Genomic DNA, 62,542 nt, shown 5'->3' on the forward strand with positions numbered 1-62,542 from the left:
TTGTCTTTTCTGACTTTAAGTCTTTAATAAGACACTTTTTACAGTTCATAAGAAAAATTTAAAACGAAAAATATAAATTAGTGAAAATGCGTGTTAAACGCCCATTTTATTATAAAAAGCAAACATCGCACCTTAAGAAGTGAAAACAAAGATTAAGAAGTGATGCAAATTCAGTGCAATGTCTGTTGCCAATTTTGCATCACTTTCGGATCTAAAAAGAACTTTTTCACTACTTTCTTGGCGACACTTTTTTTGCTGGGTACTAATCCGATTATGCTACTGACACAATTGTACACCATTTCCCGATCCAATAAGAACATTTTCATTGCCTTTTTGGCTATGTTTTGTTGCTTGGTAGTTAATCTACGTCTATTAGTTTTTATTTAAATATATAAAAGTGACTAATAATAAATGTCATTAGACATAATTTTGTCTGTACAATAACTTTTAATCTATAAGACTGTTTGCCAAATTAATTGTTAATATCTAAATAACAAATTTTTGAATGTTTGATGGCTATATCAAATGGCAATTAAAATTATTTTCGGTCAATTGTTAACGATTATTTAACTTCTAGAATTGAGATATCAGATTCCCTCATAATTTTAGTTAAATATTACGGCAAGTGCGGTACGTGACGACCTTCAAATGAATGACAAAATATTTTCAAAGACGTTCTGCTGTGGTTAATAGACAATAGAATTCCCACAAGATGAGCTCGAAAATCCACAAAGAAATAGATTCTTTTAATTGTTTTTAACTATCATTACTAGATATAGTACCAATTAAAGAGATTTCTATCTAAATTACCTTAGAAAACAAGACAACCCTAAACATTTAAAATCACTTAGTTTTATTATTTTTTCTATTTTTTTCCATTTCAGTTGATGACGTTGATAATTGCGAAAAATATTTTGGTGAATGTTTACGTCAAGTTTTTAGCAATGTTATGCCTAAACTTAGAAATGATTCTCCAAATGGTATAGATCCCTTCTTCATAAATCGTACATCTTTCCTCTATAATGGAGGTCCTTTGAATGGTCGCATATCCGTGGGCTACACGAATGTTTATGGTCTTAGCTCTATGAAATTTCGCAAAGTAATTTTTAAACGTTTTTTGGGAAATAATTTCAAAATTCGACTTTCTACTATAATACCAAAAGTTTTGGCTAAAGGATCTTATAAAGCTGATTTGAAAGTGAATTCTGTTGTGGTTAGACCAAATGGTGAGATGAATATCACTTTATATGGCATGGCTGTGGAACAATTGGCCGATGGAGAGATTTACAGAGAGGATGAACATCAGTTTTTGAAATTGACTTCGATTAATGTAACGACAGCCTTAAGGGATGCGAAAATAAATGCTACAGGTTTAGTTGCCGATACAAGATTGAGTAAGTAAATTGTAAAGAATATGATTTCTAGAACTTTTTTTTTACCATCGAGTTATATAAAATGTAGGTTAGGTTAGGTTAGGTTATGTGGCAGCCCGATGTATCAGGCTCACTTAGACTATTCAGCCCATTGTGATACCACAGTGGTGAACTTCTCTCTTATCACTGAGTGCTGCCCGATTCCATGTTAAGCTCAATGACAAGGGACCTCCTTTTTATAGCCGAGTCCGAACGGCGTTCCACATTCCAGTGAAACCACTTAGAGAAGCTTTGAAACCCTCAGAAATGTCACCTGCATTACTGAGGTGGGATAATCCACCGCTGAAAAACTTTTTGGTGTTCGGTCGTAGCAGGAATCGAACCCACGACCTTGTGTATGCAAGGCGGGCATGCTAACCATTGCACCACGGTGGCTCCCGCGGTGTAAGTGACGGAGTTTGACGATTTTGAGTTTAATATATTATTTATATTTTATGTTAATTATTTACAAAAATATATTTATCCTTTAATGCCACAAATTAATTTTAAATTTTAATGCTTTACTTTCTTACAGATGATATCATCCTTAATGTGGCCAATAACTATTGGCGTGATATATACAATATAATTTTACCCGATACAAAGGACAATTGGTCTCCCATTATAATGAATGCTCTCAATAGGGTTTTGTCTATGGTACCATTGGATTTTTTAAAGTGATGGCCAACAACATTGGTTTTGAAAATATTTTCTCGATTGTAAATATGAGCGAACATACATAAAAACATATACACATGTTAAGCATATAATTTGTGTTCTTTTAATTCATTACTCACATTTTTGTAAATATAATTATCTCATTAATATTGTTAAAAAAAAAAAAACTTTGTATATAATTTTGACTTTTACGGATATCTATTAAAATAAACTAAATAAAAATAATGTCAATATAGTTTACATACCCTGTTTTTAATGGAGGAAGGAATAAAACAGGTCAGCGTTACCGTAGGGAATTTTCAAAAAGTGGCACAATTATTTCTTAAAAGTGGCACATTCTTTTTTTAACCTATACAAAAACAACTTAAAAACAAGTAAGTAAAGTCTAAAGTCGGGCGGGGCCGACTATATTATACCCTTCACCCCTATGCGGGGTGAAGGGTATAATACCATGATGGTAACATATGTTACCATCTCAACTACTTCACATTTGCTGGAAGCTATATAACACTAGCGTAACCCGGCCCGCTTCGCAGCGCCTTCCGAAGCGTATTTGGAGGAACATTTTGCATTAACTTAGTTAACTATATCCTTCGTGCTGAAAACAAATTCGAAAAGATTTCAATTCTTTTAAACAAATCGGACTTCTTGATTTTTCGTTTATAGGTACAAATACGGCGGGAGAGGGTGTACCCTTTCCTCCAAATTTTTTTAATAATGTTCTGTATTCAAGTAGTTGGACAATCTTCTATATTTCTTGTGAATTTTAAGTGGGGTTTGTCAAGGAAAGGTATCCTTCTCCTCAACATATCTGAAAATTAAGCACTATATTATAATAACATACAAAAAATTACTGTTTCCCATCCAATAAATCGGAAAAAGCAAAAGTAGTAAAAAATTTTACCACATTAACATTTGCTAAAATGTTGGAAAATGATGCACCCTCTACGTTGGCTGCCAATTTCATGTAAATTTAAGTTCTTTACTAAAAAGAAGTCTGGCAGAAGCCTGTACAAAAATCATAAAATTATGTACCGAGTTCCCATTTACGGACAACCCTCTACATTCAATTTAAGAAAAAAAAAAAGGACAAAAGGGAACCCTCTCCCCACCTTCGCTCCACTCCGACCTGATATCGGACTATCACGTACCCTATATTAATTTCGCAACTACTCAATGGTTCCTATAAATTCTATCGAAGTAAATCGATAAAGTTTATTTCAATTTTCCCCTTCCCCAACCAGATATCGAAAAATCATATAGTAATTTAAAAAATATGTATAAATTTAATCACCTCCTGCCACGTCCCTGTAAATTTCAAGTAGATCGGAGATGTTTAAATTTTGCTCTATTGTTTTAAAGGGACGTCACTTTCCCCGATACAGTATCGACACCCCTAACCTTCCCTGAAAATTCTTGAAACTTTCCTTCAAGTGTGGGGCAAGGAAGGTTGCCTCTTCGTTCATAACCTTCCCCCACTGCCTTTGTAAATTTCAAGAAAACTTAAATTTTTTTTTGTAGTTTTAGAGGAGGACCTCCTCCCCGACCAAATATCGAAAAGTGATTTAGCGTATCTTTTGTAAACGTCCCAGAAAATGTCAAGCAAATTATAAGCCTAAAGGGGCGGCCTCTCTTCCGTCCAAATATCACAAAATCAGGTATCAACTATTACGGTTGACGGAGGTTACGATCTCTCCCCAGTCCTCTGTACATTTCAAGTAACTCGGTAAAGTTTAATTGTTTCTCTGTATGTACTTAAGAGAAGCGGATGTCTCCCTATGTCCTTTTATTTTTATTAAAAAATCAGGAACCTGATATAAATTTCGTAACCCATTTTTTCTGTAAAATTTCAGTCGGCGGAGTTTAGTTTTGTTTGAACTTTCAAAAAAAAAAAAATTGGGCAAAGGGGTGGTCCCCCTCTCCGACCAAATATCGAAAAATAATGTAGCGGATTTTTGTCTACATGCCAACCCCAACATTCAATGAAAATTTCAAGCAAATCGCATAATTTTGTTCCAAGTTTCGAAAAGTAGGGCAAGAGGGAGGTCCCCCTCCCCATCCACATATGAAATCATCGGGTACCCCATATTAATTCCATAACCTCACCACATGTTCTCTGTAAATCTCAGATAATTTAGAGAATTTTAGTTTTTTCACTGTACTTTAAAAAAAGTCGAACAAAGGAGAGGCCCCCCTCCGCCAACAAATATCGAAATAAAAAGTAGCGGATCTTTGTCTAGATGCCAACCCCAATCTTCAATGAAAATTTCAACCAAATCGGTCAACTTTGGTCCAATTTTCAAAAAGTCCGACAAAGGGGAGGTCCCCCTCCGCGACCAGGTGTCAAAAAATGAGGTACCCTATTTTCACCACATGAACGCCCCCTACGATCTCTGAAAGTTTCAAGTAAATCGGTTCAGCCGTTTCGGAGCCAACTCGGTACATACAAACAAACAAACAAACAAACAAATAAACAAACATAGATTGAATTTTATATATATAGATAAAGGAGATAATTTTCTTACTTCTACAAAATCTCTAGAATTAAAATTTAAATTGGCTAACGCTATCCAGTTAATTGGAGGAAACTTCCATTGAAAATGGGTCTAAAATGTGTAACAGTCTACCATATTTCCCCAACTCTGGTGTACGTATATATGGGAGCTACATATAATCTGAACCGATTTTGACTAAATTTGACATGTATAGTTAGAATAATAATAAAAAAAAAATAAAGGATTTCCGACCAATCAGCTTATCCTCATTCCTACTTAAGACTCTGGAGAGGATGATAGATATTTATCTTAGAACTAGCATCGATTCAAGTTTGTTCTCGAAACGACAGCATGCATACTCGAAGGGCAGGTCTACTGAGACCGCACTACATGAACTAGTCAGCTTTATTGAAAGCTCACTATCTGTCAAAGAATACAACAATCGTGGCGTTTCTAGACATCGAAGGGGCGTTCAATAATGTCCATCCGAGCTCGATATTAAATGGACTGACAACTCTGAATGTTGATCCATGTATTCTCAGGCTGTTAGACGAACTGCTAATGAAGAGACGTATTTCAGCCACACTAGGACAAGCAAACATACAAAAGTATGTGAACAGAGGCACTCCCCAAGGAGGAGTTCTATCACCTCTTCTTTGGAATGTTGCTATAAATAGCCTTCTGGTTACTCTAGAAAAAGAAAGGATAAAAGTGGTGGCATACGCAGATGATGTAGCTCTGGCAGTCAGGGGAAAATTCCCATCCACAATCAGAGATATTATTCAGAGGGCCCTCCGGATGACTGAAAAATGGGCGAAAGACAATGGTCTTGGGGTAAATCCCGCAAAGACAGAATTAGTCATGTACTGCAAAGATCGCAAAACTCCCACGGTTAGGCCTATTTCCTTAGGGGGTATTGAAATTCCCTTTGGTGATTGTGCAAAATACCTTGGCGTTATTTTGGACAGGAAGCTGAACTTTAAGCTTAATATTGAAGAAAGGGCGAGGAAGGCAACTGTAGCTTTGTACTCGTGCAAAAAGGCAATAGGAAAAAAGTGGGGACTAAAACCAAAAATTGTGCATTGGCTATACACGGCAGTGGTTAGACCTATAATGCTATATGGTGTTGTAGTCTGGTGGCCGGCACTTCAGAAACCGACTGGTTTAGATAAAGTTCAGCGTATGGCGTGTTTGTGTATTTCAGGCGCATTCAGCAAGACAGGAACAAATTCCCTTAATGTCATGCTGCATCTATTGCCTTTAGACATTTTGGCCAAACAGTCAGCTGCAACAACGGCTGTGCGGTTGCGCGAACTATCGCTGTGGTCGGAAAAAGGTTACGGTCACAGTTCTGTCCTCAAAACAATGTCAGATGTGCCTAACGTAGTGGATTACACTTTGGCGAGTCCACTTTTCGACAAAAAGTTTGAGACTCTAATCCCCAACAGTGAGGCGTGGTGCACACAGACCCCGGGGAATAAAGAATATATAGATTTCTACACTGATGGCTCCAAATTGGATGGACAAGTGGGTTTCGGAGTATATTCTAATGATTTGGAACTTCGAATAGCGAAAAGATTACCTAATCACTGTAGTGTTTTTCAGGCTGAAATATTAGCAATAAGAGAGGTGGCGAATTGGCTGAGAAGTAATGTTCCAAAAAATGTGGGCATTAATATATACTCAGACAGTCAACCTGCAATAAAATCCTTGGACTCTGTGTTCCTCAACTCGAAAACGGCCATCGATTGCCGCATATCTCTCAATGAGATGGCTGAGCAGTACAATATTCACCTAATATGGGTGCCTGGCCATAGGAACATACCGGGGAACTGCGAAGCCGATGAGTTGGCAAGGCTAGGGACTACCTTACATATTCCAGGGGAACTAGAATTTGTTGGTATGCCCCTAGCTACCTGCAAGCTCATGCTGCGTGAGAAGGCTGTTATGATGGCAAATGTTCGATGGGAGAATTGCAAGGGTTGTAACGACACCAAGCAAATATGGCCCCATTTCAACTTAAACCGCACACTAGATATGCTAATGTTCTCGAGACGTCAGATATCACTCCTGATATCTGCTATAACGGGTCGCTGCCTGATAGGAGATTTTGCAAAAACTATTGGCGCGAAGTATAATGACTATTGTATGAGCTGTCATGATGCGGAGGAAAAAGAATCAATTAAACACCTCTTGTGTGAGTGTCCTGCATTTTGTGTAAAGCGCAAGCAACTTTTAGGAGCATATAGCTTCAGATTACTGGCGGATCTGGAAAACGTTAACTTAAGCAGTCTGCTAATGTTTTTGGAACAATCTGGTTGGTTCAACAAAGAAAAATAATCAAGAAGGTTCAGCGGTTAAAACTAGAAGTGCCCATATGTAATAGGTACTTTTAGTTAATGTGGTATCACAATGGACTGAATAGTCTAAGTGAGCCTGAATCTTAATCGGGCTGCCACTTTAACCTAACCTAACCTAACCTAGAATAATAATTCTGCAATCTCTGCAAAATTTCACGAAAATGGGAGTATATCTTTGGCCTCCGTGGTCATATTAGTGCAAATCGGACGGAAGATATATGGGGGAGCCATATCTAAATCTGAACCGATTTCAACCAAATTTGGCACAATTACCGATACTACTAAACGTACTCCTTGTGCAAAATTTGAAGCAAATCACGGCAAAACCCTGGATTTTGAGGCCATATAAGTTCAAATCGGACAAAAGATATATATGGGAGCTATATCTAAATCTGAATCGATGTTGACCATATTTGGCACATACAAAAGTACCGCTTGTGCAAAATTTGGAGTAAGTCAGGGCAAAACTCTGGCTTTTGAGACCATATAAGTCCAAATCGGGCGAAAGATATATATGTGAGCTATATCTAAATCTGAACCGATTTTAACAAAATTTGACACACTTAACGATACTATTAAACGTACCCCTTGTGCAAAATTTGAAGCAAATCATGGCAAAACTCTGGCTTTTGTGGCCATATAAGTTCAAATCGGACGAAAGATATATATGGGAGCTATATCTAAATTTGAACCGATTTCAATCAAATTTACCAAGCATTGGAAGAATGTCAATTTTACCCTCTGTGCAAAATTTCACGAAGATCGGTAGTAAACTTTGGCCTCTGTGGTCATATGAGTCTAAATCGGACGAAAGATATATATGGGAGCTATATCTAAATCTGAACCGATTTGGCTGATATTTTGCAAGATTTTCGAGATTCATAAAATATTTGGATGTACGGTATTTCAAGAAAATCGGTTGATAAACACTCTAACTATGACCAAATCGGGGATAAATATATATGGCAGCTATATCTAAAACTGAACCGATTTTTTCCAAAACCAACAGCGATAGTCTCTGTCCCAAGAAACGGCCCTATGCCAAATTTGAGGACGATCGGACTTAAATTGCGCGCTGCACTTTGTGCACAAAATTACATATACAGACAGACAGACGGACATCTCTAAATCGACTCAGAATTTAATTCTAAGCCGATCGGTATACTAAAAGATGGGACTATGGCCACTATTTCTTGGCGTCACATACAAATGCACAAACTTATTATACCCTGTACCACAGTAGTGGTGAATGGTATAATAAATACTGCTATGAGACAAGTTAAAATATATATTGCGAATTCATACAAACTGGAGAAAACCTATTTAAATTATTTTTAAGCGTTTATAAAATAATCAGCCCTTTTAATTATATCTTCAAATTTAGTGACGATATCAAAGCAATTTGTATCATCATTGGTTTTTAAGTAAAGCGGATCTAAGAATCATATTTTCTTCATTTGTTTGTCGTTTATGTCAATTCATGATAAAATTTGTCCACAATAAAACTTTTAGAATATTGGCTTAAACTGTAATAATAGCAGTTTCAGGGATGTTTTCTGAAATAATTTGTGATTTTGTTTTGTGACCTATCTATATTTTCTTAATTTTTTAACATAAAAAGAATTTTTATAGTCGATATCTGATAAATCACTTTTTTCCGAAATTTTTTACAAAATTTTGTACAACATTTTTTTACAAAATTTGTTACTTTTGATAATATTAACTAAATATTTAAGATAAATCTCGTTGGTATTTGAAAGTGCATTTTGGATCTTATACTTTCTCTAATTTCTTAGGACATTGTTCTTCCAACTTTTCTCTAATGAGGTAATTAAAGTATTACATATCTGCTAAAAAATGTCCACTGTTGTCGCAATACAAACCTTAAACATTTTCATATTTATCCTGATATTTAATGTCACAATAAATTTGGCATATAAAAATTATGGTTTACCAAATAAATTTAATCATAACTGTTCACGTAATAATAAGAATTAATGGACGAAAGCTGTTGGTGCACAATATTCAATTTTCTTAATATGGTGATAACTACCCGTAAAATTTAAACTTTTGAAAAAGTGGCACATATTTTTGGAAAAGTGGCACAACATCGTAAAAAGTATCACATTTATTTGCACAAAAAGAAAGTGGCACCGCCCAAAAAAATGGCACATTTGCCACTAAATTGGTGTAACGGTAACGCTGAAAAGGGTACACGAAAACTAATGATTTTGGTATTGATTCCGAGCTAAAGAAGCGGAGTTGGTAGAATTCTACCAAAACTGTAAGACTTATTATAATAACAAAATTTTCTATAATAAAAGATTAAGTTAGGTAGACAAAATTTTCTATAGAAATAAAATTTTTACAAAATTTTCTATAAAAATACAATTTTTACAAAATTTGCTGTAGAAATAAAATTTTGACAAAATTTTCTATAGAAATAAAATTTTGACAATACTTTCTATAGAAATAAAATTTTGACAACATTTCCTATTGAAATAAAATTTTGACAAAATTTCCTATTGAAATAAAATTTTGACAAAATTTGCTATAGAAATAAAATGTTATTTGCTATAGAAATAATATTTTGACAACATTTTCTCTAGAAATAAAATTTTGACAAAAGTTTTCTATAGAAATAACATTTTGACAAAATTTGCTATAGAAATAAAATTTTGATAAAATTTCCATAGAAAAAAATTGGCTAAATTTTCTATACAAATAAAGTTTTGATAAAATTTTTATAGAAATGAAATTGTGAAAAAATTTTCTATAGAAATAAAATGTTGAAAAAATTCTCTATAGAAATAAAATTTTGACAAAATTTTCTATAGAAATAAAATTTTGACAAAATTTTCTATAGAAGTAAAATTTTGACAAAATTTTCTTTAGAAATGAAATTTTGACAAAATTTTCTATCAAAATAAAATTTTGATAAAATTTTTATAGAAATGAAATTCTGACAAAGTTTTCTCTACAAATAAAATTTTTAATTTGTGAATAGAAATAAAATTTTGGCAAAATTTTTTATATTAATAAAATTTTGACAAAATTTTCTATAGAAATAAAATGTTGACAAAATTCTCTATAGAACTAAAATTTTGACAAAATTTTCTATAGAAATAAAATTTTGACAAAATTTTCTATAGAAATAAAATTTTGACAAAATTTTCTATAGAAATAAAATTTTGACAAAATTTTCTATAAAAATAAAATTTTGATAAAATTTTCTATAGAAATAAAAATTTGACAAAGTTTTCTCTACAAATAAAAATTTTAATTTCTGAATAGAAATAAAATTTTAGCAAAATTTCCTATAGAAATAAAATGTTGACAAAATTCTCTATAGAAATAAAATTTTGACAAAATTTTCTATAGAAATAAGATTTTGACAAAATTTTCTATAGAAATACAATTTTGACAAAATTTTGTATACAAATAAAATTTTGACAAAATTTTCTATAGAAGTAAAATTTTTGACAAAATTTTCTTTAGAAATGAAATTTTGACAAAATTTTCTATAAAAATAAAATTTTGATAAAACTCTCTATAGAAATAAAATTTTGACAAAAGTTTTCTATAGAAATAACATTTTGACAAAATTTGCTATAGAAATAAAATTTTGATAAAATTTCCATAGAAAAAAATTGACTAAATTTTCTATACAAATAAAGTTTTGATAAAATTTTTATAGAAATGAAATTGTGAAAAAATTTTCTATAGAAATAAAATGTTGAAAAAATTCTCTATAGAAATAAAATTTTGACAAAATTTTCTATAGAAATAAAATTTTGACAAAATTTTCTATAGAAATAAAATTTTGACAAAATTTTCTATAGAAGTAAAATTTTGACAAAATTTTCTTTAGAAATGAAATTTTGACAAAATTTTCTATCAAAATAAAATTTTGATAAAATTTTTATAGAAATGAAATTCTGACAAAGTTTTCTCTACAAATAAAATTTTTAATTTGTGAATAGAAATAAAATTTTGGCAAAATTTTTTATATTAATAAAATTTTGACAAAATTTTCTATAGAAATAAAATGTTGACAAAATTCTCTATAGAACTAAAATTTTGACAAAATTTTCTATAGAAATAAAATTTTGACAAAATTTTCTATAGAAGTAAAATTTTGACAAAATTTTCTTTAGAAATGAAATTTTGACAAAATTTTCTATCAAAATAAAATTTTGATAAAATTTTTATAGAAATGAAATTCTGACAAAGTTTTCTCTACAAATAAAATTTTTAATTTGTGAATAGAAATAAAATTTTGGCAAAATTTTTTATATTAATAAAATTTTGACAAAATTTTCTATAGAAGTAAAATTTTTGACAAAATTTTCTTTAGAAATGAAATTTTGACAAAATTTTCTATAAAAATAAAATTTTGATAAAACTCTCTATAGAAATAAAATTTTGACAAAAGTTTTCTATAGAAATAACATTTTGACAAAATTTGCTATAGAAATAAAATTTTGATAAAATTTCCATAGAAAAAAATTGACTAAATTTTCTATACAAATAAAGTTTTGATAAAATTTTTATAGAAATGAAATTGTGAAAAAATTTTCTATAGAAATAAAATGTTGAAAAAATTCTCTATAGAAATAAAATTTTGACAAAATTTTCTATAGAAATAAAATTTTGACAAAATTTTCTATAGAAGTAAAATTTTGACAAAATTTTCTTTAGAAATGAAATTTTGACAAAATTTTCTATCAAAATAAAATTTTGATAAAATTTTTATAGAAATGAAATTCTGACACAGTTTTCTCTACAAATAAAATTTTTAATTTGTGAATAGAAATAAAATTTTGGCAAAATTTTTTATAATAATAAAATTTTGACAAAATTTTCTATAGAAATAAAATGTTGACAAAATTCTCTATAGAACTAAAATTTTGACAAAATTTTCTATAGAAATAAAATTTTGACAAAATTTTCTATAGAAATAAAATTTTGACAAAATTTTCTATAAAAATAAAATTTTGATAAAATTTTCTATAGAAATAAAAATTTGTAGGATTGAAAGAACAATTTAAAATGGCTTTCTCTTTGTTTTATTTATTTACTAGCAGAACCACTGCTCTTGCTTCCAACCTCTGTCAGTTAACTCAAAAGACTGATCCCAAAATTATGTGTGCAATGCCAGAAGGGCAAAAATGACAAAATGCCAATTCACTCAAGAGCGGTAGTCCTGTTATGCTTATTGCTAAATACTAAATACACATATACACACAACGTTTTGTTTATAAATACACTTATGATCTAAAGTATGATTGCAATTAGTGTACATGCTATAATTCGGCCGTCCTGACATTTAGTATCTCCCGATACTTCTGTAATAACAATAATCTAGGTATACTCTACATTTCCTAAATCACAAGTCAGTATCTCATTATCAATATCATCTTCACATTCAGATTCAAAATTAAAATTATTATCGAGATCATAATCTTTTCCTAAACGGCCGACCTGACGCCATGGTTTCATATTCTGTATAGCCCAAATGCCTCTATATGGTATTCTGGTCCTTTGGAACCCTTCAACATCTTCTAACACATACCGATCATTCTCCAAAATTTCCTTCACTTCGTACGGGCCTTTATATTTTGGTATTAATTTCTTAGGTGCACCTACACTGCAATCAAAGTTTCGTACAAATACATAGTCTCCCTTTTGGTATACCGTTGGTTTCTTTCTCTTCGAATTCACATATTTTTCATTATATTTCTGAACTTTCCTTTCTTTAGATTGTGCGTTTTCTCTAACTTCAACTAACTCTTTTCTATTTTCATTCATAATATTTTCTCTAAGACAGTCTAAAATTTTTCCTTTTTGACTTATGCCAAACAGCATTACACTCGGGCATTCATCTATTGTTCTGTGCCTAGTATTATTTAGGGTAAACTCTACAGTCTCTATAACACTATCCCATCTAGAAACATTATCCGTCTCAAGTAGTTTTGCGATCATTGGGCCCAGGCTCCGATTCACTCGTTCAACTTGGCCGTTCGCTTGAGGCGAACCGGTAGCTATCTTAATGTGCTGAATATTACTGCTCTGGACGAAATTCTCAAAATCGTGCGACGTAAAACTTGAACCCCTGTCCGAAACAATATATTTCGGCCGACTGTAGTACCTGAAGTATTCCTGTAAATATTTCACCACCTCTTTAGTATTAGTTGTCTTGGTCGAATACAATTTAACAAATTTTGTACATGAATCTATCACAACAAGTAGATATTTCTTCGCAGTACTCTTGTCTATTGGACCATAGTGATCTATGTGTATCATTTCAAAAGGCTTATCAGACTTGGGAATACTGTGAAGGTATCCCTCAATCCTTCCATTTTTCGATGAGAAAGCTATGCATTGTAAACAATTTCTGACATGCTCTTCAACCTTAGTCCTTATATGTGGAAACCAGTAACTTCTACGAATCAACTCAACTACCTTGTTTATACCTACATGCCCCATTTCATCATGATATTTATAAAGTACATGCGCTTCCATTGAGTTCGGTACATAGAATAACGAGTTCTCACGATCTAATTTTTTATATACCACACCATCTCTCATCTCAAAATATTTATGCTCACCATTCTGTAATTTGTCCTTAATCTTTACTATATTGGCGTCTTTGTTCTGCGCTATCACTAAATTCTCCTCGAAAGTATTCGTGCCAACCAACATAATTTCCTGAGATCTGCTTAATGCATCAACATGTTGCATTCTTTTACCAGCACGATGTTCCACTATGTAGTCAAAATTTTGCATCTCCAAAGCCCATCTAGCGATTCTAGGATTCAACTCCTTTTTGTTTAAAGTTAGCATAAGAGAGTTGCAGTCTGTAACTATTTTAAATTTTTTCCCACACAAATAAACTCTAAATCTTCTAAGTGCATAAACTATGGCCAACGTTTCTAATTCATAACTGTGAAATTTTGACTCTGCTTCAGTGGACCGTTTCGAAAAATAAAACACGGGGTGCCATTTACCGTCCGTCTTTTTTTGCATCAAAATAGCACCAAAACCCAACGCACTTGCATCACAATGGAGTTCCGTTTCAGCCGTGGGGTCATATAAAGCTAACACTGGGGATTCTAGGAGCTTTTTCTTTAGTTTTTCAAACACTTCTAACTCTTGCAGTCCGAATGAAAATTTCTTGTCCTTTCTTGTCAAATCGTAGAGCGGTTTAGCTAAAATAGAAAAGTCTTTAATGAACCGTCGGAAATAAGAGCATAAGCCCAAAAAACTCTGAACTGACCGGACTTTCTCAGGTACAGGAAAATTTTCTATAGCTTCTAACCCTCTTTTGTCCGCACATATACCATTACCGCTTATAGTATAACCTAAATAACTTATTTTCTCCTGCAGGAACTCACATTTATCTAAACGTAGCTCTAACTTGTTGTCCGTAATTCGTTTGAAAACTTCCTCTAAAATTTCTAAATGATCTGTAATATTTTTAGTTGCCACCATAATATCATCCAAGTAAACTATAACCTTTTCCTGTCTAATCAAATCCGTAAAAACTTTGTTGATAAACATTTGAAAAACGGAGGGTGCATTTTTTAGCCCAAAAGGCATTCTCAAAAATTCGTATTGTCCTAAAGGCGTTATAAAAGAGGTGTATTTGACTGACTCGTCGTTCATAAAGACGTGGAAGAATCCATTCTTAAGGTCTAATTTTGAAAAAAATTTCTTGTTTCCCAACCTCTCTAACAGGTCGTCAATCAGAGGGATTGGATAATTATGTTTCACTGTCATTTTATTTAAATTTCGGAAGTCCACGCACATTCGTAAGTCGCCAGTTTTCTTCTTCACTAACACAATAGGGGAAGCATATTCTGACTCACTAGCTCTGATAATGCCCTTTTCCAAATAATCATCTAATATTTTCTGTAGCTCTTGTTTCTCAGTGTAGGACAACCTGCGAGGTGGACAGTTAAAAGGCTTAGGGTTTTCTAAAACAAGTTTCATTTCACTCCGTATTTTTGGTAAAATGGGACGTTCCCTTGCAACATAAGTTTTTCGAAAAATTTTTTCTAACACGCCTATATATTTGTTCGGTATTTTCTCACCAACTTTTAAGTCCAACTCGGTAAATTGTTGCGATAGATTTATGGCCATAATCTGATTTTGAAAATCTTCTAACGTTTCACTGTAGTTTGTGTAGTCACCAGCCAGCATAATACTTGTCTCATCAGGCTTAGAATTATCGCCCCTGTTCCCTACATCACCCCGTTCAACAGCACATTGTTTATAAATTGAACCTTCATCAAACAATAACACTTTACTATTAGTCTTTTCCAAAAAATCTCGGCCTAACAAAACAGAATATCCCATCGAGTTTATACCAACAACTATGAGTTCAAGTTCAAAAGATTTGTTTATTGTATTTAAGAAAGTGAGGCATTTTCCAAAAGAAATTAGTTGAGATTTGTTTAATCCAAAAAAACTTTGACCCTCTGAGTTGTGAATATGGGTTCCGAACGGTAAAACATCCTGTCTAATAAGGCTCACTGGGCTACCAGAATCTATTAGGCATTCTAAAGAAATCGGAATATTATTGCTACCATTAAAACTAAAATTAAAATACCTTACATAATTATTTTCTGCAGCAGTTTTCTTTTTGTTTTGACTACATTCGCTTACTGTGTGGCCACTCACACCACATGCATAGCACGTCCCAGGCGTACGTCTTGGTTTGCTACAATCTGCTGCATAATGCCCAACACTGTTACAATTGTAGCAACGAACATTCATTTTCGTTGACACATCTGTCTTAACATTTGTTACAGTTGTCTTTGGTGGTTGAAGTTTCACAAACGCCATCGACTTACACAAATCTGCGCAGCACCCATGTTGCTGCATCGTTGCCTGGCGGCGAATCTGTACATTAGGAATTCCGTCAATTACATATTCCATCAGCTCATCTTCTTCTAGCGAAAGTCTTTCGGCCAGCATAGACTTTTCGTTAAAATAATCCATAAAACTTTCATCAAACTTCCACAATCGACACTGGAATTTTTTGCGTAATTCCATTTTACTTTCGTTGGCACCGAACACAAGACAAAATTGTTCGAACAAATCGTCTATGTTTTCTGCTACCGACCATCGTCTGGAGTGCAACCAAGTTTGTGCTCGACCCGACAGTTTGGTTGCAAACAAAGCTCGAAGCATGTTGTCAGACAACTTGTATTGGTGCCGCAGGTCGCAAAGTTGTGATACCCAAAATCGGCCGTCGCTGCTTCCATCGTAGTCGGGCATAAAATTACAAACGAACTTAAGTGGAACAGTATCGTCTGCCATACTGCTGTATGAAGATGTTTTGAGAAGTTCGTTCTCTCTCTTTAATAATTCATTTTCTCTCTTTAACAATTCTATTTCCTTCAAATATAACTGAATATTATCTCTGCCGACATTGACGACTGCACCTTGGTGACGCTTACCAGCACTAATAGTTTGTTGTTGTCGATCACAATCTGGATATTTGTCTGCATGTTGTGTTTGTTGTTGCTGCACATCGAACTCAGAATGTTGTTGTTGAAAATCTCCATAAACTTTTTCGGCATTTTGTGTTACTTGAATTTCTGTTTCACCGCTAATAGCTTGTTGTTGTTGTTGTAAGAACTCGACTGTACCTTGTTTTTCTGTATTGTTTATTGGGGTTTCTCCTTCCAGTAACGGCATATCTTCACATTGTATTTCTTCAATAATTTTTTTTAGTTCATGTTGCGGCACATTTTGTAGCCGTGCTGCCATCATAGCCTTTGTACCAGTTGCCGGTAACTCAAAATGTGCGCAAACAGCCTTGAGCTCTTTTAATGAGAGCTCCGTCAAGTTTTGTACATCCTCCATTATTATTAAGAAATTTTATTATGTGTTTTTTAATGGCCCTTCGTGGGTAGAACCACTTCTGAGATTGTAGGATTGAAAGAACAATTTAAAATGGCTTTCTCTTTGTTTTATTTATTTACTAGCAGAACCACTGCTCTTGCTTCCAACCTCTGTCAGTTAACTCAAAAGACTGATCCCAAAATTATGTGTGCAATGCCAGAAGGGCAAAAATGACAAAATGCCAATTCACTCAAGAGCGGTAGTCCTGTTATGCTTATTGCTAAATACTAAATACACATATACACACAACGTTTTGTTTATAAATACACTTATGATCTAAAGTATGATTGCAATTAGTGTACATGCTATAAATTTGACAAAGTTTTCTCTACAAATAAAAATTTTAATTTCTGAATAGAAATAAAATTTTAGCAAAATTTCCTATAGAAATAAAATGTTGACAAAATTCTATATAGAAATAAAATTTTGACAAAATTTTCTATAGAAATAAGATTTTGACAAAATTTTCTATAGAAATACAATTTTGACAAAATTTTGTATACAAATAAAATTTTGACAAAATTTTCTATAGAAGTAAAATTTTTGACAAAATTTTCTTTAGAAATGAAATTTTGACAAAATTTTCTATAAAAATAAAATTTTGATAAAACTCTCTATAGAAATAAAATTTTGACAACATTTTCTATAGATATAAAATGTTGACAAAATTTTCTCTTGAAATGAAAATTTGACAAAATTTCCTATAGAAATAAAACGCACGAACCGATTTCCACGGTTTTGCATTCGATGGAAAGATCTCGGGTCTGTGAGGTTTAAAGTAAAGAAAATTCAAGAAACGTTTCAACGGAAAAGCGGGTATTACAAAAAATTTATCGCAGCTGCTTTTGTTATAAAATAATATCTGATTTTGTGATATTCAGAAGGGAATATTTAAAAATTGGGCTTGTAATTTGCTTGAGATTTTCTGGGACGTCTACACAATATACGCTATATGATTTTGCGATATTGGGACGGGGAGGGAGACCTCCTCTAACCCACGGTTTTGCATTCGTTGGAAAGATCTCGGGCTCTGTGAGGTTTATAGTAAAGAAAATTCAAGAAACGTTTCAACCGAAAAGCGGATATTACAAAAAATTTATCGCAGTTGGGTTTGTTATAAAATAATTTTATTTTTTTCACATGAAAAATATTCGGAGAACAATCATGTGGTGAAAATACGGTAACTCATTTTTGATATCTGGTGGGTGAGGTGGACGTCCCCCTTGCCCGACTTTTTCAAAATTGGGCCAAAGTTCTCCGAGGAAGGTGACATTTCCAAGGAAGGTTAGGGGTGATGTCTAGACAAAGACCCGCCACTTTATTTTTCGATATTTGGTCGCGGAGGTGGACCACCCTTTTTTTTATTTATTTATTTTTTTTTATTTTGTTTAAAGTACAGTAAAAAACAAAAATTCTCTGATTTACTGGAGGTTTTCAGAAACCAAGCCGTGATGTTATGAAGTTATTATGGGGTACCTGATATTTGAATATTTGGATGGAAAGGGGTTAACCCCCTTGCCCGACTTTTTAAAAATTGGAATAAAATTATCCGATTTGCTTGAAATTTTCAGAGAAGGTTGAAGGGGGCGTCTAGGCAAAGAACAGTTACTTTATTTATTGATATTTGGTCGGGGAGGGGGTCTCCCCTTTGTCCGACTTTTTTTTAAAGTATAGTGAAAAACTACAATTTGACGACTTGAAATTTATATGAGGTATATGATTTTTTAATATTTGGTCGGGGAAAAGTAAAAGGGTACAGGGAGACCTTCTTTCTCCTCAAGTACATAACGTGAAATAATTAAACTTTTACAATTTACTTCAAATTTACAGAGGATGTGGGGTAGGTTATATTATTATAATGGATATCTGATTTTGTGATATTCAGAAGGGAATATCAGAAGGGAATGTTTAAAAATTGGGCTTGTGATTTGCTTGAGATTTTCTGGGACGTCTACACAATATACGCTATATCATTTTGCGATATTGGGACGGGGAGAGAGACCTCCTCTAACCCCTGACTACTCTATAAAAGAGTTCAAATCATTTCGAATTTGTTTTCAGATCGATGGATATGGTTGACTAAGTTAACGAAAACATGCATCGGGAGGCGCAGCGAAGCGGGCCGGGTTACGCTAGTTTTCTATATAAATGAAATTTTGAAAAATTTTTCTTTAGAAATAAAATTTTGACAAAATTTTCTCCAGAAATAAAAATTTGACAAAATTTCCTATAGAAATAAAATTTTGACAAAATTTTCAATAGAAATAAAATTTTTACAAACTTTTCTATAGAAATACAATTTTGACAAAATTTTCTATAGAAATAAAATTTTGACAAAATAAGATTTTTTTGGTAAATTTTTCTCCAAATTCTTGTAGATTATATTTGACTTGAGCGGCAACCGTGGCTGAAAGACATGTTGTATTTTTCAACGCTTTTGTGCTTTGTAGTCAATATGCAAAAAGTCCACACATTTATAGACGATTTCATTAGGATACCCAACTTTATGTCGAATCACTTAACTATAAAGACAAAACGACTTCATTGAAAAGTTTGTCGAAGTTTGGTCAAGGAAAAAAACTTTATATCAGAGAAATACGTCTTCTATGAAAAGAAAAAATTAACATTTGTATTTTAAGGACATGAAATCTTTGGCCGTATATTTTTTCGGTGTACACATACACACACAGTTACCACAAAAATATCATGTTTACGTCATATCTACCGACTTTTCGACTTTCACGTTCAAATTTGATTTGAGTCGATTTTCAAAAATATCATATTTTAAGACTACAAAAACTCGATTTCGACTATTATTTTAAAAGTAAAAAGTCGATGAGTCTCTAACAATTAGTCCTCAGCATATTCTCAATGAAAAAATTCACTCATTCATTCAAAAGATTTTAATTCCTTGCCCTTTTTTTCAAAAATGTCATATTTTAAGACTACAAAACCTCGATTTCGACTAGTATTTTAAAAGTCACAAAGTCGATGAGTCTCTAACAATTAGTTCTCAGCATATTCTCAATGAAAAAAATCACTCATTCATTCAAAAGATTTTAATTCATTGCCCTATTGAAATTCACATTTTCCCCACTAATAACAATAGACAATAGTGTTGGTGACTCAACTTCAACACTGTTAAATTAAATGTAAAAATGTCGCCAACATAAATTAACGGTTAATGTTTGTAATCTAATTTAATAGACCAAAAACGCAAAATGAATTTGTAATTGAAAACTTACTAACATATAAACACTTAAACAGAGTAGATAGAGGAAGAGTTATTGTCTTCAAAATGTATCTATTATTTATTTTTTATAAATCTTATTTATTTTCTCTATATTTTTGTGACATCATGGGATCAAAAAATATATAGTTTGGACTATAAATGTGATATTATTACATATGCTAGCACATTATGAGATACATGTATGCTTGTTCGGACAAAATCACGCCTCGTTTGTTTATATATTCTATTAACATCTAGACAAAATGTCATACGCGTAATAAAATAAATAAATAAATATAGGGAAAATATATTTATTTCAAGGTTAAATGACGAATTGTAAGCAAATATGTATCTGTAAAAATGGGAATATACAAATCAATCTCAAGTAAGCCAAGTAACAAAAACAAAAGACTTAGCACACAAACTTGGTTTCATGTGCAAACATATTTTCATGCCAACTTTTTTTAAGACATAACAATATTTTTGTTGACTCTGAAACAACCCTTATTAAGCCAATTACTTCAATTGCATTTCTTAGTATAGCTAGATGCAAAATGAATAAGGTACCTGCAAGAGACACGAGACATGTAAAATGATATCATTTTAATATACAAAATATTAATGACGTTTCTCGATGTGAATACAGCAAGTAAGAGTTTTGGTAGTATGATAGAGTGTAGATGGCTTAAAAACACCCTATCCCCAAGATTCAAAATATATGTGAGATATAATTTATATTTTACAAACTAAGAAATATGGAATTTTTTCAAATGTTTGAGAATTTATTCTGAAAAAAAAATTAAACATCTCAGCATTGTTTGTGTCTTAAAGAACTCTATCTTTCATTTCAAGCCAATAAGTTAAAATAGGACACAAGTCTATATAGAAGCCCCATCAAAATATGGATTGATACCAACAATCTTTTAGAATGTCAACATTATAAGGGTGGGCAATAAAATGGATCAATTCAGAAATAAAATGTTGGCAAAATTTTCTATAGAAATTTTGACAAAATTTTCTACAGAAATAAAATTTAGACAAATGTTGACAAAATTTTCTATAGAAATAAAATGTTGACAAAATTTTCTATAGAAATAAAATTTTGATAAAATGTTCTATAGAAATAAAATTTTGACAAAATTTTCTACAGAAATTAAATTTTGACAAAATCTTCTATAGAAATAACATTTTGACAAAATTTTCTACAGAAATGAAATTTTTACAAAATATTCTATAGAAATAAAATTTTAACAAAAATTTCTATGGAAACAAAAATTCTACAAAATATTCTATCGAAATAAAATTTTTACAATATTTGGTATAGAAATAAATTTTTGACAAAATTTTCTATAAAAATAAAATTTTTACAAAATTATCTATAGAAATAAAATTTTAACAAAAACTTTTATGGAAATAATATGTTGACAAAATTTGCTTTAGATATACAATTTGGCAAAGTTTTTTATAATAATAAAATTTTGATAAAATTATCTATAATAATAAAATTTTGACAACATTTTCTATAGAAATAAAATTTTGACAACATTTTCTATAGAAATAAAATTTTGACAAAATCTTCTATAGAAATAAAACTTTGACAAAATTTTCTATAGAAATAAAATTTTGACAAAATTTTCTTTGGGTATAAAATTTTATTTCTATAATAATAAAATTTTGATAAAATTCTCTATAATAATAAAATTTTGACAAAAAATTTCTATAAATAAAATGTTGGCAAAATTTTTAATATCAATAAAATTGTGACTAAATTTTGCTATGGATATAAAATTTTGACAAAATTTTCTATAGAAATTTAATGTTGACAAAATTTTCTATAGAAATAAAATTTGACAAAATTTTCTATAGAAACAAAATTTTTACAAAATTTCCTATAGAAATAAAATTTTGACAAAATTTACTGTAGAAATAAATTTTTTTGCAAAATTGTCTATAGAAGTAAAATTTTTACAACATTGCCTATAGAAATAAAATTTTAACAAAAACTTCTATGGAAATAAAATGTTGACAAAATTTTTTATAGAAATAACATTTTGATGAAATTTTCTATAGAAATAAAATGTTGACAAAATTTTCTATAGAAATAAAATTTTGTCAAAATTTTCTATAGAAATAAAATCTTTACAAAATTTTCTATAGAAATAAATTTTGACCAAATTTTCTATTGAAATAAAATTTTAACAAAATTGTTTATAGAAATAAAATTTTAACAAAAATTTCTACGGAAACAAAAATTCTACAAAAACTTCTATCGAAATAAAATTTTATCAATATTTGCTATAGAAATATATTTTTGACAAAATTTTCTATAGAAATAAATTTTTTACAAAATTGTCTATAGAAATAAAATTTTAACAAAATGGCTTATAGAAATAAAATTTGAACAAAAACTTCTATGGAAATAAAATGTTGACAAAATTTTCTATAGAAATACAATTTGGCAAAATTTTCTATAATAATAAAATTTTGATAAAATTCTCTATAATAATAAAATTTTGACAAAATTTTCTATAGAAATAAAATTTTGACAAAATTTTCTACAAAAATTAAATTTTGGCAAAATTTTCTATAGAAATAAAACTTTGACAAAATCTTCTATCAAAATAAAATTTTGTCAAAATTTGCTTTGGGAATAAAGTTTTAACAAAATTTTCTTAGAAATAAAATTTCGACAAAATTTTATAGAAATAAAATTTTGATAAAATTTTTTATAGAATTAAAATTTTGACAAAATTTCCTATAGAATTAAAATTTTGACAAAATTTCCTATAGAAATAAAATTTTAACAAAATTTTGACAAAATTTTCCATAGAAATAAAATTTTGACAAAATTTTCTATAGAAATAAATTTTGGCAAAATTTTCTATAGAAATAACATTTTGACAAAATATTCTACAGAAATAAAATGTTAACAAAAATTTCTATGGAAATAAAACGTTGACAAAATTTTCTTTAGAAATAAAATGTTGACAAATTTTTTTTTATAAAAATAAAATTTTGACAATATTTTCTGTAGAAATATTTTTTTTTACCAAATTGTCTATAGAAATAAAATTTTTACAAAATTCTCTATAGAAATTAAATGTTGGCAAGATTTTCTATAGCAATAAAATTGTGACAAATTTTTCTAGAGAAATAAAATTTCGATGAAATTTTCTATAGAAATAAAATTTTGATAAAATTTTCTATAGAAATAAAATTTGGACAAAACTTTCTATAGAAATAAAATGTTGATGAAATTTTCTATAGAAATAAAGTTTGGACATAATTTTCTATAGAAATAATGAGAGTTGATATATCAATTAATTTAAGAATTATTTCTTTAAATCAAAAAATATTTTTCTTCACTTTACGGAAAATTTGCTTTCCTTAAAAACAAACATCTTTAATGGATGACCGCAGGTATCACAGCAATCTTTTAATTAAAATGTCTCTATTTTAAAGAGCTTTGTCCTTAATATTGGCAAATTTAGTATTAGGTCAATATTTTTGTCATATGGACTAACTTGAAATTTTCAAGACAAAGCTACTGTTACCGCATCACAAGTAAATTTCTTTAGTAGGAGAAAAGATTCGACCTGGCCCAACTTTTGGGCAGGCCGTTGAGTTTTTTAAAACATGTCATGTTATATTTTGGTTATATTAAATATCAAAGGTTAGGTTAGGTTAGGTTAGGTTAGGTTAGGTTAGGTTAGGTTAGGTTAGGTTAGGTTAGTTGGCAGCCCGATGTATCAGGCTCACCTAGACTATTCAGTCCATTGTGATACCACATTGGTGAACTTCTCTCTTATCACTGAGTGCTGCCCGATTCTATGTTAAACTCAATGACAAGGGACCTCCTGTTTATAGCTGAGTCCGAACGGCGTTCCACATTGCAGTGAAACCACTTAGAGAAGCTTTGTAAGCCTCAGAATTGTCACCAGCATTACTGAGGTAGGATAATCCATCGCTGAAAAACTTTTGGTGTTCGGTCGAAGCAGGAATCGAATCCACGACCTTGTGTATGCAAGGCGGGCATGCTAACCGTTGCACCACGGTGGCTCCCAAAAATACCATATATCCATATTGAAATCATATCTTTAAATTTAAGCTAAACAAGCTTAATGTAGAGTATCAAATATTGGGAGCCGGCCCAACTTTACCTTTTCCTACATGCCATATTGAATACATCACATTGATGTAAACTATAAACGAATTAATATGCTCTATCAATTGTTTAATATGTATGCAACGTATTCTCTGCTAATTTTGATTGAGTCGACGATATGCGAGAGTAATCTTTATAAATGAATATACATTTCTTTGCTTAAAATGCGAAGCACGTTTAACCTTGAAATCCAAGAAATTAAATTATAAAAAAAAAGATTCTCTTCAACCATATTTCTTCGAATTTTAAATTGAATGTCATATTGGTTAATTAATGTTTTGCTGTTGCTTTTTAAATCATAAAATTTTCTGGCAATCATAATATTGGGTAGTTGAAAAAATGTTCTCGCTGAAAAACTTTTTGATGTTCGGCCGAAAATGGGATTGCGCAAATGGTCTATTTTAGCCATTGGACGACATTATTTTACATTGAATTTTATACCCACGTTTAGTTCATAAAATTTGTGAGACATACTTGGGATAAATAAATAGCTTGCTTAAATTGTAAAGATGTGGAAAAATAGTAAAATTTAAGTAAATTTAAACCTAATTGTCCAGGATACGCTATGTCCAGGGCATCGACACAATATCTAGAACATTTCCCCGATTATATTCAGCGTTTAATTTGATCCCACGATCGATGAATACGAGAGGAGCATGACCATTGGGCTTCACGGCGGTCTACGCTATTCTGCTGGCCAATTGAGGGAGTAAATTTTCAATAGAAATCTTTGGAAAAACCGGATAATTTTGTTTCTTATTGGAGAAAAGTCGGAAACTCCTTGGCTCTTCCCCGTCCAACTTTTTTTGTGAATCGGTGAGCTTTTGCACTTTTTGAAACTTCAAATCTGGCTTTCAATTTTCGGATAATTCTTACACTACCAGTATAACAGTAAGGAGTAACGGAACGAGAAATAAACGATTTATTCACGAATAACTTTATTTCAGTATGTATTCTATTTGTAAGCTTGTACAAAATAAAATGAATTGTCACCGAAATAAATTTGTTAGCTGTGCAGAAATGATGGCAATCTGAAGTTGCTTACAATACATATCAACCACAAATAAATTTAATTTCCATTACCAATGCATTACTTACAAGTTCTAAGCGTGTGCCATATTTTTATACACTATGCCACACTGTGGAACTTAACTAACAAAAATGTTTTTCTGAAAAATTTTATTTCCATAGAAAATTTTGTCAAAATTTTTTTCTATAGAAAATTTTGTCAAAATTTTATTTCTATAGAAATTTTTGTCAAAATTTTATTTCTATAGAATTTTTTGTCAAAATTTTATTTCTCTAGAAAAATTTGTCAAAATTTTATTTCTATAGAAAATCTTGTCAAAATTTCATTTCTATAGAAAAATTAACCAAAATTTCATTTCTATAGAAAATTTTGTCAAATTTGGTTTCTATAGAAAATTTTGTCAAAATTTGATTCCTATAGGAAAATTTTTCAGAATTTTATTTCTATAGAAAAAACTATCAGAACTTTATTTCCATAGAAAAAATTATCAGAACTTTATTTCCACAGAAAGTTTTGTCGAAATTTTATTTCTATAGAAAATTTTGTCAATATTTTATTTCTATAGAGAATGTTGTCGATATTTGATTTCTATAAAAAAATTGTAAAAATTTTATTTCTACAGAACATTTTGTCAACATTTTATTGCTTTAGAAAATTGTGTCAACATTTTATTTCTACAGAAAAGTTTTTCAAAATTCTATTTCTATAGAAAATTGTGTCTAAATTTTATTTCTATAGAAAAATTTGTCTAAATTTTATTTCTATAGAAAATTTTGTCAAAAGTTCATTTCTATAGAAAATTTTGTCAAAATTTTATTTCTACAGAAAATTTTATTTCTATAGAAAATTGTGTCTAAATTTTATTTCTATAGAAAATTTTGTCTAAATTTTATTTCTATAGAAAATTGTGTCTAAATTTTATTTCTATAGAAAATGTTGTCAAAATTTCATTTCTATAGAAAATTGTGTCTAAATTTTATTTCTATGGAAAATTTTGTCTAAATTTTATTTCTATAGAAAATTTTGTCAAAATTTCATTTCTATAGAAAATTTTGTCAAAAATTTTATTTCTACAGAAAATTTTGTCAAAATCTTATTTCTATAGAAAAATTTTTAAAGATTTAATTTCCATAGAAAATTTTGTAAAAATTTAATGTCCATAGAAAATTTTGTCAAAATTTTATTTCTATAGAAAATTGTGCCCAAAAATTTTATTTCTATAGAAAGTTTTGCCAAAAAATTTTATTTCTATAGAAAACTTTGTCAAAATTTTATTTCTATAGAAAATTCTGTCAAAGTTTTATTTCTATGTTAAATTTTTTCAAAATTTTATTTCTACAGCAAATTTTATCAAAATTTTATTTCCATAGAATATTTTGTCAAAATCTTATTTTTATAGAAAATTTTGTAAAGATTTAATTTCCATAGAAAATTTTGTCAAAATTTTATTTCTATAGAAAATTTTGCCAAAATTTTATTTCTACAGAAAATTTTGTCAAAATTTTATTTCTATAAAAAATTTTTTAAAAATTTTATTTCTATAGAAAATTTTTTCAAAATTTTATTTCTATGTTAGATTTTTTCAAAATTTTATTTCTATAGAAAATTTTGCCGCAACTTTATTTCTATAGAAAATTTTGCTAAGATTTTATTTCTATAGAAAATTTTGATTTAAAGAACTAATTCTTAAATTAATTGATATATCAACACTCATTATTTCTATAGAAAATTATGTCCAAACTTTATTTCTATAGAAAATTTCATCAACATTTTATTTCTATAGAAAATTTTGTGAAAAAATTTTATTTCTATAGAAAATTTTGCCAAAATTTTATTTCTACAGAAAATTTTATCATAATTTTATTTCTATAGAAAATTTTGTCAATATTTTATTTCTATAGAAAATTTTATCCAAATTTTAATTCTATAGAAAATTTTGCCAAAAAATTTTATTTCTATAGAAAATTTTGTCTAAATTTTATTTCTATAGAAAATTTTGTCAAAATTTTATTTATATAGAAAATTTTATTTCTACAGAAAATTTTGCCAAAAAATTTTATTTCAATAGAAAATTTTGTCAAATTTTTTTTCTTTAGAAAATTTTGTCTAAATTTTATTTCAACAGAAAATTTTGCAAAAAAATTTATTTATATAGAAAATTTTGCAAAAAAATTTTATTTTTATAGAAAATTTGGTAAACATTTTATTTCGACAGAAAATTTTGTCAACATTTTATTTTTATTAAAAATTTTGTCGAAATTTTATATCTATAGAAAATTTTGTCAAAATTTTATTTCTATAGAAAATTTTGTCAACATTTTATTTCTATAGAAAATTTTGTCAAAATTGTACTTCATCATTATTTTCATCGGTTATAATATATGCAAAGTATTGTAATTATTCGAATTTAACTTTAGATTATTACATTTTTAAAACTAATTTTTTCCAATATTTTGTTTTCGTTTTTTTTAATGTAAACATAATCCCTGTTTGAAATATTACTTCCAAATCTAGAGAATTCAAATTTAAATTTAATGCTAACTGTAATTTTTTCACATAAAAGCTTTAACTCTATTCAAAAAAAGTAGTTTTGTAGTAATCCACACACAAGAAAAGCTTTTTATTCGACCATCTGAAAAGCTCTTGAAAACTTTAAGCTTAATTTAGCCAAAAATCATATCGACATAAAACTTTAAAAACCTAAGCAAACGCATAGAAAAAGGCCCATTCAAGACCAGAAGTAAAGGCGAAAAACAACAAAAGGCTAAGAAAAACGAAACTCAATTTTATAAGAAAAAAATACTTAATGTTTTTGGTTGTTTAGTTAAGGCTTTATAAAGTATAAAAACTATAAATAAACCTGAGCAAAGAAACATTTCAAGATTTGCCACAGAAAAGTGAACACCAAGAGTGCAAAGAACTTAGAAAAATAAAAAAGAAACAAACATTTTGAAATAAATCCAAACAAATACAGAAAATTATATAAAAAGAAAAATACAAAAGAAAATTTAAAAACAAATAATAATAAAACAATAAATAATTTCAAGTGGAAGTGAAAAAAATTATTATTGTTAAAAAGTTGTATTTACAAAAATTGTTCAAAAAAATGCAATTGTTGATGTTGCAATCATCATTGGCCATTATGGCCTTAATTGGTAGTTCCCAGGCAGCAATTGCCTCAATACCAAACTCTCAGGAATTTGCAACATCAACATCCTCTCTAGTCAATGTTGATGGTTTATTAGCATTTCCTAGTGATCCAGCATCAGATACAGTCTTAAGTGGCGAAAACGATGAACGTCAGGCCAATGGTCAAGATAAATTTAGTACAAGTGAGTGTGGTAACTGGAATATATGAAAAATAAAATTAAAAAATGAAAATCGTGACAAGATTGGGAGGGGGAAAACAAAACACAAAAAAGGAACAGGAAATATATGGCTCCAAGGCGTGTTTTGTATGTGTGCCCAATTTATCCTCCCATTTGAATAGAGGAACTCATATTAACTAAAAACAAATGTGCTAGCTGTTTTATTTCCTTTACATAATATCAAATGCAGTTATTTATTTCTTTATGTTTGTGTGCCACGATTTTTTTTGTTATTGTGGAGGAAACTGAAAAACCACTTTTTTGTGTTTTTGTTGTTTTGTGAGGAAAATTTCAGGTTTTGTGGTTTAGTTTTACAAAAGGTTGTAATATGAAGTGACTTTTTTCATCATCATCATCAAAAAATGCACAAAAATACTTCGAGAAGTAATCCAAGAAAATAATTGTTGCATATTTGTTGAAGACATTTAAGCTAGTTTTACATGTTCGTTACTCATAGCCCATTCATTCGAAATGTCACAAAAATTTTAAAATTGTATTAGGCAAAGTTGTTGCAAGCTCCTAAGAAAACTGGCTGAGCATGTGATGTGTGGAGTAATTTTTTTATGCTGAAGACTCCAATGAATCAATTAAACAAGTATCTGTCTTAAGTCTTTTGATTTCATCTGCCTCAGCATATTCGTATTAATTTGATAATTGTGTAAATCGACAAAGTATTGCAAATTACATTTTTCCTAATGGAGGTAATAATTTTTCTAGTAAATGTCACATGTTATAAATGGGGGAAATAAATACTAAATAGAATACGAAAAGTTCATTTGTTGGTTAGACACAAAAGTCTTACACCAATATCGCAATTCCCATGAAAATATTTGATATTCTTATAAGGAGGTCATTCGCAATTTCCATGAAAATTTGTTATATTCTTATAAGGAGGTCATTTAAAGTTAAATTAAATTTTTAATAATTTAATAATTATTTATTTATCAAACTAGATGGTTTATAGCTCAGTTGCAATAGAAATAAAATTAAAAATTAAAAAAAATCTTAATTTTAAAAAATTTTGTTGTCAAGTCCCCCAAAGATGAGGCTTTTACGTATGCAAATTTTTTCAAACAAACGTAAAAAATTTGAACAAATCATTAAATCGCTTATCGTAAATTCAGATTTATTTTATTGAAAAGAAGGGGGGAAATTTTGTTTGTGTAAAATTTGGTTTCGCAGGAAATTTTTTTTGTTCTTTGGATAGATTTAAAATCCCAATAAGTTCTGAAGTTCTGATAAGTTCTGAAATGACTGAAAAGCTTTTGAAATTTTCAAAAAAAAAAAAATGTCTATAGAAAATTTTGTTAAAATTTTATTTCTATAGAAAATTTTGTTAAAATTTAATTTCTATAGAAAATTTTGTTAACATTTTATTTCTATAGAAAATTTTGTTAAAATTTCATTTCTATAGAAAATTTTGTTAACATTTTATTTCTATAGAAAATTTTGTTAAAATTATATTTTTATAGAAAATTTTGTTAAAATTTTATTTCTATAGAAAATTTTGTCAAAATTTTATTTCTATAGAAAATTTTGTCAAAATTTTAGTACTATAAAAAATTTTGTCAAAATTTTTTTTTATTACTATATAAAATTTTGTCAACATTTTATTACTATAGAAAATTTTGTCAAAATTTTATTACTATAAAAAATTTTGTCAAAATTTTATTTCTATAAAAAATTTTGTCAAAATTTTATTTCTATAAAAAATTGTGTCAACATTTTATTACTATAGAAAATTTTGTCAAAATATAATTAATTAAAAAAGTTGAATCAAACTAATTTTTAAGTGATTATTTTCGAAAATTCTATTAAAATTATAAATGGTGAAATTTTTTCTATGAGCACGCAAAAAAGTAGTAAAAATATTATTTTTGGACCCGGAAGTGGTGCCAAATTAGCGCAGAAGCAATGAATTTAATATGGGTTTGTCATAGAATGGATGTCCACACGTTCAACAGCCACTGCTCTGAATTTGCACCACTTCTTAAGGTTTGATCCAAATTCAGTGTTTTGGATGTAAATTAAAAAAAATTGTGATAATTTGCCAAACAAAAATTTTCTTAATTTTTTTTTTTATGATTTTAATGCATTTTAACGTTTATCTGAAACATTTGATCTCAAATAATTAAAAAAAAATCGCATTTTTTCTAGCAAAGATTTTGCATGTTTTCGAATAAATTTAGATAATTTGTTCCATTTTATTAATTCTTACTCTGATATTAACCTACTTGATGGGAGCCACCGTGGTGCAATGGTTAGCATGCCCGCCTTGCATACACAAGGTCGTGGGTTCGATTCCTGCTACGACCGAACACCAAAAAGTTTTTCAGCGGTGGATTATCCCACCTCAGTAATGCTGGTGACATTTCTGAGGGTTTCAAAGCTTCTCTAAGTGGTTTCACTGGAATGTGGAACGCCGTTCGGACTCGGCTATAAAAAGGAGGTCCCTTGTCATTGAGCTTAACATGGAATCGGGCAGCTCTCAGTGATAAGAGAGAAGTTCACCACTGTGGTATCACAATGGACTGAATAGTCTAAGTGAGCCTGATACATCGGGCTGCCACATAACCTAACCTACTTGATACAACAAAAATTTAAATTACCCATTAAAAATACGAAAACCGCGACGTATAAAAAATGTTATTAAAAGAACTCCCTGTGTGGTTAAAATAAAGAACATCTGTGAGAGGAAATTTTTGGAAGTGTTTTTTTTTAAATTTAAACCGATGCCCAGATTTGACCTCCGGAGCTCTTGGAAGAGCAAAATTCATCCGATCCGGTTGAAATTTGATACGTGGTGAAATTTGGTACATTGCGCTAGTATATGACCGCTACCAACCATGCAAAAATGGGACCATATCGGTCTTTAGTTATATATAGCCGATCCCCAAAAATAATGTACCAAAATTTTATTACTACACTCAAAAAAAAGTGAACTCACTATTTCACTAAAGCCAATTTAACTATATTTTAGTTCATGAAATTATTATATTTGGAGAAAGTTTCATTTACTCTAATAATTTTTTGCGTACGTTAGTTAAATGAACTAAAAGACGGGAAAAAATTATACACAAATGAAGTAAAAAGTTTTACTAAATTCGTACTTCTCACAAAATAGTTCATTATTTCTTAAAATTTGTAAATTTTACTACAACAGCGTCCATCATGAACTTCGTATGTCACTAAAGACATTCTTGCAATTTTGAACTCCAATTTTTTCCTTCAAACTACAAAATTTTCTTTAAAAAGTGAAAAAAATTATTTATGTCTAATAAATTTTCTTGAATTTGTCGAAAAATATTTACTTATTTTTGTGATATCGGCGTGATGCCAGCGCTTGTAATACTGTTTAGTTAAAAATTTCTAAAACTATTCAAAATTTTCTAAAATTAATCAAAAGTTTTCATCCTGGTGGGTTCACTGTTTTTTCAGTGTATAGAAAATTTTGTCAAAATTTTATTACTATATAACATTTTGTCAAAATTTTATTACTATAGAAAATTTTGTCAAGATTTTATTTCTATAGAAAATTGTGTCAAAATTTTATTTCTATAAAAAATTTTGTCAACATTTTATTACTATACAAAATTTTGTCAGGATTTTATTTCTATAGAAAATTTTGTCAAAATTTTATTTCCATAGAAAATTTTGTCAAAATTTTATTTACATATATACAAAATTTTGTCAAAATTTTTTATAGAAATAAAATTTTGTCAACATTTTATTACGATCGAAAATTTTGTCAAAATTTTATTACTATACAAAATTTTGTCAAGATTTTATTTCTATAGAAAATTTTGTCAAAAGTTAATTTCTATAAAAAATTTTGTCAAAATTTTATTTCTATAAAAAATTTTGTCAACATTTTATTATTATACAAAATTTTGTCAGGATTTTATTTCTATAGAAAATTTTGTCAAAATTTTATTTCCATAGAAAATTTTATCAAAATTTTATTTCTATAGAAAATTTTGTCGACATTTTATTACTATACAAAATTTTGTCAAAATTTTTTATAGAAATAAAATTTTGTCAACATTTTATTACTATAGAAAATTTTTTCAAAATTTTATTACTATACAAATTTTGTCAAGATTTTATTTCTATAGAAAATTTAGTGAAAATTTTATTTCTATAAAAAATGTTGTTAACATTTATTTATACAGAAATTTTGTTAAAATTTTATTACTATACAAAATTTTGTCAACATTTTATTACTATAGAAAATGTTGTCAAGATTTTATTTCTATAAAAAATTTTGTCAAAATTTTATTTCTATAAAAAATGTTGCCAAAATTTTATTACTATACAAAATTTTGTCAAGATTTTATTTCTATAGAAAATTTAGTCAAAATTTTATTTCTATAAAAAATTTAGTCAAAATTTTATTTCAATAACAAATTTTGTCAACATTTTATTTATACAGAAATTTTGTCAAAATTTTATAACTATACAAAATTTTGTCAACATTTTATTACTATAGAAAATTTGGTCAACATTTTTTTACTATACAAAATTTTGTCAAGATTATTTTATTTCTATAGAAAATTTTGCCAAAATTTTATTTCTATAAAAAATGTTGTCAACATTTTATTTATACAGAAATTTTGTCAAAATTTTATTACTATACAAAATTTTGTCAAAATTTTTTATAGAAATAAAATTTTGTCAACATTTTATTACTATTGAAAATTTTGTCAAAATTTTATTACTATACAAAATTTTGTCAAGATTTTATTTCTATAGAAAATTTTGTCAAAAGTTAATTTCTATAAAAAATTTTGTCAACATTTTATTATTATAGAAAATTTTGTCAAAATTTTATTACCATAAAAATTTTGTAAAGATTTTATTTCTATAGAAAATTTAGTCAAAATTTTATTCCTATAAAAATTTTTGTGAATATTTTATTTATACAGTAATTTTGTCAAAATTTTATTTCTGTTCAAAATTTTGTCAAGATTTTATTTCTATAGAAAATTTTGTCAAAATTTTATTGCTATAGAAAATGTTGTCAAAATTTTATTTCTATAGAAAATTTTGTCAAAATTTTATTTCTACAGAAAATTTTGTCAAAATTTTATTTCCATAGAAAATTTTGTTAAAATTTTATTTCTATAGAAAATTTTGTCAATCTGAATTATATACGTATTTAATCGGCCTTTTTGTGTTTAATATATACCCCGTATGGAATAGCTTACAATTGAGAAGACGCTGTTAAAAAGATTTAAGATACCTTGCTATCGGCAAGTGTTACCGCAACCCAAGTAATTCGATTGTGGGCAACAGTCTTTAGTAGAAGTTTCTACACAATCTATGGTGGAGGGTACATAAGATTCGGCCTGGCCGAACTTACGGCCGTATATACTTACGGTTGTATATATTTTTTATGATTCTTTAAAATCCAAAAACTTATGACTCATTAAATGAATACTCTGAAAATATACTTGATGTTACAAAAAGAAGAAACTAAACAAACTTCAAAATAAATTATAGCACTTGTCAAAGAAATAACCACCAGACCAGCTAAAATGTTTAGCAAACTCAAGACACTAAAACATACAGCTCTTTGTATACCACGAGTGCAGCTCAACAAAACTGAAATTGATGTAGGTCAGTTAGCAGTTTTTTTGTATACTTCTTTAGATCAAACCTAAGGCTATGGATAGTAAAACAGAAACAGTAAAAAACAAAAGACCACAAAAGCTTCTAAAAAGTCATAGACTTTAAAGACAGCTGTTTGTTTTTTTTTTGTTTTTATCTGATTGTGTTTGTATTTTGTGTGAAAATCGAAGCCGGTTCCTACTATAGACGGTGGATAAGTAAACATATACAAGCTTCAAGTTACGCTTGAAGTTTCAAGCAAACAATCGTTTTTTCGTGTTGTTGTTGCTGCTTTTGTTAAACTTTAATGTCGGTGGCCTGAGTAAAGACAATATTGATGGATTTCCTTCAAAAATGTATCATGATTTTCGTAATCTCGGTTAAGGTATTTGTAGAGCTAATCAAACTTTATATGCAATTAGTAAATATAATAATTATTTGTTTTGTTTTTTAGAGGTTTTATGGTTAACAATGTTCATGGAGGAGTGTTTTACGTATTACGTGTATACTCGTATTTAAGGCTTAATTTCTGAATCTGAATCATTTCTAGATACAAGTGATCGATCAGTGTTAATCAATCTCAATAAGGTGTTAAAAAAATGTGATGAAAAGTAATTTGTCAATAACCAAAAGTCTGCTTGTGGCCAAGGGTATTGAATTCCATCTATATACTATAACCTTCAATGAAAGAAATAACCATATGAGTGTGTATGAGTGTGTGCGGGGAAGAAATAGCAAAATTTGTTTTTTCAATCAATCCTTATAAACAAAAGACTTAAGACACATACACCATCTCTCTTTCCTACATTCACTTAGTGCCCACGATTATGGCTTATTCACCCCAAACTATTCACACTGGTTTACTAAACTTCTTTTTCTGATTTCAACTCTTTGTTTACTATGCTTGAATAGCAATTCATATCTTCTTTATAGCATGCTAAAGTCTTGTTTGTTTTGCAGACAACGACGCTATCAAATATTAAAGAAGTAACAACATTTCTGATCTTGACCCAAATATTTTATCATTTTAGCGCTTGGCAAATTTTAAACAAGAGAAAAAAAACTAAATAATAGTATTTATTGTTCGAATACTTCCATTGAACTCTTAACGCTCTAACATGCTATCAAATAATAGTAATAAAATTTAATAAAAACCACAGCCCACATATGAACCTCCCCCACTATGAATATTTGAACAATTCAAATTATAATTGTCCAATTTTTATAATTGAAATGTTTTTTTTTTACTAAATAAAATAAAAATTCCAGTGTTTGCTATAGGTTTAAATGAATGATATGCGAACATGTTTGCCGCAAACATTTCATGAATAGCACACTCAGGAAAATGTTAACGAATAGACAATTGCACTTTCTTTTATTTCATGAAAATTAATTCAATTTAGTTAAAATTTATATTAGTTTCTTACATACACTTAAAAAAACGCAAAGATACACATCTTCAATTAAGAATGGTGCTCTTGATCCCGAGAGAAAGATGTGGCTTTTTTAAATCTAGGCTCGATAAAATTAACCCTTACATGCACAAGATCACCGATTCCTCCGATAAAATATAATATGCAAAATGGTAAAACATCTGCATACCACATTAAAAAAAATTAAATGTTTTTTTTTTTTTTTTTTTTTTTAAATAGTGGTTGCATCTTAAAAAATACAGTGCATATTAAACTAAGTTTTTATTTAAAAATAAACAATTTAATTTAAATGGAGAATAGAGATATTTTTTCACAATACAGATTTTTTACCAAGATTACTTTCAAATCTGGTAAATATTATTTAACTTCAAATTTGCAGTTTTTTGAATTTGTGGTAAAAATTTGATTTTCATTTTTGACTGCAGATTACTCAGAATTACTACAAATTCTTTAAAATAAGTATATTATACCCTGCGTCACACTGTGGAACAGGGTATTATAAGTTAGTGCATATTTTTTAAAAATACCGTTATGATGTTTTAAATGCAACAAATTTGATTTCATGGAATTCGGTCAACATTTTAAGATATAAGTTTTTTTTTTGGTTGTGTCTTAAAAGATACAGTGCTCATTTAAGGGTTAAAATAAGTCTTAGCTTAGATATGAAGCACTTTTGTCTTTAATCCAAAGATCTGTAAAATAAAAGAATATCTCCCATATTCAAAAAAAGTTAAAATTACCTTGAGGCACGGATATCACTCGTGCCAAAAATAATATAGCAAAATTTGAAGAACATTTTACCAAAAATGTACGAAATTAAAAAATCTTATTATGAAGTTTATTGCTCAAATTTTTAGTATCAACAAGTGTGAATTATGAATTTATATAATGTGAATGTTGAATTTATAGAAAGTTTTGTTAAGATGTTATTCCTGTAGAAAATTTTGTAAAAATTTTATTTCTGTAGAAAATTGTGTCAAAATTTTATTTCTATAGAAAATTTTGTCAAAATTTTATTTCTATATAAACTTTTGTCAAAATTTTATTTCTGTCCAAATTTTATGTATATACAAGATTCTTTTTAAAGTTTTATATCTATAGAAAGTATTGTCAAAAGTTTATACCTATAGAAATTTTTTTAATTGGTTATTTCTATATAAATTTTGTTAAATTTTTATTTGTATAAAGAATTATGTCAAATTTTATTTTTATAGAAAATTATGTCAAAATTTTATTTCTATAGAAAATTATGTCAAAATTTTATTTCTATAGAAAATTTTTTCAAAAATTTATTTCAATAAAAAATTTTTTCCAAATGTTATTTCTATTGAAAATTTTGTCAAAATGTTATTTCTATAGAAAATTTTTCCAACATTTTATTTCTATAGAAAATTTTGTCAATTTTTTTTTCGAAAATTTTATTAAAATTTTATTTCTATAGAAAATTTTGTCAAAATTTTATTTCTATAGAAAGTTTTGTTAAAATTTTATTTCTATAGAATATGTTGTCCAAATTTTATGTATGTACGAAATTTTTTCAAATGGTTATTTCTATATAAATTTTGTTAAATTTTTATTTGTATAAAGAATTATGTCAAATTTTATTTCTACAGAAAATTATGTCAAAATTTTATTTCAATAGAAGATTTTGATCAATTTTATTTCTATAGAAATTTTTTTTCAAAAATTTATTTCTATAGCAATTTTTTTCAAAAATGTATTTCTATAGAAAATTTTTCCAAATGTTATTTCTAACATATATAAAATTTTGTCAAAATAAAAAAATTATAGAAAATTTTATCAAAATTCTATTTCTATAGAAAATTTAATCAAAATTCTATTTCTATAGAATATTTTGTCAAAATTTTATTTCTATAGGAAATTGTTGTCAACATTTTATTTCTATAGAAGGTTAGGTTAGGTGGCAGCCCGATGTAACAGGCACACTTAGACTATTCAGTCCATTGTGATACCACATTGGTGAACTTCTCTCTTTTAACGGAGTGCTGCCCGATTCCGTGTTAAGCTCAATGACAAGGGACCTCCTTTTCATAGCCGAGTCCTAACCATTTCTATAGGAAATTGTGGTCAAAATTTTATTTCTATAGAACATTTTGTGAAAATTTTATTTCAATATAGATCGAAAACCTTAGTTGTTGGTACCTTCATTTTTTGTGTTTATTTGCATAATTTATTATAATTTTAAATAAACTAATAATAATAATACTAATAATAATAATAATTTATTTCAATACAATATTTTATCCAAATTTTATGTCTATACAAGGTTAGGTCAACATCTTATATCTATAGAAAGTTTTGTCAACATCTTATATCTATACACCCAGAGAAGGAATATGATCACCTCAATCATGTTTTAAGAGCAAAATGTTATTTTTGGGTGGTGACCATGTAATATAAGTTAGTGCATATGTTTGCACCACCCAGAAGGAGACGAGATAGACACATAGTGTCTTTGGCAAAAATGCTCAGGGTGGGCTCTTGAGTCGATATAGCGATGTCCGTCTGTCCGTGAAAACATTTTTGTAATCAAAGTCTAGGTCGCAGTTTTAGTCCAATCGACTTCAAATTTGGCAAAAGTATATGTTTTGACTCAGAATAGATCCCTATTGATTTTGAAAGAAATCGGTTCATATTTAGATATAGCTCCCATATATATCTTTCGCCCGATATGGACTAATACGGTCCCAGAAGCCAGAGTTTTACCCCAATTTGGTTGAAATTTTGCACAGGGAGTAGAATTAGCATTGTAGCTATGCGTGCCAAATTTGGTTGAAATCGGTTCAGATTTAGATATAGCTCCAATATATAGCTTTTGGCCGATTTACACTCATATGACTACAGAGGCCAATTTTTTGCTCCGATTTAGTTGAAATTTTGCACAGGGAGTAGAATTAGCATTGTAGCTATGCGTGCCAAATTTGGTTGTAATCGGTTCAGATTTAGATATAGCTCCCATATATAGCTTTCGGCCGATTTACACTCATATGACCACAGAAGCCAATTTTTTGCTCCGATTTAGTTGAATTTTTACACAGGGAGTAGAATTAGCATTGTAGCTATGCGTGCCAAATTTGGTTGTAATCGGTTCAGATTTAGATATATGTCTCATATATAGCTTTCGCCCGATTTACACCACAGATCCAATTTTTAACTCCGATTTCGTTGAAATTTTGCACAGGGAGTAGAATTAGCATTGTAGCTATGCGTGCCAAATTTGGTTGAAATTTTGCACAGGGAGTAGAATTAGCATTGTAGCTATGCGTGCCAAATTTGGTTGAAATCGGTTCAGATTTAGATATAGCTCCTATATATATATGTTTTTCTGATTTCGACGAAAATTGTCAAAATACCAACATTTTCCTTGTTAAATCGCCACTGCTTAGTCGAAAAGTTGTAGAAATGACTCTAATTTTCCTAAACTTCTAATACTTATATATCGAGCGATAAATCATAAATAAACTTTTGCGAAGTTTCCTTAAAATTGCTTCAGATTTAAATGTTTCCCATATTTTTTACTAACATTGTGTTCCACCCTAGTGCATTAGCCGACTTAAATTTTGAGTTTTTAGATTTTGTAGAAGTCTATCAAATTCTGTCCAGATCGAGTGATATTTAAATGTATGTATTTGGGACAAACCTTTATGTATAGCCCCCAACATATTTGACGGATGCGATATGGTATCGAAAATTTAGATCTACAAAGGGGTGCAGGGTATAATATGGTCGGCCCCACCCGACTTTAGACTTTCCTTACTTGTTTTCTATAGAAAATTCCATTAAGAAATGTATCGACCTTTGCGTCTTCTTTTCTAAGCAACATTTACATTGGTTTTTATGCCAAGAAATCTTTGGCTTCAAAACAATATTTGTTGTCGGTGCAAATACTGGTATTTATTCATTTAGATGGTTTAATCCTCAGTAACATTTCTAATTATTTCAGTATTTTCAATGTGCCACAAAATGTCAACCACTTAATCTAAATTGCAAATAAATAAAATGAGAATTCTGAAAAATGTTCATTAAATTCTTTAATTATAATTATCAAAAATTAAGTTAATTGAAACAAATTGATATTAAAGTTAATAAATGAATGTCATTATATTAAGGCGATGACGATATAATTAAGGCGGTCTAACCGAAATAATACCTTCAACTCAAAGTTTATAATCCATACCATAAAATCACAGAAATACTCTTGATTATTATTTCATGAGTCTGCATTTATTTCTTATTTCTGCACCTTATATATATTACAAATGCTAATAATATCATATTTTTTATTATACATTATACGGTATGAAACCATCTTCTTCCTGTTTGTATTTTATTTATATGCTTTTAACATGTTTTTTGTATCTTCTTGTAAAATTTGCATGTCTAATTAAATTCATAGTTTCAAATATTTTTAATTCCCGTTTGAACTTTAATGAGCAAATTAACGACAATCTATTGTTGCAAACAAAAAAAAATTTTTTGGGCTACATTTGTTATTTGATCAACACCTTGAAATACTAATCGATGACCCAGAGGCAATATCCCAACGTTAATCTATAATCTCATTAATGATAGTATAGCCATAAAATAGTTTGATACATTTTTGGCGATTTAATTAATTAAAAATCAATTTCCTTTACTATGGCATTTTAAAATATTCTCAATTATTTATTAATTGTTTGATTTAATTGATGGAGATTGTTTGGATTTGATGAAATATGCAATTTTCATTTGGTCATTGTTAGAAATATAATGAGTTATCTAATTAATGTGGATTAAGTAGAATATGTTGTCTAAACTGTCTATTTTACAATTGAAATAAAAACAATTAATTAAAAGATTGTCCTGTGTTGTTGGAACACGAACAAAGTTGGGAGGAAATTTTTTGATAGTTGTGCCTTTAGAACAACTTCCACATTTTTTTGCTGGGAGATTAATAACAAAAATTGTTCTAACTAAATGAAAATTAATTAAAAAAAATATAATTTACCAAATAAAATGGAATTTTTTTATAATGATTTAATTTACAATTATGTACGTTTACCTTTAACAATTACCATGGCATTGAACTTTCGTGTTACAGTACCGGTTGTCTTTGCATGCAACATAATTATATATTCAATGGCAAACAGTTACAGAGCTACCGTTTTGATTTGATGAATGACTAAATTTTAAATACTCCATTCAAAACACAAAAAAAAGAATTATAGACCACATGAGCCAAAGGCCAAAATACCCCCAGAGTAATATGAAATGCCACAAACCATGACCTACGTCACAAAACATTTGAATGCGGTATAATTAAGAAGAAATGAAAAAAACGAATCCAATAGAAGATGTACAGGTTAAAATATGAGATTTCCAACTCTGCTTTTGCTTTTGTGAACATTGATTACAACAAAGTACAAGTTTAAGGTTGTCACCTTTAAAAACCTGAGATGGGTTTAAGGTTTAAACGTTTTTCTAAGATCATTTGTAGATAGCCTTTAATTATGTCAAAAGATAGAATGGGAGATTTTGTAAACACTTGTGTCTTAAGTCTTTTGTTTATCTTTGATAGTAGGAATTTCAGTAATTGTTTCTCAAAATGTTTCGTATCTAATTTATTTATTTTTTTTTATAATTTCAGATAGTGGCCTAAACATAACACCTTGCTCTCTAAGTGATCCCAATAAAAATGAATGCATACGTGGTCTGATATCAACAGTATTACCACAATTAAAGGTAAGTGTTAATGGAAATGCCTAATACTTTAGGGGGTCATTTTATGTAATGAAATAAAATTTATGTTCGAAGTGATGTGTTTTTGGGTATAACCGGGCAAAAAATTTCCTAACTTTTTAAAGCACTAGTCTAACAGCAGTGCTTACCTAAGTGATATAATTTAAGCTTTACTTTATTTTTTGGTAATAGAATAAACGAGACCCTATATGTATTTGTCAAGCAGATATTTCGCTTTAATTTTCGAACAAAATCAGCAGTTTGGTAAGCTCTTGCTTACGTAGTAAAAATTAACGCAATTCATCTCAAAAGCAATAAAGGAAGTGTATCTTGAGATATGCCGTAAATAGGGACATCTCAGCAGAAAAGAAGGCTTTAATCGAAAAAAAAGTAATTGGCACGGTTTGAGACCAAAATAATCTATCAACATTTGGAGAAAATTTTACCAAAAAACTACCAAATGAAAAAATCTTATTTTCCAAAATTTTATTTCTATAGAAAATGTTGTCAAAATTGTATTTTTGTAGAAAATGTTGTCACAATTTTATTTCTATAGAAAATTTTGTCAAAATTTTATTTCTACACGCAAAAAAATAATTCTTTCCTCCCAAACGAAATTTTAGACAAATAAAGTTCGTTTCTCATTTGCTTTTCGCTGTAAGGAAGTGTATTTGGAAGAAAAGTATATACTTTTTGTGATAAACGTTTATTCTTTTCCAGGATGTAAAAACAATTTCATAAAGACAAACTCAAAAAAAAAATTTTTTTCTTGCTAATAGCATTTTCCTTCACATCTTTCTCACATCCACGAAGTTTTCAGTTCTTAACACCTTTTCCTGTAATACCAACAATGTAGAAGAAATTATACGATTTTATATATTTAAATTTTTTTTTTACCTTTCGCCTGGACGGAGAATCGAACCGCGAACCATGCACTTTGTAAGCCAAAACACTAACCACTGAGCTATGTACCTATTATGGTCATCAATAGATAAATATCCATATAAGTTATATTTATATAGCATAGCTTGCGGCGCCCACGAACCGAATAAACAAAGTTTATTTAACAGAAACAAACATTTAGTTTGGCACCGTGGATCAGTGGTTGCTACGTCCGACTTGCATGCCAAGGGTCGTGGGTTCGATCCCTGCTTCGACCAAAGTTTTTTTTTTTTAACATATATTCCAGATATGTTCGGAAGATTTCGAAAAAATGTTCAACATTACATTGTAGTATATTAAATTTTGAACTGTAAAATGTGTCTTATTAAAGACCTAAATTCAGAAAAGAACAGTGTTTGATATAAACGAAATGGACTGTGTTGTTGTTTCAAAAATAACTTTTTTATTGAAAAAATAAAAACTTTGTAACAAACGAATTTTTTTGGTGATAAAAGTTTAAAATTTTCGAAGCAATTCAAAAAACTCTAACAAAAGAAAAACGTTTTCGGTACACGTTTTCCAAACGTTTTTTTTCTTTGCGTGTATAGAAAATTTTATTTCTATAAAAATTTTGCCAACATTTTATTTCTATAGAAAATGTTGTAATATTTTATTTCTATAGAAAATTTTATCAGCATTTTATTTCTACAGAAAATTTTGTCAAAATTTTATTTCTATAGAAAATTTTGTCAAAATTTTATTTCTATAGAGAATTTTCCCAAAATTTTATTTCTATTAAAAATTTTGTCAAACTTTTATTTCTGTAGAAATTTTCTGTCAAATTTTTATTTCTATACAAAAATTTTTCAAAATTTTATTTCTATAAAATTTTGTCAATTTTTTTGCAATAGAAAAGTTTGTCAAAATTTTATTTGTATAGAAGATTTTGTCAAAATTTTATTTCTTTAGAAAAAGTTGTCAAAATGTTGTCAAATCTTTATATAGAAAATGTTGTCACAATTTTATTTCTGTAGAAAAATTCTGTCAAAATTTTATTTCTATAGAAATTTTTTTTCAAAATTGTATTTCTATAAAAAAAAACTCTGTCAAATTTTATTTCTATAGAGAATTTTCCCAATATTTTATTTCTATAGAAAATTTTGTCTAATTTTTTTTTCTATAGAAAATATTGTGATATTTTATTTTTATAGAACATTTTGTCAAAATTTTATTTCTATAGAAAATTTTGTCAAAATTTTATTTCTATAGAAAATTTTGTCAAAATGTTATTTCTATAGAAAATTTTGTCCAAATTTTACTTCTATAGAAAGTTTTGTCAAAATTTTATTTCTATAGAAAATTTTGTCAACATTTTATTTCTGTAGAAAAATTCTGTCAAAATTTTATTTTATATAAAATTTTTTTTCAAAATTTTATTTCTATACAAAATTCTGTCAAATTTTATTTCTATAGAGAATTTTCCAAAAATTTTATTTCTATTAAAAATTTTGTCAAATTTTTTTTTCTGTAGAAATTTTCTGTCAAAATTTTATTTCTATACAAAAATTTTTCAAACTTTCATTTCTATAAAAAATTCTGTCAAATTTTATTTCTGTAGAGAATTTGTCCCAAAAATATATATAGGAAATTTTGTCACAATTTTATTTTGTCCCAAAAATTTTTTTCTATAGAACATTTTGTCAAAATTTTATTTCTATGGAAAAATTTGCCAAATTTTATTTCTATGGAAAATTTTGTCAACATTTTATTTCCGTAGAAAAATTCTGTCACAATTTTATTTCTATAAAATTTTTTTCCAAAATTTTATTTCTATAGAAAATTTTGTCACAATTTTATTTCTATAGAGAATTTTCCCAACATTTTATTTCGATAGAATGTTTTGTCAAAATTTTATTTCTATAGAAAATTTTGTAAATTTTTTTTCTATAGAAAATTTTGTCAACGTCTTATTTCTATAATTTTTTTATTTTATTTCTATAGAAAATTTTGTCAGAATTGTTTAATCTATAGAACATTTTGTCAAAATGTTATTTCTATAGAAAATTTTGTCCAAATTTTACTTCTATAGAAAGTTTTGTCAAAATTTTATTTCTATAGAAAATTTTGTCAACAATTTTATTTCTGTAGAAAAATTCTGTCAAAATTTTATGCTTATAGAAAATTTTTTCAAAATTTTATTTCTTTAAAAAATTCTGTCAAATTTTATTTCTATAGAGAATTTTCGCAAAATTGTATTTCTATAAAAAATTTTGTCACAATTTTATTTCTATAGAAAATTTTGTCAACATTTTATGTCTGTAGAAATTTTCTGTCAAAATTTTATTTCTATACAAAAATTTTTCAAAATTTTATTTCTATAAAAAATTCTGTCAAATTTTATTTCTATAGAGAATTTTCCCAAAATTTTATTTCTATAGAAAGTTTTGTCAAAATTTTATTTCTATAGATATTTTCTTTCTATAGAACATTTTGTCAAAATTTTATTTCTTGTTGTTGTTTTTTTTATTGCAGCTTAAAACCATACATTGACTAAACTACAAGTGTAGATTAACCAACAGAGGAAAAGAATGTTTGTCAAATTTATTTGGGCAAAGCCCTATAGACTGCAAGATTGTTGGGTGGACGCACGTTTCGGAATTACCACATTCCTCATCAACATCCTCTACTGGTAGCAAAACTATCAACCAATTATCAGAATAAATTCAGGCAGTTCATTAAACCCAACAATGAACCACACTTGAACCTTCCGAAAAATGGCTTTACATTGATAGCCGGCTTATGCCGAAATAAATTCGAAACAAACATATCTCTTTTCCTATGACACTGTCAAATCATCGATTTGAGTTCAGTTGGCTGGGCTTATTTTGAGCGTCTTCTCTTCTTTTTCCATTCGTTTTGTTTTGTATTGTTGGTTTTGTTCTTTAAGCATTGTTGTTGTTTTTTTATTGCAGCTTAAAACTATACATTGACTAAACTACAAGTGTAGCTTAACCAATAGAGGAAAAGAATGTTTGTCAAAAAAAACATTTCTATAGAAAAATTTACCAAATTTTATATCTATGGACAATTTTGTCAATATATTATTTCCGTAGAAAAATTCTGTCACAATTTTATTTTTATAGAAATTTTTTCCAAAATTTTATTTCTATAAACAATTCTGTCAAATTTTATTTTTAAAGAGAATTTTCCCAACATTTTATTTCGATAGAATGTTTTGTCAAAATTTTATTTCTATAGAAAATTTTGTAATTTTTTTTCTATAGAAAGTTTTGTCAACATCTACAATTTTTTTTATTTTATTTCTATAAAAAATTTTGTCTAAATTTTATTTGTGTAGAAAATTTTGTCAAAATTTTATTTCTATAGAAAATTGTTTCAATTTTTTTATTTCTATAAAAAAAAATCTGTCAAATTTTATTTCTATAGAGAATTTTCCCAAAATTTTATTTCTATAGAAAGTTTTGTCAATTTTTTTTCTATAGAAAATTTTGTCAACATCTTATTTCTATAATTTTTTTATTTTATTTCTATAAAAAATTTTGTCAAATTTTATTCACATTATTTAGTTCAAGCCGAACTAAGCAAATATAATTAAAATTTTATTTCTATAGAAAATTTTTTCAAAATTCTATTTCTATAGAAAATTTTTGTCAAAATTTTATTTCTATAGAAAATTGTGTCAAAATTGTATTTCTATAGAAAATTTTGTCAAAATTTAATTTTTATAGAAAATTTTGTCAAAATTTTATATCTATAGAAAATTTTGTCAAAATTTTATTTTTATACAGTGTACTCGCGGTAACGTGAACACCGCATAACGTGAACAAACTACTCCGTAACGGTGAAAAACATGAAATTTTACGTTAAAGGCAGATCTAGTTTGGCTTTTTCGTGAATTTTAATTATTCATTTAAATTGCTTTATAACTACATACCTACTGATATTTTTTCGATCTCTTTTTTTTTTAATTTTTTCATGAAATTAAATTAAGTTTTTAATTTTACTAATAACGAAATTAAGGACTATGACGCTAGAACGTGTAAAACTCCCGAATATGGCAATTTTTTGTTCGGAAATTCGCTGAAGTTCGCTAACGTGAATATTTTCGCTATCGTGAACTCTCTAGGTTTTAATTAGTTAACGTTACCTCGAGTGCACTGTGCAAGATTTTGTCAAAATTTTATTTCTTTAGAAAATTTTGTCAAAATTTTATTTCTATATCAGTGCTCCTTAGTTGGAGAGGAATAATTTGTAAAATCTACCAAAACATAAAGAATTCTACCAATCTACCAAACAGTAAAAAATATACCATTTTGGTAGAATTCTATCAACTGTGGCAACCGTGGTAACTAGGTCAGGCCAGGAGAAGTGTGACATAGTGGGTCAGAGATTTTGACTATTTGTAGATATTTAGGAACTTTATGTCCATATTCTCATGGGTGTCGTTGTTGTAATTTCAGAGGGTTTTCATTTTTCTGGATTACATGGAAACGACTAAATGTATTTGCAACGTTTTTTTCGATTTTTTATATATACTTTTAAAAAAAGAAGCACAAAGAAAAAAATGCATTTTTTGAGTATAGGTATAAAAGTGGCCACATTACAATTGAAATATCTCAGAAAACACTTAAGAATAAAATTTTTCCTCTTTTGATGCTGAGAAATAGCCAAATTTCCTATATTTTGATGTATAATTGGCTATTCATCTTGGAGGTGCTCAATATTTAAAACACATGTTTTGTTCAAAGTACACGCAAAAAACAATGAACCCACCATGAACGAAACTTTTGGTTAATTTTAAAAAAATTTAACTTAACTTTTTACGCACGCTGATGTCACGCCGATATCAAAAAAATTGGTAAATATTTCTCGACAAATTAAAGAATATTTGTTAGATATAATTTTTTTCACTATTTAAAGGAAATTTTTGTAGTTTAAGGGAAAAAATTGCAGTTCAGAATTGTAAAAATGTCTTTAGTGACATATGTAGGTTCAAGATGAGCGCATTATTGTGGGAGACACGAATTCAGTAAATCTTTATGCTTAATTTGTGGACAAGTTTTTCCGTTTTTAGTTCATTTAAATGTTGCGTGATATATAAACTTTTAATTTTTTTCTTTTAACTTTTCTTATAATAAAATTTCTTTTTTCTTTCGATTTTTATTTAAAGAATGATATACCTGAATATGGAATGAGTTCATTGGATCCCTATTTTTATACTCGTGGTATTTTCCGTTATGCCAATGATGGCATTCAAGGAGGACTTTTAATTAAGAATATGCAAATTCATGGCATATCGAATTTACAAGTGAAATCTTTTATTGGAAATTTCACTGACAATAGCCTAATTGTTAAATTGGGCATGGAAATTAAACAACTCAAAGCTGATGGACAATTTAAGGCTGATGTGAAATTCGGAGGTTTACGTTTGGTACCCAAAGGACCCTTCAATATTACAATAGGTAAGTAAAGGAAGAGCAAAATTGTAATAAAATAGAAATAAAAAAATTTATAAAGACCACAAACAAATATCACCAAAATATTTCGTACTTAAAAAGTTTATTTACGTTTATTTAGATTTAGTTAAGAATCAATACCAAAATCCTTAAAGGAAGTTCAAAATCTTTGGATCCAAGTAAACTTTTTTTTGAGTGTATATTTTATGTCAATCGCATAATTAATTAGACATAAAATATGTAATTGATTAAAAAAATTATTTATTTCTTAAACACTTCCAATTAATTTTAATTAATTGATTCAATAAAAATTTTAATTTATTTTTGTCAAGACTCAATTTATTACACCCTGCGCCACACTGTGGAACATGGTATTATAAGTTAGTGCATATGTTTGTAACACCCAGAAGGAGACGAGATAGACACATGGTGTCTTTGGCAATAATGCTCAGGGTGGGTCCCTGAGTCGATATAACCACGTCCGTCTGTCCGTATGTCTGTCCGTCTGTCTGTGAACACATTTTTGTGATCAAAGTCTAGGTCGCAATTTAAGTCCAATCGCCTTCAAATTTGGCACATGTTCCTAATTTGGGTCAGAATAGAACCCTATTGATTTTGGAAGAAATCGGTTCAGATTTTGATATAGCTCCCATATATATCTTTAGCCCGATATGCACTAATATGGACCCAGCAGCCAGAGTTTTATACCGATTTGCTTGAAATTTTGTACAAACATAACACTTAGTCGTATAGTCAAGTGTGCAAAATTTGATTGAAATCGGTTCAGATTTAGATATGGCCCCAGAAGCCAGACTTTTGGCCGAATTTGGTTGAAATTTTGCACTAGGAGTACAATTAGTAGTATAGTCAAGTGTGCAAAATTTGATTGAAAGCGGTTCAGATTTAGATATAGCTCCCATATATATCTTTCGCCCGATATGGACTAATATGGTCCTAAAAGCCCGAGTTTTGGCCCAATTTGGTTGAAATTTTGCACAGGGTGTAGATTTAGTATTGTAGCTATGCGTGCCAAATTTAGTTGAAATCGATTCAGATTTAGATATAGCTCCCATATATATCTTTCGCCCGATATGCACTTATATAGACCCAGAAGCCAGAGTTTTATCCCGATTAGCTTAAAATTTTGCACAAGGAGTACACTTGGTCGTATAGTCATGTGTGCCAAATTTGATTGAAATCGGTACAGATTTAGATATAGCTCCCATATATGTGTTTTTCTGATTTCGACAAAAATGGTCAAAATACCAACATTTTCCTCGTTAAATCGCCACTGCTCAGTCGAAAAGTTGTAAAAATGACTCTAATTTTCCTAAATTTCTAATACATATATATCGAGCGATAAATCATAAATAAACTTTTGCGAAGTTTCCTTAAAATTGCTTCAGATTTAAATGTTTCCCATATTTATTTTTTACTAACATTGTGTTCCAACCTAGTGCATTAGCCGACTTAAATTTTGAGTCTATAGATTTTGTAAAAGTCTATCAAATTCTGTCCCAATCGAGTGATATTTAAATGTATGTATTTGGGACAAACCTTTATATATAGCACCCAACGGATGTGATATGGTATCGAAAATTTAGATCTACAAAGTGGTGCAGGGTATAATATAGTCGGCCCCGCCCGACTTTAGACTTTCCATACTTGTTTTTATATTGCGGTATTGTTTTATTTATTGTAATATTACATATTTGTTAATAATTGTTGTAAATTTAGATTGAAACAGTAAAAAAAAAAACAGTCAAAAAATTTATTGGATCGATTTTTGTTTTTTATTAAAAAAAAAATGGTTTCTGTTTAAATTTTATTAACGATATTTTCTATTTAATTTAATTCACAGATAATATTAAAGCTGTGGCCTTAACTGATGGCAAATTGTTGACCACTGAATCGGGTATGAGATTACAATTACAACGTTTAAATGCCAATGTAGCTGTTGGTAATGCCAAAATCATAGCCAATGGTATTTTCTCAGATCGCAATTTAAGTGAGTTTTTATTTTGTTTTTAGTTTTATTTATCATCTAATTTTTATTCGTCTTGTTACTTTTTTTAGATACTATGATCTTGAATTTAGTTAATGAAAATCTTCCTGAAATTACCCGTGTCGGTATACCAGCTACCCGTGAACAATGGGCTCCCATATTGGTGGAACACATTAATAATTTCTTTGCCAATGTTCCTTTGGAGAAATTCCTAATACCTTAGACAAATTTTACGCACATACAAAACCAAAAATTCTCTAATTTAATAACTCACATTTATTTGTTCTCTCCCACCCACACCCCCACAAAATTTCACAAAATATTTTTACATCTAATTTATAGTTAGGATTTTAGTATTTAAGATATCATTTTTTTTTTATAATAAACACAAATTGTTCTTTATTTATTATTTAATAAAAAAAAAAATACACACAAGACAGAGATACAAATTATTAATATATTGAAATAGTCTTTTGGTCGCTTTCTCATTCATCGATTAGATAATAAGCCAGCTTGTAGAAAAATATTTGTAGGCGTATTTGCTGTTTTATCGACCCGATACAAGCATTTGTAGGGATAGTGATTAAATTTGTGGCATATTTTTAGGGTCCACTGATTTATGTTGAAGCTTTTCCCATTATGTTATATCATAGTTCCCATATTATCAGAGGAGCTTTTTAATGGGCATGTAGCATATTTTTAGGGGTGTTTTGATTTATGCACAAAACGTATGCTAACGTAAATATTAAAACAAAGTTTTAGGAGACAAAATTACGGTTACCACTCGAGCCAAAAATAATCTACCAAAATTTGGATCAAATTTTAACAAAAAACCACCAAACAAAAAAAAAAATATTTTGTCAAATGTTTATTTCTATAGAAATTTTAGAAAATTTTGTCAAAATTTTATTTCTATAGAAAATGTTGTCAAAATTTTATTTCTATAGAAAATTTTTGCAAAATTTTATTTCTATAGAAAATTTTAGTAACATTTTATTTCTATAGAACATTGTATCAACATTTTATTTCTATAGAAAATTTTGTCAAAATTTTGTTTCTATAGGAAATTTTTGCAAAATTTTATTTCTATAGAAAATTTTGTCAAAATTTTATTTCTATAGAAAAATTTTCCAAAATTTTATTTCTATAGAAAATTTTTGCAAAATTTTATTTCTATAGAAAATTTTGTCAAAATATTATTTCTATGGAAAATTTTATCAAAATTTTATTTCTATGGAAAATTTTGTCAAAATTTTATTTCTATGGAAAATTTTGTGAAAATTTTATTTCTATAGAAAATTTTGTCAAAATTTTATTTCTATAGAAAATTTTATCAACATTTTATTTCTATAGAAAATTTTTGCAAAATTTTATTTCTATAGAAAATTTTGTCAAAATTTTATTACTGTCGAAAATGTTGTCAAAATTTTATTTCTATAGAAAATTTTGTTAAAATTTTATCAACATTTTTTCTATAGAAAATGTTGTCAAAATTTTATATCTATAGAAAATGTTGTCAAAATTCTATTTCTATAGAAAAATTTTGTCAACATTTTATTTCTATAGAAATTTTTGTCAAAATTTTATTTCTATAGAAAATTTTATCAAAATTTTATTTCTATAGAAAATTTTATCAAAATTTTATTTCTATAGAAAATGTTTTCAAAATTTTATATCTATAGAAAATTTTGTCAAAATTTTATTTCTATAGAAAATTTTTGCAAAATTTTATTCGTATAGAAATATTTTGCAAAATTGTATTTCTATTGAAAATTTTTGCAAAATTGTATTTCTATTGAAAATTTTTGCAAAATTGTATTTATTTTTATAGAAAATTTTGTGCGTCTTAGTTGGAGAGGAATATTTTGCAAAAGCTACCAAAATAGGAAAAATTCTACCAGCCTACCAAACAGTAAAAATATATCATTCTTGGTGGAAGTCATCCAACTGTGGCATATGTGTGTGTGTGATTTGACTAAGTCAGCGTTTCTTAAAAAAATTAAAATTTGTGGAACTTGGGAAATATATTTATGTAAGAGCTACATGTAGTCTAACTACAATCGGCTATTACTTCAATATTAGAAATTTGAATAACATTAGTTAATAAATAAGAGTCTTATGGCCAAATTTGGAAAATCTAGCGATTCATATATATGGGAGTTATATCTAAATCTGAACAGGTATGAATGAAATTTTCCAGGTTTGGTTGATACAACAGAAAGTTATCTTGTGCTACAGTTTGAGATCGGTTACTAAATAAGGCTATTATGGTCAGAAATAAAGTTATAAGGGGGAAATTTTTCAAAATCGGGCGATACATATATATGGGAGCTATATCTAAATCTGAACCGATTTCGATGAAATTTAGCACACTTAAAGTGTGGTCAATTGGATAACCTTGTAGCAAATTTGATGCCGATCGGTTAGTAAATGAACGCAATCCGACCCCATTTATCGAAATCGGGCGATACATATATATGGGAGATATATCTGAATTTGATCCGATTTTTTCCAAATTCAATAGCGTTCGTCCATGTATCAAAAAAACGCCACGTACAAAATTTAGTCAGAATCGGTTAATAATTGCGACCGGAATCCTGCGAACAACAAATACATGGGCGGACGGATACCAAGCGCTACATCGACATGGCCATTTTAACCGCACAGTAATACATTCTTAATATTTTTGGGAATGGTACGAAAATTTTCTTTTGCTTTAGTTCACATTGAACTTTAATACTGAGGTTAAATTTAGCATCAGTTTAACTACAAACATTTTTTTTCGGTGTGGGACTAAATATTTGTCGTTTTTGTCTTAATCGTCTAAGCGTAGAACCAAATCAGAGAGATCGGCAAAACATGGACCGATACGCATCGTATTCGGTACACCTATTTGAGGACCTAAAATACTTTCAACTTTTCAATTTCAGGCAAATCGGATAAAAATTGTGGCGCCTAAAAAACCAAAATGTCAAATAGGGAAACCCAAAAAAGTTTTCGAGCCAAAGTTGTTGCTTTTTTAACATTTTCGAAGATTCATGTCCTAAAGTTAAAGAATACAATTTTTGAAACAAAGATGAAAATCTTTTTATTGAGCGCATATGAATCGATTTCCCTATTTGACATTTTGGATTTCTATTTTTCTTCCTTTTTTATCCGATTTGCCTGAAATTGAAAACTTGGAAGTATTATACAAAATATTATAGACAATTTGTTTCAAACAAAAAAAAAACTTGAACTGCTTGCAAACGAAATTGTATTCAGGAAGTGAAAAAAATTAATTTCGTGTATTAAATTTTTTTGAATTTGTCAAAAAATACTTATTTACTTATTTTAGTGATATCGGCCTGTAATCGACGTTTGTTATACAGTTTAGTTAAAATTTTGCCTACACCAAGAATTTCCTTCCTTGTGGTTTCCTTAATAAGACTTAAAACGATCCCCTAATTTTATTGCTTGATTATTGTAAATAGAACTGTAGTTAGATGTACTAAATATAGACCTCATGTAGACTTTACAGTTTGGTTATCTAGAAATCTCAAGCCAAATTTTTGGATAATTTTTCATAGTAAATAACAAGGGTTTTGAAATATTTGTTGAACCCATGCCATGTTAGGAAATCAATTGGTAGTTTGTTTCTTAAGTCTTTTGTTTCCAGCGAATACTAAGTCGACTCGCAATCACGGTTGCCACAGTTGGTAGAATTCTAGCAAAAATGCTAGATTTTTTATTGTTTGGTAGAATGGTAGAATTCATTATATTTTGGTATATTTAGAAAATATTCCTCTCGAACTAAGAGCTACTTCATAAATTTTCTATAGAAATAAAATATTGACAACATTTTCTATAGAAATAAAATGTTGACTACATTTTCTATAGAAATTAAATTTTGACAAAATTTTCTATTGAAATACAATTTTGACAAAATTTATTTTTGTTTGGTGGTTTTTTGGCAAAAATTGCTCCAAATTTTGGTAGATTATTTTTGGTTCGAGTGGCAATCGTGCTCGAAATGCCTATGAATGCGAATATAGAAACGTAAAGAAAACTGTGTTAATTTTAACTGGGATCTTAGATCCTTTTTCTGCACCAAAAAATATTTTCGTAAATTCGAATGACGTTTAGCCGTAGCATAGAAGTCCCAGTTTTTTTATACCCTCCACCATAGGATGGGGGTATATTTGCTTTGTCATTCCGTTTGTAACACATCGAAATATTGCTCTAAGACCCCATAAGGTATATATATTCTGGGTCGTGGTGAAATTCTGAGTCGATCTAAGCATGTCCGTCCGTCCGTCTGCTGAAATCACGCCAACTTCCGAACGAAACAAGCTATCGACTTGAAACTTGGCACAGGTAGTTGTTATAGATGTAGGTCAGATGGTATTGCAAATGGGCCATATTGGTCCACTTTTACGTATAGCCCCCATATAAAGGGACCCTCAGATTTGGTTTGTGGAGTCTCTAGCAGAAGCAAATTTCATCCGATCTTACTGAAATTTGGTACATAGTGTTGGTATATGGTCTCTAACACCCGTGCAAAAATTGGTCCACATCGGTCCATACTTATATATAGCCCCCATATAAACCGATCCCCAGATTTGGCTTGCGGAGCCTCAAAGAAAAGCAAATTTCATCCGATCCGGCTGAAATTTGGTACATGGTGTTGGTACACCCAGAAAAAAGTGACCCCTTCTTTAAGTTAAAATGAACTCATTGTGAAGAAAATTGAACTTCGTATAGCGCCAAAGACATTTTTATTTGTTTGAACGATGTGATTTTCGTAGAAATTAGGAATAATGCATTCCATATATTAGTTAACATTTTCCTATATTTATATATCACTATACTACAGAATGAAAAAATTTAACTAATTTGAATTCATATATGGAATGATTTTATTGAAATTTTTTCATTCATTTCGACAAATCTTACACATTTGTGGTAAAACTTTTACTTCATAAATAGAACTGCTTACCTTCGTTTTTACTTACAATTTTATTTATTTCTATAAGCAATTGTATCTTCAATAAAAGACATGCTTTATTAATATATTGAATATATTTATTAAGAATCAACAGCATCGAATCTCTTTGAAATATTAGTTTATTATTCCACTATTTCCAATTTCCGTGTGATATTATCAACTGTAAAACGCACTTTTTCTTCTTCTTGTACTTTTCACTTTTAATAAGTTGCTGCCTAACGATTTTGTCCTCCTTTTACAATTTCAATACCTACAAATATAAAAAATCATAAAACATTTTTGTTGCAAAAGGTTAGCGTCACTGACTATTACCTGATAATTGAAGATTCCAAAATGAAGACAAATGAAAGGGTTGTTATTCTGCTGGTGTTTTCTTTCTTTATACACTATCACGAACATTGATAGATTTATTTAAAAAAACGAAAATTTTTCTCACTAATTTAAAATAACAAATATTTTATATATTTTATTTGTTATTTATTATATTATTTTTTAACAATCTCTCCGTATACCAAAACAACGCGATTCCAACTAAAAAAACAACCGACGCGCAAATATATCGATTACACCCACGCGCAAACACATCGATTACGATGACAGGTATCGATTACAGGTAGACAATTGAAATTTAGGAAAATTTCCTATATTCTAACAAGTGTGTTTCCTTAAGTTTTGAAAGGATTGCATACTTCTTAGTACGAATGAACTAAAATATTTTTCTATGCCAAGTGTTGTTCGTATGTATGAAAAACTTTCTATTATAAAGGAAGTCGCAATTATCATTTTATAAGAAATTTTACTAATTTTGAGGAAACTTGGTTTTAGTTCGGTTTTTGTTTATTTTTACGAATGCTTTGTTATCGGTGAATAAAATTTTCTTTTTCAGTAGTAAATTCTTATACCCAGCGAAGCAAATAGTATGAGTAAAATTCCATGCCTTATTCTAGTTAATGAACTATTCCTAACTGCTTACAGTTTAGGATTTTTTTACTGAAACGAGTAAATTTTATTATTTTTCACAAAAATTTACCTTAATGGAAATAAAATGGATAAACTATATTGATGAAAATTTTTTCCTTTAGTTTCGAAGGCACTTTTTTCTGGGTGTATAGGGTCTCCAAGAACCATGCAAAAATTGGTCCACATCGGTCCATAATTATATAGTCCCCATATAAACCGATCCCCAGATTTGGCTTGCGGAGCCTCAAAGAGAAGCAAATTTCATCCGATCCGGTTCAAATTTGGAACGTGGTGTTAGTGTATGGCCGCTAACAACCATACCAAAATTGGTCCATATCGGTCTATAGTGATAAATATATAGCCGATCTCCAAGCACACAAAAATTGGTCCATATCGGTTCATAATCATGGTTGCCCCTCGAGCCAAAAATAATCTACCAAAATTTTATTTCTATAGAAAATTTTGTCAAAATTTTATTTCTATAGAAAATTTTGTTAAAATTTTATTCGGTTCATAATCATGGTTGCCATTCGAGCCAAAAATAATCTACCAAAATGTTATTTCTATAGAAAATTTTGCTAAAATTTTATTCGGTTCATAATCGTGGTTGCCACTCGAGCCAAAAATAATCTACCAAAATGTTATTTCTATAGAAAATTTTGTCAAAATTTTATTTCTATAGAAAATTTTGTCAAAATTTTATTTCTTTAGAAAATTTTGTTATAATTTTATTTCTATAGAAAATTTTTGTTAAAATTTTATTTCTATAAAAAATTTTGTGAAAATTGTATTTCTATAGAAAATTTTGTCAAAATTTTATTTCTATAGAAGTTTTTGTTAAAATTTTATTTCTATAGAAAATTTTGTCAAAATTTTATTTCTGTAGAAAATTTTGTCAAACTTTTATTTCTATAAAAACTTTTTTGAAAATTTTATTTCTATAGAAAATTTTGTTAAAATTTTATTTCTATAGAAAATTTTGTCAAAATTGTATGTCTATAAAAAATTTTGTCAAACTGAATTATATACGTATTTGATCGATCTTTTTTGATTTAATATATATGGACTTACATACAATTTAGAAGACGGTGTTAGGAGGTTTTAAGATACCGTGCCATCGGCAAGCGTTACCGTAACTTAAGTAATTCGATTGTGGATGGCAGTGTTTAGAAGAAGTTTCTACGCAATCCATGGTGGAGGGTACATAAGCTTCGGCCTGGCCGAACTTACGGCCGTATATACTTGTTCATATTCATACCTTATTTCTGATTCCAAAACCCCATATCCAACTACAACAAAATTACGCAGACAAATAGTGTAGCCTACTAAAAAATTCTCTAATTTAAAATTTGTTTACTTGAGCAAAAATCGATAAACAATTTGGCTTTAATAAATCTGTCCCACTTCTTGAGTACTAAAAAATCGTCCTTAAATTCGATAATTTTTTGAAAGATGGCTATAAACTTAAAAATTATTTAATATGAGACATCTTTGAGGATTTTATCTTAAGGGCGCGTTTTATTGACATAAAAGTTATTAGGCTTCTCCTTAAGTGGCGATTGAAGTGGAGGGTATGTAAAGTACTACCTCTGAAAATTGTAATTCTACTTATGAAGGGAAAAATTCTAGGGGTTAGTTGGAATTCTGACGTAACGATTCAAATAGAAGAAATTAAATAAATTTTGATTCAAATTAGATTTTTTATTTTCGATTAAGGAATGTAATCTATGTGTTAAATTTAAACTAACAACTTATTAAGATAAACTGCGAAAATGTTCACCAACTATTGTAAAAGAAAATAAACCACTCCAAAACATACATTCTGGTATTTTGTAGAGATTGAAATTGAACACATGACTTTCTATTTGGAAGGCGAGCAAGAAAAGCTCTTACAAATATCTAGGATAGATTCTGATCTGTTAGTCACGAAACCAATTATAAGTTCGTGTCTTAAGTCTTTTGTTTTCAGCTCTCAAAAAAGTAAATTTACAGTGACTAAATCTATGGAATCGTTAAGGAAATCCCCAAAGTATTGAATTGATTCATGTTTTTCCATATTGGAACATAGTTTTTTTTCTTTCTTATCGTTAGCACTTGATCACTGTAATACATAAGAATAATTGAAATGACCCCATTTAATAAATTAACTTATTAATTTGCCAAAAAGTGAAGTGTAAACAAATAAAAACTAACAAACGACAAACGTTCACCATCATTTATCAAAATTATCAAAGAGTAGTTGTATTGAAGTAGGTGTATTGGAAATTTATACATAGAAAGAGAAAAAGAAAGAAAAAATAGAAGGCCAAACAACGAGCTCTACATACAATTCAAGTGACAACAGCAGCTGTTCTCAAGAGGTGAGGCATTCGAAACAATGAATCAACCGAAAAGAAATTAAATTTCTTTTTAAAAATCTTTATTGTTGAAGAACAATGACAGTTATATATTTCGTTGAATTTCAGTTACGACGACAATGGCAAAGCATGAAGAAATTGAAATGTGATTTAAAGAATTTTGATTGATTCTGTGGCACAAGTTTTCGATGTTTGAATGATGTGGACGGTTTAGCTAAGCTTTTAAGAACATGATATAGCAAATTAACACCAACACATTTTACAGAGCCTGAGGAAAGTATAAAAAAATATCTGTATGACAGTTTATATTGATAGAATTCATGAACAATATTAAGCTGCAAAAGAAAGGCGAGTAATCCAACAACAAAGGCGAAAAAAATCGCCTTGGGCCTTAATGATTTCTTTCTTCAGTATTTTATCAAGCCTTTCTGGTGGATTTTATAACATCATTTTTGATCCATTTGGGGCGTTTAAGATTAATTGATTTTTGAATTGTTATGCCAGCGTAACATAAACATGATTCAGAAATATTTTCTTTATTGCAATCAATATCAATTAATTATTTCACACATTGACAACTCATTGTTTGTTTCAGGGTAAATGACATTGTCCCATAATTAAGATCCTGCTCACAATAATCCAAAGCATTTTAAAGAAAGGATTTTTTTGTTTTTAAGTATAAATCCCTTGCGTTTTTCTTCTAGATAGTCATTAAGGAAATGAACTAAATTGCTATTCATTATTGAAAAATGGCTTATTGCAAAAAAAAAAAATCACAAACCTCTCATTAAATCAAGAGCTAGTCTTTCAAAGCCATGTTTATTCCCATCAGGAGTTATAAACAGCATTTTATGTAATTTCCTTAAGAGTTCCTACGATTCATTTTTTATCAAAGAAATCATATTTGTTTTTTTTTTTACATCTGGATATAAGTTCTCTTATGGAGCAACAAACTACTACTTACAGAGGACAATGAAGTTTACCATACGATGTGAACAATAGGGCTCTAGAACAGAATTTATATTTATGGTCATTGTACTATGATCAATGTGGGCAACATAAATTACATCTGTCCTGAGACAAACGAAGAACTAGGAAAATGGTTTGGCTGTTAATTAATTACTAAGTATGGCTCAACCGATAACTGAACTTTTTTTTGTTCATTTTGAACATGGAATACTATGGCATAAAAACTCTAAGGTTGTTAAATAAAAAAAATCTTTATGTATTCGTCTCAATCAATTTCTTCTGATTCAAAATAATCCCCTCTCGATAAAATGCACTTTTATTTACAAAATTTTATTTATTTATAAAATATAAAATTTATATAAAATTTTGTCAAAATTTTATTTCTATAGAAAATTTTGTCAAAATTTTATTTCTATAGAAAATTTTGTCAAAATTTTATTTCTATAAAAAATTTTGTCGAAATTTTATTTCTATAGAAAATTTTGTCGAAATTTTATTTCTATTCTAAATTGTAGCAAAATTTCAAAGAAAACAATAATAAAATTTTATTTCTGTAAAAATTTTTGCCATAATTTTGTCAAAATTTTATATCTACAGAAAATGTTGTCAACATTTTATTTTTTTAGATAGTTTTATCAAAATTTTATTTCTATAGAAATTTTTTGCAAAATTTTATTTCTATTGAAAATTTTGTCAAAATTTTTCTTTAGAAATTGAAGCAAAATTTTATTTCAATAAAAAATTGTAACAAAATTTTATTTCTATAGAAAACTTTTTTTAAAATTTTATTTCGGTAGAAAAATTTGTCATAATATTGTCAAAATTCTATGTCTATAGAAAATTTTGTCAAAATTCTATTTCTGTAGAAATTTTTGTCTTAATCTTGTCAAAAGTTTATGTTTTTAGAAAATGTTGTCAAAATTTTATTTCTATAGAAAAGTTTTGCAAAATATTATTCCTATAGACAATTTTGTCCAAATTTTATTTATATAGAAAAATTTTGTCAAAATTTAATTTCTATAGAAAATTTTGTCAAAATTTTATTTCTATAGAAAATTTTCTCAAAATTTTATTTCTATAGAAAATTTAGTCAAAATTGAATTTCAATTGGATCGGAATATTTTTCAAAATCTTGCAAGACATCAAGAATTCTACCAATCTACCAAACAGCACAAAATATACAATTTTTGGTAGAGTTCTACCAACCGTGTTCACAAGCCTTTATTTTGGAAAAAATACTGGCCACACAATAAACTGGGAAACAATTATTTGTTATAGTTTTTCTTTCGCTCTATACAGCATGCTGACAGGCACCAAAAACCAAAACGATTCATTTGGCTTTCTCCAAATTTTGTCCAAATTTTATTTCTATAGAAAATTTTGTAAAATTTTATGTCTATAGAAAATTTTGTCAAAATTTTATTTGTATAGAAAATTTAAGCAAAATTTTATTTCAATATAAAATTGTATATTGAAATAGAAATTTTTGCCAAATTTTATTTCAATGGAAAATGTTGTCTAAATTATATTTCACTAGAAAATTTTGTCAACATTTTATTTCCATATAAAATTTTGTGAAAATTTTATTTCTATATAAAATTTTCTCAAAGTTTTATTTGTATAGAAAATTTTGTCAAAATTTTATTTCTATGTCGTTTTTGAATTCAGCTTAAAACCATGTATTGACTAAACTACAAGTGTAGCTTAACCAATAGAGGAAAATAATGTTTGTCAAATTTATTTGAGCAAAGCTCTATAGATGGTTGGATGGACGCACGTTTCCGAAACTTTGTCAAAATTTTATTTGTATAGAAAATTTTGTCAAAATTTTATATCTATGGAAATTTTTTTCAAAATTTTATTTCTATAGAAAATGCTATCAAAACTTTATTTCTATGGAAAATTTTGTCAAAGTTTTATTTCTATAGAAAATTTTGTCAAAACTTTAGTTCTATAGCAAATTTCGCCAACATTTTATTTCTATAGAAAATATTGTCAAAATTTTATTTTTTTTAGAAAATTTTGTCAAAATTTTATTTCTATAGAAAATTTTGTAAAAATTTTATTTCTATAGAAAATTTTGTAAAAATTTTATTTCTATATCAAATTTTGTCAAAAATTTTATTTCTACAGAAAACTTTGTCAAAATGTTATTGCTATAGACAATTTTGTCAAAATTTTATTTCTATAGAAAATTTTGCCAAATATTTATTTCTTTATAAATGTTTTTTCTATAGAAAATTTTGTTAAAATTTTGTTTCTATAAAAAATTTTGTAATTTTTTTTTCCTATAGAAAATTTTGTCAAAATTTTATTTCTAAAGAAAATTTGTCAAATTTTTTTTTTCTATAGAAAATTTTGTATGAAGAAATAATTATTTTACTATAAATCCACCCAAATACTCTATCTATGTAGGGACATTGGTTTTTTTGAGTAACAAAATTTTCGATTGCACGTACAGTGATCGGAATGCACAATATGCATTTTGATTCATGACGGTGTTTTTACAATGAGCCTGACTTCATCACTGAAAATAATTTGCTTCGAAAATTTCCCAAACACCTAATAATTCATTGGAAATGAACCAAGGTTGCACTACTTCCGGATCACAAATTGGGGATCCAAACTACTTTTTTGGAAGCTCTTTTTTTGTTGGGATTGGAAAATTTGGGATTCTTTAGAAAATGTAGCTAAACTGTATTACAGACGCCGATATTTATATTTAAATATTTAAAATAATTCTGGAGACACAAATTTAGTAAATATTTATGCTTTACCTATAAAGGATCCACTTATTTTTTCAGTGAATTTAAAAAAAAATGGTTCAAAACGTGCTCCGATATAGTTTTTGGGAGTCTGGGCAGTTTGGGTGAAATATAGTCAGCAAAAACAAAAAAAGTTATCAATTTGAAATAAATAGTGAAACGACAAGAAAAATACGAACTAAATATATATGTATTATAACTTAAATTAAAGTTTGAGATCCGTGCTACAATATAGAAAGGAAATTAATTCAGATTTATCTGTTTAGGGAAATAAAAAAAACAAAAAAAATGGTTAATTTCACTTGGCAAAAATATATATATATATATATATATATATATATATATATATATATATATATATATATATATATATATATATATATATATATATATATATATATATATATATATATATATATATATATATATATATATATATATATATATATATATATATATATATATATATATATATATATATATATATATATATATATATATATATATATATATATATATATATATATAGAAAATATTGTCAAGATTTTATTTCTATAGAAAAATTTTGTCAAAATTTTATTTCTATAGAAAATTTTTGTCCAAATTATATTTCTATAGAAAATTTTGTCAAAATTTTATTTCTATAGAAAATGGTTAGGTTAGGTTAGGTTAGGTTATGTGGCAGCCCGATGTATCAGGCTCA

The 62,542-nt window shown here is 28.1% G+C and overlaps 2 protein-coding genes across 2 annotated transcripts in view; both read left to right on the forward strand.

The window, feature by feature from the left end:
- LOC142223808 (uncharacterized) overlaps nucleotides 1–2,330 on the forward strand; it is a 9,643-nt gene extending 7,313 nt beyond the window's left edge. Inside the window, exons 2-3 of the mRNA XM_075293657.1 lie at nucleotides 885–1,394; nucleotides 1,948–2,330. Of these exons, the coding sequence (XP_075149772.1) occupies nucleotides 885–1,394; nucleotides 1,948–2,093 (656 nt within the window). The 3' untranslated portion in view covers nucleotides 2,094–2,330. The remainder of the gene's footprint in view (nucleotides 1–884; nucleotides 1,395–1,947) is intronic.
- A 25,692-nt stretch (nucleotides 2,331–28,022) lies between these two features.
- LOC142223809 (uncharacterized) lies at nucleotides 28,023–50,253 on the forward strand. Its single transcript, XM_075293658.1, has 5 exons — nucleotides 28,023–28,619; nucleotides 41,346–41,440; nucleotides 47,511–47,802; nucleotides 49,658–49,804; nucleotides 49,873–50,253. The coding sequence occupies exons 1-5, from the start codon at nucleotides 28,394–28,396 to the stop codon at nucleotides 50,022–50,024; spliced, it is 912 nt and encodes a 303-aa protein (XP_075149773.1). The 5' UTR covers nucleotides 28,023–28,393; the 3' UTR covers nucleotides 50,025–50,253.
- The last annotated feature ends 12,289 nt before the right edge of the window (nucleotides 50,254–62,542 follow it).

This window comes from Haematobia irritans, chromosome 2 (assembly GCF_050003625.1).
Source record: "Haematobia irritans isolate KBUSLIRL chromosome 2, ASM5000362v1, whole genome shotgun sequence".
Taxonomy (NCBI): Eukaryota; Metazoa; Arthropoda; class Insecta; order Diptera; family Muscidae; genus Haematobia; species Haematobia irritans.

What these genes read in the sequence shown, in the direction of transcription:
- LOC142223809 (XM_075293658.1), top strand. Translation starts at nt 28,394, where the DNA reads ATGCAATTGTTGATGTTGCAATCATCATTGGCCATTATGGCCTTAATT. An exon ending in CAGTATTACCACAATTAAAG is followed by an intron (nt 41,441 to 47,510) that starts GTAAGTGTTAAT and finishes TTTTATTTAAAG; the next exon opens with AATGATATACCTGAATATGG. An exon ending in TTTCTCAGATCGCAATTTAA is followed by an intron (nt 49,805 to 49,872) that starts GTGAGTTTTTAT and finishes TACTTTTTTTAG; the next exon opens with ATACTATGATCTTGAATTTA.